At 34.9% G+C, this 52720-nt stretch overlaps 6 protein-coding genes across 6 annotated transcripts; 4 read left to right on the forward strand and 2 right to left on the reverse strand.

Moving 5' to 3' along the window:
* Positions 1-4: 4 nt before the first annotated feature.
* LOC133328677 (dynein axonemal heavy chain 12-like) lies at positions 5-407 on the forward strand (the record flags this gene model as incomplete). Its single annotated transcript, XM_061537219.1, has 1 exon — positions 5-407. A coding segment is annotated over one exon (393 nt), but the record flags the coding sequence as incomplete, so codon positions are not given.
* A 9387-nt stretch (positions 408-9794) lies between these two features.
* Positions 9795-11362, forward strand: LOC133328651 (splicing factor ESS-2 homolog). Its single transcript, XM_061537194.1, has 2 exons — positions 9795-10116; positions 10173-11362. The coding sequence occupies exons 1-2, from the start codon at positions 9795-9797 to the stop codon at positions 11360-11362; spliced, it is 1512 nt and encodes a 503-aa protein (XP_061393178.1).
* A 1495-nt stretch (positions 11363-12857) lies between these two features.
* On the reverse strand, positions 12858-13652 carry LOC133328669 (sepiapterin reductase-like). The gene has a single exon (XM_061537212.1). It carries the CDS (start codon positions 13650-13652, stop codon positions 12858-12860), a length of 795 nt encoding a protein of 264 aa, XP_061393196.1.
* A 3677-nt stretch (positions 13653-17329) lies between these two features.
* Positions 17330-18136, reverse strand: LOC133328668 (sepiapterin reductase-like). Its single transcript, XM_061537211.1, has one exon. The coding sequence runs from the start codon at positions 18122-18124 to the stop codon at positions 17330-17332; it is 795 nt and encodes a 264-aa protein (XP_061393195.1). The 5' UTR covers positions 18125-18136.
* Positions 18137-26225: 8089 nt separating this feature from the next.
* Positions 26226-27143, forward strand: LOC133328676 (sepiapterin reductase). Its single transcript, XM_061537218.1, has one exon. It carries the CDS (start codon positions 26242-26244, stop codon positions 27076-27078), a length of 837 nt encoding a protein of 278 aa, XP_061393202.1. The 5' UTR covers positions 26226-26241; the 3' UTR covers positions 27079-27143.
* A 2286-nt stretch (positions 27144-29429) lies between these two features.
* Positions 29430-40548, forward strand: LOC133328652 (uncharacterized). The gene is made up of 4 exons (XM_061537195.1): positions 29430-29456; positions 35509-35697; positions 39832-39932; positions 40002-40548. Exons 1-4 carry the CDS (start codon positions 29430-29432, stop codon positions 40546-40548), a joined length of 864 nt encoding a protein of 287 aa, XP_061393179.1.
* The last annotated feature ends 12172 nt before the right edge of the window (positions 40549-52720 follow it).

Here is a 52720-nt window from a genome sequence, read left to right on the forward strand (position 1 = left end):
CCGCAAATATAAAATACCCATTGACACACTGACTTTTGATCATCAGGTTTTGGATGTTGATCATCGGGATCAACCCCCAGATGATGGTGTCTACATAAATGGTCTGTTTCTGGAAGGTGCCCGTTGGAATTGGCAAGAACGTATTTTAGATGAACAGCTACCAAAGGTTTTAATCTATCCCATGCCGGCGATTTATCTCATCCCCACCACAATTTATGACCTCAAGGAGGGGAATCGTTATAAAAGTCCCCTCTATAAGACTGCCGAACGTAAAGGAACTCTATCGACGACCGGTCATTCAACGAATTATGTTATACCAGTATTTTTGAATACGAAAATCAAGCCATCACATTGGGTAAAACGTAGTGCTGCCCTGATATGTCAAACCAGTGATTAGAAAAAGAGACTGAAGAATCGATGAAAAATTAATTATATATTCCGATATTCTATTTTATACATAACCTTAAAAATAAATATATTTTTTAAAATTTAATTCTACTTGGATTTTTGCAATACTTTTTTCAAGTCAATAAGAATATTTTTTCATGGGCCTTCAGAGCAATAAGCTTAAATTTTTTAAAGAATATTTTTCAAGGACTATCAGGGTGATAAGCATGGATTTTTAAAGAATATTTTTTCATGGACCTTCAGACCAATAAGCGTGGGATTTTTTAAAGAATATTTTTTCATGGACCTTCAGACCAATAAGCGTGGATTTTTTAAAGAATATTTTTTCATGGACCTTCAGACCAATAAGCGTGGATTTTTTAAAGAAAATTTTTTCATGGACCTTCAGACCAATAAGCGTGGATTTTTTAAAGAATATTTTTTCATGGACCTTCAGACCAATAAGCGTGGGTTTTTTAAAGAATATTTTTTCATGGACCTTCAGACCAATAAGCGTGGATTTTTAAAATAATATTTTTTCATGGACCTTCAGACCAATAAGCGTGGATTTTTTAAAGAATATTTTTTCATGGACCTTCAGACCAATAAGCGTGGATTTTTTAAAGAATATTTTTTCATGGACCTTCAGACCAATAAGCGTGGATTTTTTAAAGAATATTTTTTCATGGACCTTCAGACCAATAAGCGTGGATTTTTTAAAGAATATTTTTTCATGGACCTTCAGACCAATTAGCGTGGATTTTTTAAAGAATATTTTTTCATGGACCTTCAGACCAATAAGTGTGGATTTTTTAAAGAATATTTTTTCATGGACCTTCAGACCAATAAGCGTGGATTTTTTAAAGAATATTTTTTCATGGACCTTCAGACCAATAAGCGTGGATTTTTTAAAGAATATTTTTTCATGGACCTTCAGACCAGTAAGCGTGGATTTTTTAAAGAATATTTTTTCATGGACCTTCAGACCAATAAGCGTGGATTTTTTAAAGAATATTTTTTCATGGACCTTCAGACCAATAATCGTGGATTTTTTAAAGAATATTTTTTCATGGACCTTCAGACCAAAAGTGTGCATTCAGAATCATGATTATTTTTATTTTTTTAAAAGATCTTAAAATTGGAACATCCCATTATTTTACCAAGGTATTGACAGATTTAAAACAGAATCGACCTGTTTTACATTTCACAAAGTAACAACAGCACATTCCCCATCTTTTTGTAACAAAATTAGGTATCGCGTGCCACATTCCCCCAAATAACACGATTAACCCCCCATCAAAGGAATTTGTTTTACTTTCAATACAATGTCAGCATTTTTTATATTTGTAACAGGAGGCGGAGCATAGAAAATCGTTCGCTGAACGCATGACTGAGTTGAAAAAAAAGCACAGCGCCTGAAAGGGAAAACCAATAAAATACGTAAACCACTTGAGATGTTTACATGTTTGGTTTTTTAGGGATGGGTTATGTCTGACTCGTGTTTGTCTGTCCTCCTGACTGGCTCTATGAAATTTAAACGCACATTTGTGGATTTATACTAAACCAAAATTATAAACAAAATGCAGTGGATGGGTGTATGCTTGACTTCCTAACATCAAAGATCATTTAAGGGAAACCACTTGGAGTGGAATGGTGGTGGTGCAATGCAGAGAACCCATAAAATAGAATGTGTAATAAACATGGTAACACTGTACGTAATACCAGATGCTGTAGGGAATACATATGTATGTACATAAGGAGATTGAAAACGCAAAACTTTGGTATGTGAACAAAAATCGCGTGCATGAAACGTGAATGGGTAATATTTTGTTTAAAAAACTACGCTTATAGCTCTTCAGAGCCATGACAAACTATGTTATAAAATTTGTCGCTTATAACTCAGAGTAAGACAAATATGATTTGTTCTAAAACCACGCTTATAACTCTGATGAAGTTCGAGAAAATATTCCTTAAAAATCCACGCCTATAGCTGTGATGAAGTTCGAGAAAATATTCTTTAAAAACCCACGCATATAAAACTCTGTGAAAGTGATTACACTCTCACTCACACATCGCCATGATCATAATCGATAAGTCAAACATGCATTCGTGTTAGATATCAGACCCATCCCTAGATATTCTACACTTTATCCCTGACAAAAATCACAAAAAATCGATCTCAAGTGGTTACATTTAGCCTAGACATCAGAAAACCAATGTTTAGTCTAAAACCTAAACGTCAGAGGATATTCGAAAAAAAGTGAATGAATTGCCTCCGAAATATGACACTTTCGGCTCGTTTGTTTAGATTTGTAAAAACAAAAATGACAAAGTGACATTCCATGCCCATAACCAAACACTCGAAGGCGGTGGAGAACATTTAAGCGTGAAAACTACCTACCGCATTACAATATTTATTCACCTTCAAGGGAATGTGAGTATGTAAGGTGGGAGTGTGTGTGAGCGAGAGAGGCGCACACACAAGTGATATCCTTTTGACAGTGGCACTGCGACATTTCAAAATGTTTAACCGTCAACACAACGGGGAACATCCATCCACTCGACACAATTCCAATTGTCGCAGAATCCTCTTCACCGCCCGCCCCTAGCTCATATCGCGCAAGGACGAGGGTGTACACATACAAATGAGAATAACTTTGATTTCATTTACAAGGACCGACGATGCCTGATTTATGTTTTGTAAACAAATCGCTCGATGCCACCCAACAAAAAATATTCATTCATATTTTCCATCGATTTATCTTCGAAGGAATCATCGACAAAACATAACTTGTCGATGTTTGTTGTTACAGTCGAGGATAATAAATTTTGTGTAACCACTTCAACAGATATCCATCCATCCATTCAGTGGGCCACCAATGTATCCTTTGGCATATTTTTGGGAATTTGTTTTCATAATTTTTGTTTTTTGTTAGTCAAGAGTGGAGAAATTTGAGAATACTAATATTCGTGATCGATCGGCAATATTTGTTTTAGTTCAAAGAATTCTGATATGGCGACTGACATAATATTGATAAAAATTCAGGGTAATAATATGCAATTGATAAGAAGGACATGGATGACGTTTATATTAACATTTTTCAATGGGGCTTCGATATCGATAATCGTCGATTAAAAATTTGAGGCTATAGTCGTGGTTTTCTAAAGACTATTTTTAGGAAGGCCTTTAGAGCTATGCGCGTGGATTTTTATAAAATTTTTTTCAGAACAACTTCAAGCTAGAGACGTGAAATTTAAAGAATATTTTGCAGGACATCAGAACTACATGCATGGATTTTGAAAGAATATTTTTTTAAGAACAACATTAAGCTATATTTTTGGAAAAAATATTTATTACAAGACCATAAGGCGTGGATTTTTAAAGAATATTTTTTACAAGACCATCGGATATATAGGCGTTGATTTCTAAAGAATATTTTTAGAAGACCATCGGATATATTGGCGTGGATTTCTAAATAATATTTTTAGAAGACCATCGGATATATAGGCGTTGATTTCTAAAGAATATTTTTAGAAGACCATCGGATATATTGGCGTGGATTTCTCAAATAATATTGAATATTTTTTACAACACCATCAGAGCTATAGGCGTGGATTTTTAAAGAATATTTTTTACAACACCATCAGAAAGGCGTGGATTTATTATTTTTTACAACACCATCAGAGCTATAGGCGTGGATTTTTAAAGAATATTTTTTACAACACCATCAGAGCTATAGGCGTGGATTTTTAAAGAATATTTTTTACAACACCATCAGAGCTATAGGCGTGGATTTTTAAAGAATATTTTTTACAACACCATCAGAGCTATAGGCGTGGATTTTTAAAGAATATTTTTTACAACACCATCAGAGCTATAGGCGTGGATTTTTAAAGAATATTTTTTACAACACCATCAGAGCTATAGGCGTGGATTTTTAAAGAATATTTTTTACAACACCATCAGAGCTATAGGCGTGGATTTTTAAAGAATATTTTTTACAACACCATCAGAGCTATAGGCGTGGATTTTTAAAGAATATTTTTTACAACACCATCAGAGCTATAGGCGTGGATTTTTAAGAATATTTTTTACAAGACCATCAGAGCCATATGCGAGGTTTTTAAAGAATATTTTATACAACACCATCAAAGCTATAGGCGTAGATTTTTAAAGAATATTTTATACAACACCATCAAAGCTATAGGCGTAGATTTTTAAAGAATATTTTTTACAAGACCATCAGAGCTATAGGCGTGGATTTTTAAAGAATATTTTTTTTCTTTTTTGGAAGACGACCCTTAAAATTTATAATAACAAAATAGTTAATTGTCGTACGCCAGAAATCATTAAAAACTATCAACTCCTGCACTTCAATTAACACCATCAGCTAATTACGGAGTAGAAATAGAACAATACGAAGTAGGAACAATATCCACTCGAACATTTGACATAACAACATAAAACAAAAAGTGATACATTAGAGTGGTGTTGGAAGGGGAAATTTGTCATTTCATTTGTAGCACCTCGAAGTAAATATATTTTTGATCGGAATAAAGTTTTATAACGATTTAGCCATACTCGTCTATCTGCCAGATAAAATCATCGCAAGTTTTAAGATTGAGCTTTCAAAATTTCTAAATACATTGTCACTACTCCCAGGATGTTTAATATTAGCTGTGTTCCCAAACCTGCTATATAGTACTATATTGTACTAGTTTTGGAATTTTTGCTAGAAAAGCGTTCCCTTACATCGAAAAGTAGGAAAAATTGAAGTTAAATTTAAGAGAGTTAAAACCAAAATGGCGTTCTCTTCTCCTATTTTCTGCAAGACCAATTTGACCTAGCACGAAATAGTAAATGTAGTAAATTGTGAATTTGATTGCCAGAGATATACAGTCCGAAATAAAGCATATGAAAGTTAGCGCTTCAACAAAAGGGACACACGCACACACATTTGCTTGAAAATAAAACCAAATAAGAAATTTAAAAATGGACAAACAGATTTTTATTCTCTTTTGGAGGATAGTGAAGATGAATGGCTGGCAGAATATTCAGATGAAGATTCTATAGAATGAACACTTGGGTTGGGAACATGCATATGTTCCGAAATTTCAAGGCCAATATCTCGGGATATCACAGTAATCAGCTCCAAGGAGGGCTACTAACGGTAAACATTTTAAAATGATCCGAGTGGAGCCCCTAAACTTGACTTCATCCATATCTTGTTGTTCCAATGCGCTAAAACAATGCAATCAAAATATCTACCAATTTCAATAGCATAACCATTATGGGAGCGTCTAGCCATGTAAGCCTTTCCGGGCTTGGAGTCGTCGGAAACTCCACTTCCAAATATTCGATAATGTTTTCCTATAAATTATGCAAATAAAAAATAACTATTAATATTATCAAAATCACACAATGGACGCCGTTTAATTTTTGGTTTCTTTGTGTGCATTAGGTTTCTGTAGTCTTTTTTTGTCCTTAACTGATGAAATTTTTGATTTGGACGTTTCTTCATGTTTTAACTATTTTCCGTTCCTTTACTTTTTGCGCAATTCTTGTATGTGAGAGTAATTTTTGATAGTTCGCTCTTTTACTAGCTTTACTATCAAAAAGTACGGGAACGAACCTATTGAAAATGGAATATATGAATCCACATTATTTTTTCCCCATTATTTTTCGGCAAATGGCTGTACTTTTTGGCTTTTCGGCAGATGGCCCCCCTAATTCGTCGTTTTGCGAACGTTTGGCTGTATTTTAGTATATTGGTGGGGTAGCAAATCACCCTACTAAAAATAAATATGGGTCCGCTTTTTGTGGTGCTTTTCAAATAACAGCGCCTCCAAATTTTCAGAATTTGGACACATTTTTATACAAATTGGATATAGTTCCATATTTTCTTTTTTTAATTCCTACTGGGCACCAACCCATTTGGCTATCATTTAGTATTTTAAATTCTCATTGGGTAAGTCAGATAAAAACATTTTTTAATTGAATTACCTCTAATTTCATATTTTTGGTACTCATTGGATGTCAAATCTTCCTACCAACAACTTAGCATGACATAGCCCCCATATAAAAGTTCCGAACGATTTCAGGTATTTTAAATATCATGGTGGATGGCTTAAAAAATTCAGTCCGGCCGAACTCGACGTATTTACTGGTTTCATATTTAACACATTATTTAAATACCTCATTTTAAACAAATGTTTGTTGTTGTAAATTTTGCCCACCCTAATATTCGTAGCATTGTTTTCTGATGCCACACATTTCATCAATTCCTTGTTTCATTAAAAACTCAACGATGGATGAAGAGATCCACAGATAATTTGAAGTTTTGATTCATTGGAAATTATGAGGATAATTACAATTTGAATACGAAGCTCATTTTTCTCTTAGCTCTCAACGTCGTCGTTGTCGTCGTGGTGCAGTGATCGTAATTCAAAGGAATACCAATCATCGACAGAGGGAACAACAACAACAGCTAACTCAGCAAAAAAAAATATACTCTGACAAAAGCAACACCCCAGAGAATAGGAAATAAATTCATGTAGTATTTTACAGATGTGGAGAATATTTCTTAGGATAGCTCCGACACTGGGTTTCGGGAGATTGAAAAATAGCTTACAAATACAGGAAGGTCTCTTATGACGAAAAGGACGACCAAAAGGACTCATGACAGTCGGGTTTTACAAAAATATTACTCATACGATTTGACTGAAGACATTTAATCTCATTTAAATCTCGTGAACTATAGATTTACAAATAAAAAAAATATTATGTCATAACTCAAAAACTTGACCTATGGAGAGTTTGTTCTTCAGGGTTCTTAATACAATATCGCCAGACCATGAGCTCGATTTTGTGTCATAGTATATTCAGAAAATCTAATTCCCCCATCCCATAACACCGAGTGTATACACACGTTATATTCTCCACTCCGCACACTTTTGGTGTGCAACACAAACTGCATTCGACTTTATTAATGTGTTCGATGACAAGGTTGCACACATTTATGGCAGAAGGCATGCGGCACGTTAGACCAACTACTAGCTACAGATGCCATTGCTAAATCCAAAGATCAACCACATTCCATACGATTTGTTTATTATTTTGCTGCTGCTGTTGTTGTTGTTTTATCATTTTGCGTGGTGCATAAATATATCAGCTGGCCAATTTGTAATCGAAGTGTTGAAAATGATGTCAACCAAACCGGAATGACGTGACAACTTGTGTAATTCCTAGGGATTTTTGTGGCAAGGAATAAAGTAAGCACGCATTATGGTTGTCATCAGGAGATATGCTTTGAAGTTCTATTCGAATACGTTTTATTTGATGTTCTATTCTGATCGGACATATTGCCTAGCACATTTATTATTTTGCCGTCCATTTCGAGAACGCCATCGCAAATTAACGATTTCGTCGGACAATGAAAATACCTTAAATTTGGTAGGAGGACCTTTATATGAGGGCTATGATAAAAAAATAATATTTCCAGCTAGAGGTATATATTACACTCCATCAACCCGCAATGTCAATTCGTGGTGGTAGGCTTTTAAAAAATCTTTTAATGACAAAAGCAAAATACTTTCCCTGAAGTTAAGAGACATGAAATTTAAACAAGAGGCCAATGTCAAGGATATTCGCTTAGTAGGACAATAGTGGATAAAGAAATCTTTTTCGGACTTCAGTAAGTTGACCACTTCGAGGAAAATTTTCCGAAGTGAAGCTTTTTTTGTCAAATTTTCAGGTAAATTACTTCAGCAATTCAAGTATCGGAGAGACTGGGCTGGACCCTAATGCAATAATCCTTTTGAGAAGTATGACTTTCAGAGGTTATGAGTTCGGATGATATAGTATATAGTGTCATATGTTGTGACTTATTGATTGTCGTTGCTATATCACTTGATGGTCTTCAGAATGTGTCAAGGGAAGGAATCTTGAACGACAATATAATTGGTATACATATGCAGAATTTATCTCAACAGGAACTGTCGGTTGACCAACACGTATTTTTGACGTTGGAGCCAGGTGGTCGGAAGCACCACTTTGTCTTTACCCCACATAGTGCCTTAGATATCTTTGAGCATTTTATCTCATTATTGGTTTTTTAGCGGACTGCAGTAAGCTTGGAGAATGATGGGGAGAACTTTAAGGTTTTGGGGCGCTGGAATAAAACTTTCTCTGATTACTTGTAATTGTCTAGTAATTTGTTGGCGAATTCTTCCCTGCCTGAATATGAAACCGAGGCTAGGTATGTGTTTATTCTATTTACGATTTCAACAACACCAGAAGATGTAATAGAACAATCATCCGCATGTGAGGTTAGTTTCTAACTGTCTGTAAAAGTAGCAAAGTTTTATATCCTCTGAGAAAACAAAATACCAAATTAGGATCTCCGGTCCTTCGACATATCGAAATTGATTGGGACATTTATATGGGTGCTGTGGAAGATTTTTTTAATAAAGACTTGTATCTCAAGGCTTATCAGTTTCAGTTAAGACAAGATCTTAGTCCACTGAACATAAACAACGTGGTGTTATTGCAAATTGTCGCATATGAAGTTCGATTTTTTGTTGAGAAGCCTCTCCATCCTCTACGTGATATTTTGTCCGTGTTTATGGTCGTCATTGGGCTTTACTTTTTTAAACTCTAACAATTCAAAACTTCGTGTAAATCCAAAATATCAAAAAGTGTCCAAAGTCTTTAAAATACCGAATAATAAGGTCACGTTTTATGGATAACATCCCTAAAAATTAGACCATTTGGTATGAAGATTTTCTACCCTATGAATATATAAATATATGGTATATCCGCTGAATATTTCGATGTCCTGCAAACATAATGAGTGGTTTAATACACACTCCACTTTATGGTAGAATTTATTGAAACATATTTGAATCACCCTATGTTTACTGTGTCACACAGTGTCCACATAGACTTGGCAGCACTGTTCCATCTATGTTAAAAGAAGATTAGTGAAAGAATTAAATCACTAGTCCACAGAAGATTACTATTTCTACTCCCTTTTTTTACTTCAAACTTAATAATTTTTTTCTTTCAATTCAATTTTTATTCGAAAATGTAATGTTTGGATTCGTCTTCCGTGTTCCCTGTATTTTATCAGCTGATTTCCACATTTCGCCAAGCCTCTTTCTAAACAAGCATTTCAATTTCACACTTATGCATTACACTCATTCGTAAACACATCATCCAATTTGTGTTGCCCACGTTCATTATCGGCCATTCTCTTTTAACACCCCTTTCATATCATTCGATAATAGTTCCGAACATTCATTTCACGAAGTAGCCCATTTGAACTATTTCAACAAACGTTTAGGAAGTCCAATGAAGAGATAAAAAATAGTTCCAAAATAGCCACCGCCAACAAGAAGTACAAAATATGTCCAACCCCAGTGAAACGCCACAATCGACTCCCGGTAGTCAGGCTCTGATCAATTTCAATAAGAAACCACAGGCTTTGGAGCCTTTCAAAAGACCTTCCGAAATTGGTGTGATACGAAAGAAACCCAAACCCAAGATTCTTACCGAGGAGAAGTACATCGAAGAAATATCGAAAATTATACAACGCGACTTCTTTCCCGATTTGGAGAAACTGAAGGCACAAAATGAATACCTCGATGCAATGGAACAGAAAGACTATGCCCGCATGGAATCCATTAGGGCCAAATACAGTGGGAGACAGCACAGCGAGAGGAGTAGATGTAAGTATATGAGATAATGTTTCCCAAAAAGTAATTCCAAAGCTTCTCGTTTTCAGCAATGACCCCTGCCACCTTTGAAACACCTGCCAGTTTTGGGGAGAGAACACCACGAAGTAACAGTGCAGCAGATACACCTGGTGCCAGTTCGATGACCTCAGAATCTTCACAAAAATCCACCTCAGTGGCTGATAAACATTCGTTGGACTCATTTCTCCAAGCCTATACCAGTGAGGACAACGATAGTTTCCAACAAATTGTCGATACAGCTGATGCCAAGCTAAGGCAAAAATTTTCGGTCCTTTATAATGAAGAAAAATTATCAGCAGAAAAACTCGCAAGAGCCCTAACACTACCCTCAATAGAAAAACAATTTGAAGAACCCGATCCCATGAGAAGCATAGAGACGTGGAATTATACCAATAAAAATTCCATCATGTATACACCTGAAGGTGTAGAACTGACAGAAAAAGAGAAAATAGAAATGGCAAATCGTCGTCAGGTAATACAACACAGTGCCACTCGGTTACACACCACCCCATTTAAGGAGGATGATAAGGCGAAACCAAAAACGGGATCCACAACAGATTCCAACTCTGAGCTATCAATTGTGGGTGAAACAAGTAACCCCATGGCACCACAAATTAATCGTTTTGATTTACTCAAAACTCCCTCCCCCAGACCTGGCGAAGCATTTTCCCCTTTAATGACATGGGGTGAAATTGAGGGCACACCCTTTCGTTTGGATGGCTCAGATACTCCAGTGCGTCCCAATACTGGCCCATCCTTTAAAATCAATGAAAATTCCCGCCGTGAAACAATAGCTTTAGCCCTAGCCGAAAAGGTTGGAGAGAAAATGCGTGCCCAAAAACGCCGAGCAAAAGAAACGGCACACACAAATATCTCTTCACCCTTTATACGTTCGAATATGGATCGTTTAGCATCAATGTCACCAGCTGCCCGAAATTTAGCCACCATGAAATTGGGTATACGCTCTACGCCCAGTATGCTGACACCATCTCCGTTGAGAACACCCAAACTAAAGGTGACACCAAAACCAAATGCCACCAAGAGTACACCAGATGTTGGTGTTAAGAAGTCCTCTGCGGTAAAAGCCTCACCAAAACCTTTACCCAAGGTTTCAGTAGCAAATATAGAATCAACATTAAGTGCCACCGGTGGAACTCTAACGGATGATTTGCTGAATATTCCTACAACTAAACGTGCTCGAGCGGCAGATTTCTTTTAGTCCGAAATAGAGTTTAATGTAGCACTACTATGGAAATTGATAGATGGCGAGTTTTATAGCATTGAACCGTTGAAATTTTTTTACCCAGTGTTTTGGTATGCTGTGGATTATTATTCTTATTAGCTAATAAATAAAACTATATTTTTGAAATGAATACTCCTTGACTTCGATGTATCTGATGGAGAAGAGGAGACTGAAAGGATAGTTTTCGAAAGTTTTCATTATAAGATCTGATACTCTATAAGGGAACACCTTCCGATATTTTATACGAAAACTTTCCAATCTTCTATACGAAGATAAGCCGAAATTATGCAAGAAGACCTTTCGATGTTCTGCAAGACTTTCTGGTCGTCTTTCAGAAGACCTTCCGAACTTCTAATAGAACATCTTCTGGCCATCTATAAGAAGACCTTCTGTACATTTTTCGAAAGGACCTTCTATAAATTTCTGTGAAAACGTTCAAGCCATTCTAGGAGAATTAATTTCTATGAGAAAAACTACAGGTTTCTATATAAAGGCCTTTGGGTCTTTCATAGGAAGGCATTCTGGTTTCCATAAGAATAATTTCTGGGCTTCTATGTGAATACATTCTGGGTTTCTTTACAAAGACTTTTTGGTCTACTTTATGCAGGCATTCTGTTTCCTGTTCTTGATTAGGGCCTTCTACAAAATTTTCTGGTATTGTGGGAGAAACCATTCTGCTCTTAGAGGAGAAGACTCCCAGGTTTTCTAGGAGAACACATTCTGGTCTTGAGAAAACTTCTTGGTTTTCTATATGAAGACCTTGAGGTCCTTTGGTCTTATTTCTGAAGACCTTCTGATATTCTTTAGGAGAAATATTTTTAGTTTTACAGGAGAAGACGTTCAGGTTGTCCAGGAGAAAACCTCCTGAATATCTAAAATATTTTCTGGTTTTCTTGCTCTAAAGGAGAAGACTATGTGAATATATTCTTGTCTGTTATATGAAGACCTTCTGGTCATCTATACGAAGACCTGGTCATGTATGAAGAGACCTTCTGGGTATTTATAAAAAAATCTGGTTTTTGGTAATCACTGACAATCCTCTGATCTTTTGTAAGACGTAGAACTTCAAGTCTATTATGAGAAAACATTCTGGTCTTCTAGGATAAGAACATTTTATACTGGTCTTCAAGGAAAAAAACTTGTGGTCTTCGATTCGAAGATCTGTTGTTCTTCTTCTAGGAGATATTCAGGTCTTCTATGAAAATACTTTCTTGTCTATAAGACTTACTGGACTTCTATGGCAGACGTTCTGGCCTTCTACAGGGTATTATAAAATTATTCGGTTATGGATGGAGTCCAATACATTTATTAATTAAATTCAAAATTTGAGCACAATATTGAGCATACGTATGTATGTAGTATTATATATAAGACATGTATATAACTGGAAAAATGAAGCACCAATAAGTAATATACTAAGTACAACCATTAAAAAACAATGTGATGAACAAATTCCATTTGTTGTTCATTCCTAATCCCAATAATCGATGTGAGCACCACTTTTAAATTCAACTTCTTCCAAAATCTTAATAAACTTGGCGGTTGTCTGATCCACAGTAAGCATCGTCTTGTTGTCCCGCTGACTCTTAAATGCCTCATGTAAATCTTTGTTTACCGTTTCCTTTTGGACATACACCGTCATATCGGTGTCAATAGCACCGGGAGCGTAATTCAAGACCAATGTATTTGTATCTTTTTCCTCCACAGCCAAAACATTAAAATACATTTCTCTTGCAGCCTTGCCGGAACAATAGAAACTCATTGAATCAAATGGTTCGACAGCACATTTGGAACTTAAATTGACCACCAATTTTGGTACTTCGGCAAACACTTTAAAGAATTCCACATTTAAGGAGATCGTAGAGAACAGATTCATGTGATAATATTGAGTCCATGCTTCAGTATCCGCTATATCTTTGGCCTTTTTGGAAACATCACCCACTGTACCGGCATTGTGTATAATAAATGCCCTTTTAAAATCGCTGGCCTTGGTTGCACTTTGTGCCAATGAATCACTGAACAATTTTTGAAAGTTTTCAGCTTTAGCACTGGAAAGGTCAATAGAAACGATGCGGACTGTGACGTCAGAACGTTTGGCCAGTATAGCTGTTTGTGTATTTTCCAATGCCTCTTTATTGCGTGCCACCAAAACAATCACCGAACCAGCTTTCAATTTGCAAGCCACTTCAATGGCCATGCATTTGCCAATGCCGCGGGAGGCACCAGTTACAAGGAAATAGGTTTTCGTATTTAGATCCAAGACCATAATGGAATTCTTTAACTTTCGGTTTTCTGTGACAACCTGTTTGATTCCGACTACCACCACCAATTAAACCACTTGCAAACTCCAACCCCTTTTTGTTTTGTTTTGAGGGTCATTCTTGGAGAGTTGCCAAGCGCGATGTAATATCAACTCAATTTACAGAATAGAGAGAAAGCTTTTTACTTACCTTGTTTGAAATGGAAATTCACGTACTAATTAAATTGTTAATGCACTTATTTTTAATATTATATATTTTCAATTTCACTAGATTTCGAAATTCACTTATATAAATGAGAGCACAACTTTATAAAATTAATGTTTTAATCCAACAAGTGCTCGTACCGGCAAATTGCAAGAAAAAAGAAAAAGAAAGCAATGCTGCCATATCGATATAATTACTTGCCACTTATCGATAACACAATCATGGACCGTTATATTTAAGTATCACCTTTTATAAAATCGCAGTTGGTTTGTCATTTGGCATATGAATTGAATATGAATAAGAATAAACGTTAAGATCGATCGGGACCGAACATACAAGATCGACGGCGAGGGGAACATAACGAAAATTTTGTATGGGGGCTATGTTGTGACAAATTGCGGACAGGAGAAATCTCAACTACAGATAAAACTTGAATATTGACTTATATTGAATATACTATGTGTGAAGGTTCCGGAATCCCATATTGCAGTCACTTCGAATCATAAAAGTAAAGAAAATTGAGGGTTCCACTAAAAATAAGTTTTTCAACACAGATGTGGATTTTTAAAAATAAGTTTTTCAAGGCTTAAGACAGGAGTTGATTTTTAAACATATGGGTTTCATGGACTAGGACAAGCGAAGATTATTAAAAATAAGTTTTTCAGGGACTTAGACAATCGTGGATTTTTAAAAATAAGTTTTTCAGGGACTTAGATAGGCGTGGATTTTTAAAAATAAGTTTTTCAGGGACTTAGACAGGCGTGGATTTTTAAAAATAAGTTTTTCAGGGACTTAGACAGGTGTGGGGTTTTAAAAATAAGTTTTTTCAGGGACTTAGACAGGCGTGGATTTTTAAGAATAAGTTTTTCAGGGACTTAGACAGGCGTGGATTTTTAAAAATAAGTTTTTCAGGGACTTAGATAGGCGTGGATTTTTAAAAATAAGTTTTTCAGGGACTTAGACAGGCGTGGATTTTTAAAAATAAGCTTTTCAGGGACTTAGATAGGCGTGGATTTTTAAAAATAAGTTTTTCAGGGACTTAGACAGGCGTGGATTTTTAAAAATAAGCTTTTCAGGGAGTAAGTCAGTCGTTGATTTTTAAAAATAGGTCTCATAAAAAAATAAGTTTCTCAGGGAATAAGACAGGCGTGGATTTTTAAAAATAAGTTCTTCAGGGAGTAAGTTAGTTGTCGATTTTTTAAAATAAGTCTCATAAAAAATAAGTTTCTCAGGGTATAAGACAGGCGTGGATTTTTAAAAAATGAGTTCTTCAGGTAGTAAGTCAGTCTTCGATTTTTAAAAATAAGTCTCATAAACAAATAAGTTTCTCAGGGAATAAGACAGGCGTGGATTTTTAAAAATAAGTTCTTCAGGGAGTAAGTCAGTCGTCGATTTTTAAAAATAAGTCTCATAAAAAAAATAAGTTTCTCAGGGAATAAGACAGGCGTGGATTTTTGAAAATAAGTTTTTCGGGGAGTAAGTCAGTCGTCGATTTTTAAAATATAGTTTTCAAGGGTAAATAAGCGTGGATTCTTAAAAAATTAGTTTTCAAGGGTAAATAAGCGTGGATTCTTAAAAATTAGTTTTCGTGTGTAAATAAGTGTGGATTCTTAAAAAAAATAGTTATTCTAGAACCAACGCCATCGGGAATTTTTTAAAAATAAGTTTTTCTTGGGCCAACACTCGAAACGATAAGAAAATGTGGACCGATATTAAGAAATTTTGGCAGGCAGATTTACAATCTACAGACCTCATATTTACATATAATGCATGTTTTGTAAAAATTTTCGTTTCATAAAAAAAATTGCAAGTTCGAACCTCTGTGAGGGAGGGTCCTAAACTAGGTTTGGTAAACATATTAGTATTCCTTTGAAATCTCTATACAACAACATCGAGCTTATGGTATGGGAGAGTATATCAAAAACCGTAAAGGAAAAAATTACTGGATTTAGTATGCCCTTTACCTTATGGTGGTCCTTGACCTGCCGCAAGTCTTTGAAATTTTGCACATACAAACATTGCAACTATTCATAGGTATGATTGGTATTGAAAATGGGATATATTGCTCCACATTTTGGTATTGCCCCCTTATTGGGTATTTTTGACACTTTTTTCAACCAAATTGGCCGTACTTTGGTATGTTGAGTAATTTGGTATATTAGTCAACTTTTTACGAAAGTCACCATATAACGCCACCCCACCTTTTTGGAGTTTTGGGGATTTTTTGTACGATTTTAAACCGATTTGGCTGTATGTTGCTATTATGTGGTTTGATTGGGTGGCACATCTTTCTACCAGGAATTATCAATATTCATTCGCTTTTTTTAAATAGCCCAATATGCTTTTTGTACCGATTAAACTTATATGTATTTGTATCAGTTGAAATGAAAAAGAAGTGAAAAAGGTTTAAGTTCGTCCGGGCCGAACTTTGGATACCCTCCACCATAAGTATACCGAAAGATACTTGAAATAAAAATATAGGGAACATACCAAAAATTGTCTTATATGGGACTACCCGAAAAAATTTAGCTATATTTATAATTTTTAGTGGAGAAATTTGGTACCCATTGTACTAAATTTCTGCGAATTCGGTTTAAAAACGCGCTTAAAACCCCCAAAATACCGTAAATTGGGGCGTACCGTTATAAGGGGGCTACCAAAAAAAGTGGACCGATATTTATAATTTTTAGTGAAGACATTTGGTACCCAAAAAGAACCCAATGTACCAAATTTCAGCGAATTCGGTTGAAAAACGCGTTCAAGAATCCCAAAATACCGAAAATTGGGTGGTATCCTTATTTGGGGGCTATGTCTAAACGTAGACCGATATAGCTATATAGTCTTAGAATTTTACCCTGATCAAGAATATATACTTTATAGGGTCGGAAATGAATATTTCGATGAGTTACACACGGAATGACAAAATTAATGTAACCTCCATAATATGGGGGAGGGTATAAAAACAGCCGGGCGTACATTTGTAAATTAACTCCAAATTGTATTCCAAAAAATATATTTTAATATTCTATATTTGACAGTCTACCACTGTACGGCACTTCAATAATAATGACTATATAACATTCCCGAATACATATATTATGGAATTATTCAGAGGTTCATATTCAGACGGAATTGCAAGTTGAACCTCTATCTTATGGTAATGTAAAAAATATAGCCATAATATTGTAACTGATTAATTTTAAATTCAGTTTTTATTATTTTTATTTTCCAAATATTTACTATGCATTATTACTTTTAATTTGACATGCGAATAAATAACCAAACTTGCTACTTGTTTTTCCTGTTTTGTTTATTACCAATTTTTTCTTTGTATTATTAAACAATTTGAGCACACAAGTTACATACAAGTTGTACTACAGATAAACATACATTCATACATATATACAATGTTTATAACTTTATTCGGTCAAATGCCGTTTTGTGAACGACTTTCACTTCACTCCACCACCATTCGCCACTAATCAAAATAGTCAATATGTGCACCAGATTTGAATTCAACTTCTTCCAATATGTGAATGAATTTCTTTGTGGTCTGTTCGGTGGTTAGCATCGTTTTACTGTCACGTTGACTTTTAAATGCCTCCTGCAGATCCTTATTAATTGTTTCCTTTTGAATGACAATGGTCATATCCGTATCAATAGGTCCAGGAGCATAGTTGAGTACCAATGTATCGGTGTTTTGTTCTTCCACCGCCAATACCTTGAAATACATTTCCCTTGCCGCCTTGCCCGAACAATAGTAACTCATCGAGGCGAAGGGTTCAATGCCACACAACGATGTTATGTTGATGACTAATTTCGGTATTTGGGCGAATACTTTAAAAAACTCCCCATTCAGGGCAATTGTGGAAAATACATTTGTGTGATAGTAATCCGACCAAACATCGGTATCGGTGACATCTTTGGCAGCTTTCGAAACATCCCCCACAGTACCGGCATTGTGTATAATAAAAGCTTTTTCAAAATCACAGCTACTGGTGTTGGATTTCTTTAGGGAATCACTTAACAGTTCTTGGAAATGCTCGACCTTGGCTTTACCCAAATCCACGGAATATACTAGCACTGTGACGTCATGCCGCACAGATTCAATTTCTGTTTTGGTTTTTTCCAAAGCCACTTGATTGCGTGCCATTAAAACAATTACGGAGCCAGCTTGGAGTTTTTTGGCCACCTCAATGGCCATACATTTGCCAATGCCACGGGAAGCACCAGTTACAAGGAAAAAGGTTTTCTTAGCCAAATCTAACACCATGTTGTTGTTGTGTGTATTCGTATTTTATGGAGTTTTTTGTTTTCGTATACAAGCTTAGAGAAACTATCTATTTGAATGGCTAGTTCTAAAACAACTGTTGATAGGTTGTTGCTGTTGGTTGGTTGATTGGTGGGTTACACACATCTCAATCTCATGGATGTGTTTATCAGTTGTTTGGTGGAGAGAGATGCCATGCTGGCCAGAATCAATAAAATGTTGAAAACAACTTGTTTGTTTTTAGCGGTGAATCAATTCGAATTAATTGGAATCGATTTTGTTATCGATTACGGTGTTTTTGTATAACGGATATTTGTTTAAAATTTGTTAATTTTTGAAAGAAACGAAATTGTTACTCGTTTGCAACACTTTGAAATATTCGATAGAATTCATATATGGCCTGTTCCCGTACTGCAAGAATCTACTACGTTTTACTACGATAACAAATTTTCCTTTATGATATCGACAAAAATAGTAAAAACTAGTAGATTCCTGCAGTACGGGAACAGACCAATAATGTTTAATGTATAAAATTGAAATTTAATTTATATAATTTTAATTTAACAAAATTTAAGAAAGAAATTAAACAATAGCATAATGTTGATTAGCTATGTGTGGGTTTCTAGTTTTCTTTTTTAACCAAATTGTTTAAATAATTTAAAGAATCGACTATTAATAAATCTAATTTGCACTAATTGTAAAATATAGATTTGTATTTCTTATTTTTTCAGTATTATTTGAAAATGTTATATTAATTATTATAAAAGAGTAATAATAACTCACTTAAAAATTAATTATTATTAAATATTATTTTTGTCATCACATACTTTTGAAAATTTCTTAATTTGTTTTCTTAATCTTTTTTTTAATCATTTCATTTATTCTTGATAATAGCAAGAAAATTAAACATTAAATAAATATATATTAATAAAAGAGTAAAGTGATTGACTGACTTAAGGGAACCCCCCCCCCCCTTTCACGATTTTAATTTTTCAAGATTTTCAATGGGCTGGTAAATCCATACCAACGCTTGTTAAGGTTTGTAACTTTGTACATATATAATTGAAGATTTAAAAGAGAAGAAAAATTATTTACAAAAAATTTTTGTTATTGTATTGTTGTTGTTTTTTGTAATTAAAGAAAAGTCCTTATTTTTGATGGCGGGCATGATAACTCCTCACTGGAACATCGGAATCCGAAAATTCCAACGCTCTAAAATTAACAAATGGTGGACCTTTTTTACCAAAAACCAAGTTAAAAAATAAGGAAGATCTTCACCGATTGGCTTTATCCTAGTTCATACGAGAGCTATACACTCCCAGAGAAACGTTGCAAAATTTGGAACCGATTGGATTATTAGTTTTTGAGTTATCGTGCCCGCCATTCGCAAAAAAATGTTTAGAGAAAAACGCGTTTAAAGTTTTAGAAGCCCTTCAGCCGTCACTTGATGCTGACACAATAAATCGGCTATATCTTCAAGAGTTCTTGAGATTTTCACTTGAAGTTTTGTAGAGACATTCTTTAATCAGTGTAGATTCGAATTATATCAACAAATTTTTTGACCCCGAGAATGGGGGGTCCCCTTAATAAAAGAGTAAAGATTCATTAACGGTTCACTCCTAGTCCAAAGGTGTCAGATAATGCTTAGTTTTTTTTTCAAATTCGTACTAGAACGGCTCGAAAAGTATTAAATATTGTACAGTTTGTATTTGGCGAAGCGGTTGAGCTAGAGCTCTTAAATTTGGAATGAAAGTCATTGGCGGAGTGTAGGATAGATGTACCAAGCCGTATTTGAAAATTCAAATTAAATTTGTTACAATTTCGTAGCGAATTATGGAATGTAGTCTCATTTGAGAAATTAATAATGACAACCCTTTTTAATGTGGAATTTATATGTCAATTTCAAATAAAAAGAAAAATAAATTCCAATGTAGATGTATTTAGGTAGTCGCATCGACCCAGTTGATTGTAACATTGAATGTCAAAACAAATTGTTGTAATTTTTAATTCGCCTTAAAAAATTAATTAATTTTTGTACCAAAATCGTTTATTCAAAGTAGTTCTAATGTTGTGTTTTCAGAAGATAATTTTTTCAATCACCATTTGATTCTGATTATGATAATCAGATTACAAATTATAATGGACAGACGGACAAAAATTTGAGTAGGAGTAGTGCAGCTACAAACTCTTAAGGCAATACATAGTTTTAACATAGATGTGTAGGGTATTAAAATAGTTCGTTCTAATTGGTTGAATTAAATTTGCCTAAATTTTGAAATGCCAAGGCGAATTAAATTTTATTTGCCTTGTTTACAAATTTTGACATATTATGTTACCAAAAAAATTGCTTTGTTGTAGTAATACGCCGATGCGACTACCTAATATATGTGCCTTGAATAAATTCCATAAAATTTTATGTATGTCGACTGGCATATTTTCAATAAATTAAACAAAATAAAGCTGCACCTTTCTCTCAAGATTAAACCATGCTTGTTACAACTTATATTTATAAGCTTTAGAGGCAGGGAACTTCAAAATATTTATAATTATAAATGATTTAGCAATGTTTCCCACTGAACACATGATATGCGTATATTTCGAAGGAAGATATTTTCAATTAAATTTTGAAAGCTGAATTTATGAAAAAATTGGAAACATATGACACCACATATTACACTAATAAAAGGTAACAGTAAATCCCAGCTATACTCATGTATAGAATCAATACAAAAATGTGTATAAGTCATCCATTTTTTAACCGATTTCTTTGACTTTTACCATTTTCGAAAGCTAATTTAATTTTCTTCCCCGCAATATAATAAAACTTATATGGCTTGATATCACAATTTCATCGTACAGTCCGAAGAAAAATAAATTTTGTCATTTTATGCGTATTTTTTCACATTTCAACCGCTGTAACTCAGCCAATCCTCAACCGATTTACCAAATATATATATATTGTTTGAAAGAAAAAATTGTACTCTTCGAAAGAAAAAAAAGAATAATATAAATCCGTTATAAAGTAAATAAGTTATTTAAGTTTCAAATGGGAAATCCATGAAACCACGTTTTTCTCTATATTTACCGTTATAAAATTAATTTTCGAAGTGACCCAGAAAAACTAAAGGTATTTTCGTGGTCCAGGGACTCCAACTAAACAGAATTGGTACATTAGAACCCCTGAAACATTTTTGTGTCGCACAGTGTTATAACACGATGCCAAAGTAGATAGTTATGTCATGGGTCAGTTTGAGGTGGTGTTTGAAGTGTGTACTCATGTATACGAAAAGTGCTAAACGGAACTAAATTTGGTACAATTTGAATTTGGAGTCACGGATAGATTTGGAAACCCGAAATTTGAAATTAAATTAAAGTTAAAAATTAACATTACCGTCGGAGTGTAGGATTGGAATATGTAGATACTTTTGGATATTTATATTTAAAGTACTACTTTGTACAAAAAGTACTAAATGGTACTATAATCGATACCGATGGAAGCTGAAACTCTGAAACCGATAGAGCTGAACCTCTGAAATTTGGAAATAAAACAAATAACGCATTGTAGAATTGAGGTACGTAGGCAGTTTTGAAAATTTGTGCACTAAATTTGGTACAATTTGAATTTTGGTTGAACTGATAGAGCTGGAATCCTGAAATTGGGAAATACGATTTCTATTGGTTTAATGATATACACTGAGTCAAAAGTTATTTCATTAATGAATATAAGTTTATTATTTTTTTAAGCGAAAATTAATAACAACCATGGTTAAACCTTGAGAGCAATGTTCAGGTTAGAAAATATATTTTACTAAATTTATTGAAAATATGCCGGTCGACATTTTTCATATTATTTAAAATTTATAAATGAGTTTCAAATTATAAAGGTTTGTCATCATAAAATTCGAAAATGAGACGACCTTCTGTAATTATGCCATGATATTCAATATGAAAAAATAATTAGTGTTAAACAAAAGCAATTGCAAACTCACAGAGAAAAGTATCCACCGGTATTATTTACAACTTAATAACGTTTAAAATTCAATATTCTCATGGAATATCAACTTAAATATTGCAACTGATTTTTTTACACTTTACCCGTGAGTTTGCTTATCTGGATAGACATCGTTAGAATTCGAGACCATGGTACGCCACACAACGATTGTCGAGAAAAAATTAGTTATTCACCATGCTGAACTAGAAAATCTAAACGGGAAATAGTGGAAATACTCAATATTACACAATCTAAAAAAATATATTGGGGCACAAAACCGAGAATCGAATTTGCAACAAACAGAATACCAGCGGGAAAAAAAAAACTATTCAATATAAGAGACGAAAACTGGTTACTTCGACAAATGGCCTAAACTTGCTGAAATTGCAGAGAAATGTCAGGCAAATTCAACTTATTTGGACCTGAGGACGAAGTAAGGTATGGCGCAGTTCGAAGTAAGGTATGCACACAAATCCGACCGTAAAGCATGGGGCTGTATAAGCGCTGACGGAGTAAGAATCTCGATTTTATTGAAGGAGTTGTGGATAAGATTTATTATTTAAACATTCAAAACTATTATTTGAAATGTAGTGCTGACAAATTCGGATTATGGACAACATTTCAATTTTATAAAGATAATGACCCCAAACACTCGTCTCAAATCGTTCCAGAATTGATGGTTTATTTGATTTTATCCAATAAAGAACTTATGGAGTATGTTGGAGAAAAATATTAAAAGCCATAACATCTCAAGCACACCTAGTCTAAAAAACGTTTTGCAAGTAGAACGGAAAACGATAACAAGATTATGGTAGATTTTTAGCTCCTGGACGATATTACGACTGCTAACATGACGGTTAATTCTCCGATTTTATCGACATTTTTATCGGCATTTTCGCCTTTGTTAAGGCTTTAAATGTACCGAATTTTCTCTTTGTTCACTTCCATTATTAACGCCCTGTAACTCTCACCTTAATGCACCAAACAAAATACAGCTAAATAATTTGAAATTGTTTGATCGATACTTTACGATACCTTTCTGCTCTGAAAAGGAATGTTCTAGTGTGATGCCAAATGTCCGAACCTTGACGCGGTTGAATTTAATTCGTAGATGCAATTTCGCAACAATATTCAACATAAATACAACATATCAAGTAACGACATTTGTAAGCCACATTGCTCAATATGCCTGATGAGCCGCTTAACCAATGGGGAAACCCGTCGCATAATGGTGGGAATGTAGTATCTCTCTGGCTTTCCTTTTCATTGCAACTCCGATCATGTAGCTCATCTCGAAAGATAAAATAATTTAAAAAATTTACATGAATGATCCTTCGCCGTAAAAAGGTATAAAACTCAATAAAATTTATTGTTGATGAAATCGAATTAACTAACAATATATTTTTGTTTTTCACATTTTGGAAAATCCAAATCCCTCACAAATATTTAGCAAGAATGAAAGAGCTCCCCCCAAATGACAGTGTTACTATACGGAATTGTACAGTCAACAGCGGTTTTCAAATTAAATCACAAATCTGTTTAGGTCATAAATTTCGTACAACAATTCCTGTATTTAAAATCGAGATAGATTCAGCAAAATATTCATATCAAGTAGCCCCACAACGATGATGAAGTGGTGCTCTGATCGGCAAAGAGAATGACAACAGTTTTGACTGAACATCTGAACTGAACATGGTAGGCTACTATGGGTTCAAAATTTAAAAAGAACACACACAACAAGCTTCATTGAATCTGTTTCATACACAATCTGATTATGCAATGAAATCCACTACAGGAGTACTATTGTTGCTGTTATGTAGACTGGGATCACCCAGTAAGGTTATCATGTGTGCAAATATTTTAGAAGCATCTTAACGTTCTATTGAAGGCCTGATAACGTCAACGACTTTTTTCGCGTGATTCACAAGCGATTTACTACGCCACTGATATGATGCGCGTGTAGGGTGTTGAGGGGCGATTTCGTTTTACACAAGAATCACTTTCCTCCCATAGTAACAGAAATTGTATGTACATACATTTGTTACATATGTACATATATTGTAAATAAATATATAATACTTGGCACTAGTGATAATTTATAAATCAGCAAAATTACAACAAAGACCAGAAACAGGGTGGCACAGTGTAACAATTTTAAATTTTTTGGAAATTAATTAATTAATATACCTTAAAATTAGATATATTTAAAATTATTTTGAAAGTGTGTTCAAAAGGTTCTCAATACGTAAAAACGGTCTATATTTAGGAACGATAAAAACTGTTTAAACCAGCATACTTGTACAATACAATAAAGCCTCTTGCAGGGACGAACGCAGGGGGGCGGCCCGGGGACCAAGCCGTATCTGTGAATCCGACGAATTGACGGTAATTTGGCATTTCAAATTCTTTGAGGGTAAAATAACTCCGTACCAAAATATTCAATACAGTTCTGGTCCACAAAAATTGCTTCAAACTTGGAATCAGTTTCGATCCACTCTTCATTCCACAAAAATCGTTTGAAATCTGTCTTCAAAACGTTGGGCGCCATCGATATCGCAAAATTTCTCGACGTCTTCAAACAGCATGGCACGATTGACGATATCAACCACTTTTGATATGTCAAGCACTTTAAACCCCGTTCTATGACACTTCATTCGACGAAAATCGTAGATCTCTAAAACGTTGGGCGCCATTTATATTGCAAGTATTCTCGACGTGTTCAAATCTCGTGACATGATTAACGGTTTCAACACCTTCTCATAGTTCAAGCTGGCATCCTTTACCTTTGCTGACACCTTTGAGATCGAAAACTAAAAGATTTTATTCTGATACTCGACTTCGGGATCATCCAACTGTTTCAGCATTACCATTAAGATTCCGTACGTGTCCAAAGCTTCAGATGATTTAGCCCTTCGAATAACAAAAATCCTTGGGGGATTTCGACCTGTCTCCTTGAGGATACCCTCAAACTGTTGATTAAAACAATTAGCACACCTCTCGTTTCGTTTCGTCGTTAAATGTGACTGAATACCTATTTCCCATTTTTCCACGGTTCAAGAGCGACTTAACAGTGGCTCACAGTTTACTCACTAGTTAAGATCGATCAGCTGATAGGAGAACGCTAAGGTTATGGAACTTGACTATGCGAAGAACGAACCTTATAGAAATTGTTGAGACTTTTAATTATATATTTTCAAATAATCTCAAACAATCTCGTTCCTGAAGCGATTCGATCTAGGCCATTCATTTAGTTCCATAGTTCGTTTTAATTCAATCAGACGAACGACAGGATCGAAAGAAACAAGGTGAACGAGAGCAAAAATTAACGACTGGAACTAGATGAACGAAAGAACCGAACCTTCATTGAACTAGTTCGACCTAACTCTAGTAAATGTTTAACGTTGTAGATTGATTCGAAATATAGCATAGCGAACTCAATAACTTATACCATATTGATATTAACAAATTCCGATATAGACATAGTTTTTCTATAATTTCGTCCGAGGTCATGTAAATTGCTCACCAACGAATGACCTCTAATTTAAACGAATTTTTACAAAGATCTTCGAATTGTGTATAGTTTTTCATGTTTGCATAAATCAGTTCAATTTAAATTTAGACTCTTCACCGGAATTAACAATCGAATAGAAACACTGTGCCTGTGAGCGGTTCAAATTAGTTGAATCGATTTGAACCGCTTTGGGATAGATTCCCGCGCTTATCATCATGATGAAATGAATATTGACAAACCTCGATTCGCACAGACAGCGTAAAACACCGATCGATAGGCAGACAGACAGAAAAGAGATAAGAAATTCCCGATGTGGTGATGATACATTTCACTAAGTTCGTCGTTCATATAAATACATAGGAGTCTGGTCCAAACAACTTGGATCTACATATGACCAGCCATAAAACAAACACAAACACCGCTTAAGAAAATTGTGAGGAAAAAGTTTTCTTGGTAAACAGGGGAACGACAAACATTTCAGTGCAGTACAGCAGTCGATAGTGGAATAACACGCTCCGGGTCTTTGGTGGAAGAAAAGTTATTTCCTTTTTTTAAATAAATAAAAATAATTAAATTTTACTTTAAACAAATAAATTAAGAAAACAAACAACAACAACAATGTCAGCCAAAAGAATGGACTTGAAGAAAAAATCCCTTTTCATCCTGAGTGGTGTCACCAATCCCTTGGGCAAACATTTGGCCATTGAAATGTGTAGCCGTTTCCAAATGGGATCTCTCGTCATGCTCATGGATGTCGATGACAAGTGTCTGCAAGAAGTTCGTCAAGAAATCGAGACGTCGACCAAAGGACTGCAGGTTGTTTGCTGTAATTTAATGGAATGGCAGAATGCCGATTCCAAGTTATTCCACAATTTACTAGCGACTGTACTCAGCCTACCCCAGCAGGAAGCTGGAGGCTTTAGAGAATTCGAATTTGCTTTAATCGTACACAACGAAGGTACTTTTGCCACTCATATGCTAATGGAACCCCAAGATGCCGAATCCTGGATGGCCTTTGCCAATCAACATTTGTATGCTCCCGTTGCCCTAAATCAAGAATTCATCAAGTGTGCCGCGCTTAAGGATACCCCCAAGCTGCTGATCAACATCAACTCGCAATTTATGATCCAACCGATGTTCTACAGTTCGTTGAAGTGCTCCTGCAAGAAGGCCCGTGACATGTATTTCCGTTCCATTGCATCCGATGAAAGTCTTCGTAATGTTACCGTTATGAGTTATGCTCCTGGTATTCTCAAGACCCATCAGCCACAATACGATGAGAACAACAACGTGATCGATGTCGCCGATGTTATGGCAGGCGAAGAGGAAGAGAAGTGGCTGAAATTGCCAAGAGTTGAACCCCAGCAGGCCACCCTTAAGCTCATCAATATTTTGGAAAAAATCTCCTTCATCTCTGGTCACGATGTGGACTACTATGACACCTATGTTTTATGAGGAGTACTGTACAAATATTATCGGAAGCTAGGGTGCTACCGCTGCCTAGCAACTGATAATATTTACACATCGCCTAATTCAAGATTTCCGGACTTTGCTATTGTTACTATGGACCTACGAAGAGATAACGATTTCAACCACAACGACAATGATGATGATGATTTTGATAATGATGATGAAGAAGAAGAAGATTTTGAATTATTTAATAAACTACTAAGTAATCTTTGGATTTTGCTACAATTATTATTGAAGCAAAACGAAAATACTGATGAAACAGAAAGCAAAAATGAAAATATGTTTTATTTCTGGGGGGTAAAGGGAGAATTATATCAAATATTACTTGTATTCAACTCAGCTGAATAGAACGTTTTCAGGGAAAATAATATTTAGCCAAGTTGAACATAAATTTATCTAAAGAAAACAGAATTCAGCCATTTTATATAGAAATTTTCCTGTTAAAAACTATATTCTGCCCGGCTAAATAGAAGTTTTCCTATCGTCAACTCTATTCAGCCCAGCTAAATAGAAGTTTTCCTATCGTCAACTCTATTCAGCCCAGCTAAATAGAAGTTTTCCTATCGTCAACTCATTCTGCCCGGCTAAATAGAAGTTTTCCTATCGTCAACTCTATTCAGCCAGGCTAAATAGAAGTTTTCTTATCATCAACTCTATTCAGCCCGGGTAAATAGAAGTTTTCGTATAGAAAACTCTATTCAGCCAGGCTAAATAGAAGTTTTCTTATCATCAACTCTATTCAGCCCGGGTAAATAGAAGTTTTCGTATCGTCAACTCTATACAGCCAGGCTAAATAGAGGTTTTCCTATTGTCAACTCTATACAGCCAGGCTAAATAGAGGTTTTCCTATCGTCAACTCTGTTCAGCCCGGCTAAGTAGAAGTTTTCCTATAGAAAACTCTATTCAGCCGGGCTAAGTAGAAGTTTTCCTATCGTCAACTCTATTCAGCCGGGCTAAATAGAAGTTTTCTTATAGAAAACTCTATTCAGCCAGGCTGAATATCAGTTTTCTTATAGAAAACTCTATTCAGCCAGGCTGAATATCAGTTTTCTTATAGAAAACTCTATTCAGCCAGGCTGAATATCAGTTTTCTTATAGAAAACTCTATTCAGCCAGGCTGAATATAAGTTTTCCTATAGAAAACTCTATTCAGCCAGGCTAAATAGAAGTTTTCCTATAAAAAACTCTATTCAGCTAGGCTAAATAGAAGTTTTCCTATAGAAAACTCTATTCAGCTAGGCTAAATAGAAGTTTTCCTATAGAAAACTCTATTCAGCCAGGCTAAATAGAAGTTTTCCTATAGAAAACTCTATTCAGCCAGGCTAAATAGAAGTTTTCCTATAGAGAACTCTATTCAGCCAGGCTAAATAGAAGTTTTCCTATAGAAAACTCTATTCAGCCAGGCTAAATAGAAGTTTTCCTATAGAAAACTCTATTCAGCCAGGCTAAAAAGAAGTTTTCCTATAGAAAACTCTATTCAGCCAGGCTAAATAGAAGTTTTCCTATAGAAAACTCTATTCAGCCAGGCTAAATAGAAGTTTTCCTATAGAAAACTCTATTCAGCCAGGCTAAATAGAAGTTTTCCTATAGAAAACTCTATTCAGCCAGACTAAATAGAAGTTTTCCTATAGAAAACTCTATTCAGCCAGGCTGAATAGAAGTTTTCCTATAGAAAACTCTATTCAGCCAGGCTAAATAGAAGTTTTCCTATAGAAAACTCTATTCAGCCAGGCTAAATAGAAGTTTTCCTATAGAAAACTCTATTCAGCCAGGCTAAATAGAAGTTTTCCTATAGAAAACTCTATTCAGCCAGGCTAAATAGAAGTTTTCCTATAGAAAACTCTATTCAGCCAGGCTAAATAGAAGTTTTCCTATAGAAAACTCTATTCAGCCAGGCTAAATAGAAGTTTTCCTATAGAAAACTCTATTCAGCCAGGCTAAATAGAAGTTTTCCTATAGAAAACTCTATTCAGCCAGGCTAAATAGAAGTTTTCCTATAGAAAACTCTATTCAGCCAGGCTAAATAGAAGTTTTCCTATAGAAAACTCTATTCAGCACACTTAGCCCGATTTAGATATGTTTCGTCATGGCTTAGCTGAAAGTATTGGAAGTTAGTAAATAAGTCGTATTGTTTCTCTGTGTGTGCCGCAAATGAATCAGATAATATTCTGATAACACATTAACGCGTACACACACCGCACTTCAAGCGACAAATAATTGTCGATGGCAAATTCAGCAGCCGCAGTTTCTGCCCAGACTTTAGATGTGGCGTGAGGTTCAATTCATTTCGCGCGGGGGTCTTCTTTTGATATTTTTGCATTGACACCAATTAAGAAATGGGATCACCCCGAAACCGCACTTCGGTATGACCTAAATTTGAAAAAGAAATTGGAGCAATCAACAAAAAATGGAACAAATATGCGGAAATATTCGAAATTAAACGGGTCATCAAAAACTAAAAGCAAACAAAAAAATCAAAACAATTTTAATAAGGTGTGTGAATGTGTGTGTGTGTTTGTGAGCAAAAAAATGTTTATGTTTACTTTTTCTTGAGCTTTGTTTACGTCAATTCCGCAAAATTGCCGAATTTCGTTGACGTTCTGCGACAATGCCGGTTATAACTGTTTCTTACATGAGTTAAATTTGTAGGTCATTGCAGGGTCTCGGTGCGGAAAAAAGTCTCATGGAAATTGCAGTGACAGTCGAGTTTCATGCTGAGCACAAAAATACTTCAATAAGCGAATTTGGAAATTAGTTAACATGGTGAAAGTGTCTATAAAAATCCAACAAATGTCAAGGTGTTTCGGATTCATAAAATGTACTTTCATAAGTTACTAATAATTGATTACTTTATTTGTTATCAATGAAGAATATTAAATTCAAAATAATTCAAGGTGCGGACTCCTAACTTTGCGTTTCTGTGACCTTTCTTTAGTGACCAGGAGGTCAAGGCCTCTGTAAAAATTACTGTTTTCTTCCAATTTATTTGGAAAAAGGGCAGTTCGGAAAGGTCTTAGCCTAGCACAAAATGCGCAGTATAAACAGAAAAAAGTGAAGTGGTTTGGAAACTTCCATCTCTGTTATGAACATATGTTAAATTTTGTTTCGATCTCGCAACACCTTCATAGAAAAACGGACGCATCCGCAATTTTTTGAACACCTGTTTCTATATGAAGGAGTTGCCAGATCGAAATAAAATGTAACATGTGTTCATAACAGAGATGGAAGTTTCCAAAACGCCGTGCTTTTTACGCTAGGCTAAGAACTTTCCGAACTACCCTCATATACAGATTTCTCTTGTTCAGAGGCTTATACTAAATTTCATGGAGAATATTTTTGTCTTTGGTACCATCGTTCTAAAACGATATTTAGTGTGAAAAATGTATACAAAATCGGAATAAGGTCGATTTTAACCCTAAAATTAGTTTTCATATTTTTAGGATTTTTGACGTGAGTTTTGATCTATTCTGAGAGTTTTAGTGAAAATTTATGGCGAACATTTTTGAAGAATATTCTGATCTGCTAATTTATCCCATTTTAAATGAGTTTTCAATCATTTCTCAACAGGACCAAAAAGGAAGTCCCCAGATTTTTGATTGAGGGTTAACATATTATACAACAAGTATGAAAGTCAGTCTATGTTGCGGACAGATACACACCCTCAGATTAGGGTTTGCCAGAATTTTCGGAATGAAAGGGGTTTCGAATTTTATGTTGATCAAATCGGTTATTCAATTAGCTTTAAGGTAAACTCCCCCATTCTCGATTTTGAAATTAAAATAATTTTGTTGTTGTTTTCTGTGATTGAAGAAAATTTCTTATTTTTGAAAGAGAAAGAGTACATGTCTGGCTCTCGTATGAACTAGGATTATTGAAAAACTAACAAAATGACGGACATTTGAAAAAAGTTTTTTCTTTTTTTTTGGAAAATCGCCTATTTTTAACCACAAATTTCAGAAATTTTTAATAAATAACTATAATTATATTAATAATTATCCCTCAGCCTTATGGCTTATGAGGGCGTATACCCTTTGACACGGTGAAAATGTGCCTCATCGAAATATTGGTTCTAGACCCCATGTTTCTTTCGACCAAATTCGTTTTAGAAAATATGGATTTCATCAAAACTTTGCCCATCTTATTATTTCTTCCAAACATAGTTCAAGTTCGAAGATGGGGAATATCGGCCCACTCCTTCCGGTACCTCCCATACAGGGGCTAGGGTTAGGATTAAATGCGGTCTATAGTTCATATATAGTTCATTATCGAACCTTACGTTCTAGTTTTCTTTTATCTCGATATCCTCCGCAGGTGAAATGATTACAACAGAGTCTTAGAACCAAACCCACAACGCAGAACAAATCAGATGAAAATTTTAATATAAAAAAGAGGTTTATATATTTTGGTGTAGTCCCCAAAAAAAGGGGCGAATATTAATAATTTGTTATACGACTACCAAATTGCAGCGAATTCGGTTGAAACCCCCGCTTAAGAACCCCAAAATACCGAAAGTTGGGGGTACCCTTATATGGAGGTTATCCGAAAAAATGGACCTATATTCATAATTTTTTGTGGAGAGATTTGTTGCCTATTAAGAATTCCAAATACTAAATTACAGCCAATTCGGTGCAAAAAAACCCCAAAATACTGCAATTAGGAGGTAACGTTATATGGAGGCCAGCAGAAAACGTAGACCTATATTTATAATTTTTTGTGGAGAAATTTAGTTCCTAATAAGAACCCAACGTACCAAATTTCAGCGAATTCAGTCAAAAAACACGCTCAAGTACTCCAAAATACCGAAAATTAGAGGGTACCCTTATACGGGAGCTATTCGGGTAATGTGGACCACTATAAAAAGGCGAGACCTTTTCAAAAAATCTGCGAAGAGGTATTAACCCTCTGAAAAATTGATATGCGAAATTGCAGCTTTGGTTGGATAATGAAGATAGAGCTTCAAAATACCACAAATGGGGCGGTACCCTTAAACGGTGATTATTCCAAAACCAGGGCCCATATATTTTTGCATTTATTGATAACCAAGATTTAAATAAATAGAAATTTATAACAGGCAATCCACAACGTGTTTTTTTACTTTTTTAAAACGTTATAGGTCAGGAACCCAATTGTTTTACTTTTTTGCAGAATCGTAATCAGCGCCCCGAAACCTTTATATGTGGAATTTATTTATTTCAAAAACCCACTGCCCTTATATTGCCAAAATAATGATCTCTGGCCCACAATGCGACAATATTAAAAATAATTGGTAGTCGTCATTACCCGAAGTTCCTCTATCTATTGTGACAGACGGGCATGGCAGAACTCTAAGAGGAACGCGTCGGTAATTCTTTAAAATCTAACGAAATTAATGCATTACATTTTGTTGTTTCTGAGATAACTATTTCTATTCCGGAAATTTTCAGCAATTGTGTACTTATTATGGAAAAACTCGTTTTAGAGCACTTCAAACTTTCCAATATCTTAATATCTATCTATCTTCTATCTATATATCGACGCCTCCAAAGAACAGTATGCTAAGTCTGAAAAGTAAGTTTTTCGGTAGAAGCTCTCAAAGTATGGAAGTTTCTTATATCTTACGTGCCATGCTAAGTACATTTTTGCTTATAACTTTGGTTTGGATTGGCCGATGATTACCAAAATTTCACAGAATTTAAATTAAGGACGTAGTATCTAAAAACGTAAAGAACTTTAAAACATGCTAAATCGACTTACCATACTATGGTTTATAGGCGTCGATATATAAAAATGAATTGCTGTTCGTTAGTCTCGCTAAAACTCGAGAACGGCTGAACGGGTTTTTCTTATCGCAGTCTTGAAATGTTCGTGGAGCTCCAGGGAAGGTTTAAAAGGCGAGAAAAAGTCAAAAACCGCGAAAAATTTGCAAAAAGTATTTTGCAACATATTCGCATTTTCGCGGATTTAGTATCGAGCTATTTGGATTGCACCACGTTCTTGTTGTTATTTTGAGATATTTTTGGCGAAAATCGGTAGCGTTTCATTCGTTAAGCCTACATTTGTCAATTATTGAAAATTTTCAAAATATTTATTTTCTTTTTTCAATTGGAGAATACAACAAATAATTGAGAAGTACACGCGATCATTGTATGTACACGTTTTCCATAGAATGCACGTACATTTTAGGACTAATGCAAGGATGGAAAATCAGAAGACATTCTGAATCAAGTTCGTGTCCATTCAGGATATGAAGGATTCTAAGATCCATGCCCTGGATTAATTTGTTTGAAAGTAATAATAATAGGAACATACTGTTCCTTAAAGTACCTGAAATGTTGATATGCCACTCGAAATATCAAATCATTTGGTTATAAGCCTAATCGTTTTTCAATATCTTTCAACTTATAAACAGAACCCTTCGCATATATCCGATACCAAAAAATGTGCAAAAATCTATCATTGAGCTCAGCTGGAAAGAGAACAACTAACAACAAATCTGCAATATTAGAAAAAATATCCAAGACATATTATCTAATTTGAAGGTTTTACCAAAACCTCCGTCCGATGTTACCTATTCGTATTGAACATGTCAATTACCTCAAAATACAGAAGAGTGAACTGATATTGACAATTTTAGTAGGATTCATGCCACCAAATAAAAACAACCAATTACAGCTGATTAGGTTGAAAAACGTGTCCAAATCCCCAAAGGATCGTATAATGTGGAGTGTCATTATATAGAGGCTTTTCGGAAGCTTGGCCAAATTTTGTTAGGAAAATTTTCTACTCGATGATCATCCAAAATATAAAATTACAGCCAAATAACAAATATACTTGGGCCAATATTGATAATTTCAAGTAGAGAGATTTTCTGCTCAAGAACTATCCCTTACATTAAATTAAAAGCAATGCGGTTGAAAACCGTGCCCAAGATTATACCCCAAAACATGTGCCAATATTGATAATATTCGGTACGGACACTTTCTGCTTACTTACAACCAATTCTGTTGAAAAAATCGTTACAATTTCTCATACTGCGAAGTACCGTTATATGGGGATACCGTAAATAGTGAACTAATATTGAACATTTTCAATACCAAATATCGTAGGTGTAGTAGCAATGTATGTGCAAATTTCAGAGAACTATCTTAAATGGTGGAGTATAGCTTATTATTGGGCTATCTTGAATTATATTTGTGAATTATACATCAACAATTATGCTATGCAAGACAACGTTTGCCGGGCCCGCTAGTTTGTATATATTTTCAATATATTAACTAATTCCAATATTGTTTACTAATTTTGTATATAGTATGTGTAATAATTAAAATTCAGTGACGAAAAAATTGGTTTTGGAAAATCAATTTCTGAACCATTGTGCGGTGGATAATACAAATTATCTATATATTTTTTTTTTTTGCTCATCAATGTGTTACCCATTTTTGGTAGCAGTGTCTAAAATAAACGGGATAAATCGAAACCATTAAGGAGGGATTTAACAATGACAGAGAGCATAATAGAATTGTTCTAAATAATTTACTACCCACTTAATTAAACACCAATCGTAAGCCTATTTTCAATACATACACTTTACCTCTTCCCACCCACAATATTTACATGTTGATGGTGACATTTATCTTCATGAATGGATGGATGGAAAACATCCGAATGTACATGTGTATGTATGATGTTAACAATACCTAAGACATTGACCATTCAAACTCCCAGCCAGCGTTGGTGTATAATCGAACCCATTTGTTGTTTTCTTTTTCGTTTCGATTTTTTTTGGTTAATAATCTGTCATTACTTCTTAGAAATTCTTGAAATTATTCACAACCCAAATGCAAACTCTGCAAAAACACGGAGCATCATCGAAGTCGAAGACGAAAGCGACCGGAAAATATTATCTAATGTTATAGCTGTCTGTCAGGCAGACAAACTTGCATGTATGAGCAAATGCACGAATTCTCTGGATGATAAAAACGACTTCGTTTCAGAATTATTTTTTCGTTTTTCTAGATGGATGACCATTGGTTTGTGGATCGAATTTCAGCATTTGTCAGAAACAAGTGATCATTGAGTGTGGTAAGTAAGTGAGCTAGTGACGGGAACAAATTTGAGAATATTCTGAAATTACAAGCGCAGGATAAGGATGATGCTGCTGCTGACCCACAAGTGGATGGTGTCTGTTACACTCTGGTGTTGTGTGGCGTTACTCTTACCGTCGAAGGTAGATTTTGTGATTTTTATGAAACTTATAATGCGAAAAGGATTGCGTGATGCATTTAACATTCTCTAAGGCAAAATAAGTTATGTCCTGCGGCATTGCGGATATTAGTGACATTCTCTGGCATTGCTCATCAATGCACTCCGCGCAGTCTTATTCGCATCTTTAAAATAATGTACGTAAAGTTTTAACTAAAAAATTGTGTCATTCAGATAGACGCAGGATGTGTTTGCGGCGAAAAAGGCACTGACTACTGTTCGGGTTGTGATGGACCACGTGCCGTGAGACCCAAACATCGGCATTTCGAAAGCAAAGAATTAAATGTGGCACCGATCGGTGATAAATGTTGGTGTACGAAAAAATTAATCGAACCAGCCGTGTTGCCGAAAATCAAAGCGGTGGTAAGTAAATAAAAAAACGCAATAAATTAAAATTTAAACCGAATACTAATTACGTAGTATGACAAATTTGTTAAACTCTGAACAGAAACACGTATAAATTATATTACATTGCACTTGAGATTACATCGTATATTTGGATTAATGGATATGCGTGTTCTTCACATGGTGGTATAAAGCACATTGCTGGGTGAAAAAAGCAAACATGACTATGACATATTTTCGCACACTTCCAATATAGTTCCACACTAAATTTCAAATGGAAAACAAATCTATACCGACATTTAAAAATCTGCTGTCCTTTAAAATAGGTTTGGGAAGGTATTGACATACTATCAATAAGTCAAATCACACATAGCGAAGTTATTCGGACTTTAATGGTAGATATACGTGGGAAATTAATGTTTAAAAATGGGAAAAATAGGAAATATACTAAAGAAAAGCAGTTAGGAAAGGGCAAAAGTCGGAAGGGTCGATAGGTCAGACGTACCAACTTTGATGGCGATTCATGAAATCGGACAAAATTTAATAACTTTTTTCAATTTCAATTCATTTTTGTATACGAGCATCTAGTCCAAAGGGTCAAGAGCGATTCAACAACAAAATATAGACTACTCCAAATATAACTATATATGAAAAAAGTTCAATCTATTTTAGACATGTCACTTGTAAATCTAAAGATTTGAAGTCAACTGGTCATATTCGGGAACCTCCGTTATTAACACATAATAAATTTTGTTTCGATCTGGCAATTCCTTCATATAGAAACATGTGTTCAAAAAAGACGCATCCGCTTCTTTTACAATGAAAGCACGCACGTGGACGTTTACAAAACCCTTAACTTTTTTCTGTTTATACCGCGCTTTTTGTGCTAGGACAGTTTCCGAACTGCTCTCGCATCTGTACGAAATTTCGTAACAATCAGATAAACCATGATGCTTTCAATAGGGCTCGTACTTGAGAACCAGACAAATGAGCTTTGATAAATTCCATCCCATAAATGTGACTTGAATTTTGTTTCCAACGAACATATGCACGAAGTCATAATACCCTCAACCACCGCGTGGAAGATCAAATGCCTTTCCATTGTATAGAAAAAGCAGAAGACTTCATAAAGAAATGCGAAAAATCAGTAAATTGCTGCAAGGAGAAAACAATCGTACTAAATCAAGTAAAAATTGTCAGTCGGGTTTGCCGACAGATATATGCCTTCAGCCTATTGGTTTGCGGAGGTCTACGGAATAAAATACACATTTTATTATTCTCTTTATATAAGGTATATGTTTTGGTACATCTTCTTGGCAGCGATCTCCTTGGCGTTGACTTGCCTTGCAGTTCCTGGTACTGATGATTCATTCATCTTAACGACAGGAGTCTCATCGATCCCAGTCTCCGCTTCGACAGGAGCCAGTTTCCTCTAATAATTTGGGGAGATTATCCGTCTCTAGGCTTTCATTCACGTTGTCGAGAACAACAGGACTTGAAGCAAAAGAGAGATTCAGAGGATTAGCTTGGGTTAACATTGAAGTCTGACCTTGTAGAGTTCGAGAGTGAGGGTGCCAAGGCACACCAGCACCAGTCGATCGCAAACAATTTCTTTTTTAATTTTAGAAGTGTGGGGAAGGCTCCATAGAATATGATTTTGGTGAGGGATTGAGGTCGACCATGGCATAGCCTCTTACCATGTCAAGGACTTGACAACTATGCCTGAATGATCTTTTTGAGGCGCCCAAGTATCAAAAAGGCTCCGTTGTAATATAGTCAGGACCCTGACTACAAACAGTGGAACACTGATGGGCACGAGGTCGCATGACATCCCAGCGTTGGGGGGTCACTTTAAGAGACTCTCCCCCTGATTGTCCGCGACTGTTTATTTGTTCTTCACAGTTACCCAATGAATAGTATTGGGCTTCCCACTATCCGCAATCTGTGGATGTGTCCGTTAGCATTCAGCTCTGCTCACCGAAGGTGGATCATGTGTTGGTCAAGTGTTAGGTTGTGAAAAGTTTAATTCAAATCGAATAGTCCGTTCGCATGATAATGCCCTGCAAACATTTGATTATTTTGTGTGGGAGGTACCACAAGGAGTGGACAGATGAGTTCCATCTTCCAAATGTAATTAAATTTTAATCGAACATTTCATACCATTGTTATTGGATTTAAAAATTTTCAAAATTTTGACCCATCGTTGGGGGAGGACTAGAAGAACTAAACTGTTAAGTCACATCTCTCAGCAATATACAGGATTTTAGTTTGTACAAAGTTTGATTTGAATCGGATGCTCTGTTCGCATTTTATTATAAAATTAATTTTCAACTCAATTTTTACCATTTTTTATGGGGAGTTACGAGAAGCAGGCAAAGTCGGTTCTTTCCCCAAATTCGTTCATACTATGAATTTGTAAGAAATTTTACGATTTGCACAATTTGGATCAAATCGGAGATTTCATTAATCTTATATTGGATTTATAATAATTGAAAATGTTGAGGTACCAGAATGAGAGGACCAATGAGTACCATTTTTGGTCTTGATATAGTTTAAATCGGATTGTCCGTTCGCAAGACATTATAAAATTAATTTCCAGCCAAATTTTGACCATTTTGTGGGACGGGTATCAGAATTGATTAAGTTTTTGCAAAGTTTGGATGATGTTATAGAGCACACAGTCGTCCAGACTTATGAACGGACGTTTGTTAACTGACTCGTAATTGTCTAAAACTTTTTTGGTGCAAAGTAACATAGGATCTAAAATCAATATTTCTATGAGGCACATTTTTGTGCATATACCCTCATTGGCTATAAGGTGAGATAAAAAAAAAAACTGCAACAAAGTCAAACACCATAATTTTTAAATTTTTTTTAATTTTATTGAATGAAAGCAAAAAATGTCGGAAATAGCATCAAATTTTAGAATAAGTTTAGATTTGTTCGAATTGGTCACCTTTGGCACGAATAATGACCTTCTAACGACCAATGAAACCGTTACACTCTGTCCTATATTGGCCCATTCCCGGCGAAGGGTTTGAGGTGATCGACACTTTGGTATTTTTATATTTTTAGTCCAGACACTATAGTCCAACGGATTTTGATGGCCATTGTCCGCTGGAAATAAAGCGAAGAACCTCATATCGTAATCATCAAGGGAACCCCCCCCCCCATTCTCGATTTTTTATTTTTAAGATTTTAAATGGGCTGGTAAATGAATACCAATGCTTGTTAAGGTTTGTAACTTGGCACATATGTATTTGAAGATTTAAAAAGGAAGAAAAATAATTTACCAAAATTTGTTGTTGTTGTTTTGTTGTTGTTTTTTGGGTTCAAAGAAAAGTCCATATTTTCGATGGCGGGCATGATAACTCCTCACTGGAACATCCGAAAATTCCAACTGTTTTAGAAAGAGGACATGTCTGGCTCTCGTATGAACTAGGATTATTGACTTCGCACAACAATTAACAAAATGGCGGAACTTTGAAAAAAATTTTATGGAAAATCGCCTATTTTTTACCACAAACTAAGTTAAAAAATAAGGAAGTTCTTCACCGATTAGCTTTATCCTAGTTCATACGAGAGCTACACACTCCCAGAGAAACGTGTCAAAATTTGAAACCGATTGGATTATTAGTTTTTGAGTTATCGTGCCCGCCATTCGTTTTGAGAAAAACGCGTTTAAAGTTTGAGAAGCCCTTTAGCCGGCACTTGATGCTAACACAATAAATCGGCTATATCTTTAAGAGTTCTTGAGATTTTCACTTGAAATTTTGTAGAGACATTCTAGAATTAGAGTAGATTCGAATTAAATCAAAAAAAAAAAATTTTGACACCGAGAATGGGGGGGGTCCCCTTAATGCGTGACGCGTGTTCAAGGTCTGCGGCCAAAATGTTTGCGCGCGCAAGGCTTTAATACACCTTCCAGAATATTTTGGAGATAATACGATTAATCGAGAAATCGATTAATACGAGCGGAGAGCGACCATCGGTATATGAAATCTATGTACTGCAATCGTAAAGCTAAGGAGCTTCACATCATATTCGGCATGATCGCTAAAAATGATTCGCATAATCCAATTAGAAATAAAAACATAATTATTATTTTATTAAATTCTTATATTATAATTTCATTCTGACCTTCAATTCCAGCAAAAGAAGACGCTTTGCAGCTGTAAAGAATCATCATCCAGTTCTTATTCTGGACCAACAATATTTTCCTCCAGCTCGTCCAGTTTATATAACGTGCCACAGTAGGTTATAAATTTTATTTTCTAATTAACAACCGATAAACCCCCTTTCCCTTCCCCCATACCTTTCAGAACCAGTTATGTATCCTCCTCCTCCTATAAAGACGATTCACCTCCCGCCGATCCAATAAGCGTCAGCCTTGCCATACAAGCTGGCAAAGCCATAGAAGTTCCCGAAGCAAAATTAGCCTATGGCTTCGTACAAAAACCCATCGATGGTCTACCAAAAATCTATATTTCGTCGGTAAATGAAGAAAATCTCTATGCCCTGAATAGTGAAGTTATAACGCTGAAGAAAAAGGTGCCCCTTTCAAATGCTAAACACATCGAAGATGAATATCCCGAGGTGGAAGATGAAGAGTCGGGTAACGCAGATGCAGAAGATGAGGATGATCAACCCCGATTGACATATAAACAATTGGGTTATGTTGCGGAAGAATATAAAAATCCAACATTTGAAGAGGTTCGTTCGTCGTATGTCTCTTCGTCGAATAGTGCAAGTGAGCGACATATTGTACGGGGTAAAGTTTCGGTGGATTGTGGTTATAAACCGGGTCGCATAGCACCATATCGTAAAGCAAAGCATGGACATTTAGGAAAATGTGATGATGAATATTGAAGTTGGGATTGGCAAAAAATTATAATTTGTTGGAATTAGTTTTTAAGTAACGAAGTTAATTTAAGTTTTATAAATTGTTGTTAATAAAAAAATACCGATGTTTGTAATCTGTTCATGAAAATTCGATAGGCTATGATCGGTTATATGATCTTTTTGGTTTCTAAGAGATATACTAAGTGATGACTTGCCTTGTGTTCTCATGAGAATACAAGGCAAAGACCAATTGGTCTGGTAATTATTGAGAAGATCTACTACCCACTCATCTTTAAGAAGTCCAATGAAATCAAAAAACAAAAAATAAATAAATAAAATCATCTGGTCATCTATGAAAAAAACTTCTTAAAATCTATGAGAAGGTTTTATGGATGCTATGAGAATTCCAACATTCTGGTCTCATATGCGAAGATCTTCTGGTATTCTATAGGAATATATTCTGATCTGGTCGAGAATAAATTCTGCAATTCAATGAGAAGGCTTTCTGGACTTCTATGAGTAGACTTTTTGGACTTTTACTAGAAGACCTGCCGGACTTTTATGGACTTCTGGGAGAGGACATTCTGGACTTCTACGAGAAGACCTGCTGAACTTTTATGAGGAGACTAGCTGGACTTCTGTGAAAAGAACTTCTGGACTTCTATGAGGAGACTTTTTGGGCTTACATGAGAAGACCGCCTGGTCTTCTGTGAGGAGACTTTTTGGACTTCTATGAGAAGACCTGCTGAGCTTCTGTGAGAAGACTATCTGGTTTTCTATGAGAAGGCCTTTTGGAGTAGACTTTTTGGACTTCTATGAGGAGACTTTTTGGGCTTACATGAGAAGACCGCCTGGTCTTCTGTGAGGAGACTTTTTGGACTTCTATGAGAAGACCTGCTGAGCTTCTGTGAGAAGACTATCTGGTTTTCTATGAGAAGGTCTTTTGGAGTAGACTTTTTGGACTTCTATGAGAAGACTTGCTAGAATTCTGGGAGAAGTTCTCCTATGAGATTAACTTCTGGTCTTTTGAGAGAAAACATGTTAGACTTCTGTAAGGAGACCTTCTGGTCTTCTATGAGGAGACTTTTTGAACTTCTGTGAGAAGAACTTCTGGTCTTATTGTCTGAAGACCTGCTAGACTTCTGGTAAGCGACTTTCCGGTCTTCTATGAAAAACCTTCTGGACATTTATAAGAAGATCGTCTGGACTTTTATGAGGAGGCTTTTTGGACTTCTGTAGACTTCTGAAAACAAATCTTTTGGACTGCTATGAGTAGACTTTTTGGACTTTTATGAGAATAACAATTGCTGGAAAACATCTCCTGGATTTCTATGAGAAGACTTTTTGGAGCAGACTATGAGAAGACCTTTGTGTCTTCTGTCAGAAGTCTTTATGAACTTCTATGAGACACTTTCTGGAATTCATGAGAAGACTATCTGGTCTTCTATGTGAGGACCAAGTGATAATCCTACTGGTTTTCTATGAGAAGTTAAACTGCCTTGTGAAGTGTAACTGGTCTTCTATGAAAATGTGTTCCGATATTTAATTAGAATACCATCGTATTTTATATATTGGAAGTTCTTAGGATCTTCTATCAGAATATCAGAAGACCTTCTGATCTGCTATAAGAAATCATCCAAGGCATCCTTAAGAAGCCCTTCTACACTTTTATAATAAAACCCTTCTATTCTTCTATTAACCTCTACGCTCTAAGAAATGTCTTCGTTTTTCTTTAAAAAAAATCAGCTCTTCGGGTCTTCTATAATCTGGCGATTTTATAGTCTGCTTACCTGACTAAAATGTTACAAGCCAAAATTCCGAATGAATTATTTTCATTATTCATTTGAAACTTTCTCTTGGCTGGCTGAATGCAATAAATTTAAATTCGGTAGCATCTCAAGTTCAAGAGACTTCAGAAACACCACACCATGAACATGAAAATATTCAAGTTCAAAGACACGTATTTTGTAATTTCGAAAAAAGATGCAACCAAAAAAACCAAAAACAACTATAATAATAACAATAATATATAACTATCTGAGCTTTACTATTCATACCGAGTTTATATAAATGGAGTTTTCAAACTAATATCTGATTAGTTTTATCATAAAATTCTTGGCAAATCGAAGTGAAACGAAATAGTAAAACGAATAGTCGTCAGCTTACAGAAATCGGGCAACAATGACCGCGATAAACATTTGTTATACCGTGGCTCTGATATTGGCCATGGTAAGTTGGTAGTCGCCCACTCACATTGCAAACAAATAAATCAAAATTACAATTTATAAAGAATTGCCTCTTTTTAATACATCTTCAGATATCGAATCTCCATGGCATTCCCATTGAGGTTGTCTATACGGGTGGTGATAATTGTGATTGCCCCAAATCGTTGAATTATTTGGTGAATATACCACCGGCCCCCGAAGCAAAAGAAAATCCACGTTATGAACATGGCTATAAGCTGGAAGTACCGCCACCAGCCAAGGCCAAAGTGACGTATAGTTTTGATTTCACCGTTCAGGAGCCGCAAAAACCAGCACCAGTTGAGGAAGAAAAATGGAATTTGTTTGCTAAAATTGATCGCATAACAGCTCATAAGAAGGGTAAGTGGGGGTGTTGGTGTAACAGTGTGTGTGTGGATTTTGAAGTGAGGAATTAAAAATTAGAATTTTATAATAAAAAAATAATACAAAAAAGACAAAAATCGCAGATAGTATAACGATATGAAACCATTAAAATGTGCCAGCCGATGTTCCCGACAGATATATACCCTCGACCTGGGCAATATGTAGTATACACTTATCCTGACTTTTGTGTGCTATTTTGGCTCTCAAACCGAACAGCTGTGTAGTGTCGAGGTGAAGTTATTTTTTATAAAATTTATAATTTTCCAAGATTGTGTGGGAGCAACCGGAGATGATGAACCAATGCAATAATATTTGTTCTTTATCTAAAATAACGAAAATATAGCCCCGAGTGGAAGTTGTCGGCCATAGTTTTATCCGATTGCCGGGACGTGTAGTGTAATGAATTTGGCAAAGCCTTTTGGAATCTGCCAAAAGGCCGCACAAACACTTTATCCATTATTTAAAAAAAGCCGGTTCAAACTTTTTTACCCATTGCCTATGGTATGCATTCAAAATTTCTTCGAACTTGTTTAACCATTGCCTATGGTATGCATTCAAAACTTCTTAAAACAAATAAAAAAGTGTCAGTCGTTGTTGCCAACAGATATATGCCCCCAGCCTATGCTTTGCGGAGGTTTTATTATTCAATTTATAAAATATATATTTTTTAAAGAGTTGAGCATTTTTGAAGTGGTTCCAGATAAGGTTGCCCTAAAGTCCCCATCTTGGAATTTAATGTGGGTTTAGAAAAATATTATTTCAAAATTTTAGACCAAACAAACATTCCATTTTCTTGATATTGGATTAACGAAATTTCAAAATGATAACCCTTTGTGGGGAAGGCACCAGAAGTAGTGGACCAAAGGGTCCAATATTTAAGAATGATCTGTGTAAGGTAACTGCATTACCGTGCGCTCCATATGAGATTTACTAGTTTTCAAATTGTTGACCCTTCGTGGGGGAGGTACCAGAAGGGGACGACCAATGGGTCCCATCTTCGGTTTTGGTTTTGTAAGGTTTGGATCAAAGCGGATATTACATTTGTCTGATATTAGATTTACAAATATTGAAAATGTTAACCATTTGTGGGTGAGGTACCAAAAAGAGTGGACCAATGGGTTCCATCTTCGAATTTCATACAGGATTGGTAAAGATAAAAGGTTGTGTAAAGTTTGATTCAAATAGAAAATAGTCTGTTCGCATGATATTATTAATTAATGTTGACCATTTTGTGGAGGAGGTAACAGAAGGTGTGGACCGATATTCCCCATCTTCAATCTATGTTTGGAAGAAATATTACGATGTGCAAAGTTTGGATGGAATCGGTTACTCTCTTCGAGAGTTATCGTACGCACCAATCGGTCAGACATTTTAAATAGGCTTCAAATTTTCTGAACCGAATTTGGTCCAAAGAAACATAAGGTCTGAAGCCAATATTTCGATGAGGCACATGTTTTTTGTATCAAAGTGTATATAGCCTCTTTAGTCATAAATCTGAGGATATGTCTGCTACTGGACTAGGGACTTCAGGGTAAAAGCTATGCCAATTTACATGTACTTCGGTGATAAAATGCTGCTGAAAACCATCAAAATACCGAAAATAAGGACCTTAGGTCCTTACTTCTCTATTAGTTCCTTCTCTATATGAGGACTATGTCATATCACATATAGAAAAACGTCTTCAACGATGTTTTTCACCCCACCAGAAATATACATCCTCTTCGTAAAATTTCTCGTCTAAACCCATTTAAAATACGGTAAACGGGCGGAAAGGTTATTTGCATTAAAAAATATATTTTTAACCTCTAAGAATATGGAATGACGAATTTCAGCCCCATCGGTTGGAGATGCGGAAACTACACATACTTCGGTTCGGTGAAAATAACAATATTCATAATTTTCTGCATAGATGAATGGGACGGTACCGAAAGTGGGTCGATATTGTTATATGGTTGCTATACAAAAACATGGCTCGTTTTATCATATATCCAATTCCAAACATTATAGAAATTGTAGAAATACATATGTATTCCAAATTCTTTTTTTAATAATTGGTTCCCGTATTGCAGGGATCTACTAAATTTTAATATTTTCATCGATATCCTAAATAAAGGAAAATTCGTTATCGTAGTAAAAAGTTGTAGATTCTTGCAGTACGGGAACAGGCCAAATGTAATTTGAAAATTTTAGTTTGAATCATGACCTACAAATAACAATAACAAAACAAATTAAACAAAAAGAGTAAACGAATAAAAACTGTAATTTCACAAAAAAATAACAAATAATAAAACTTTCCGGTTTTCGTGTTACTCTCATGTCAGCGCAAAATGCCTACCACAAGCAAAAACTATGTGAATAACCTTAAAGTTTGTTTTTCTTTTTGCATTTCTAGAGAAATTGTTGATATAGGAAATAATAATAATATCACGTTAATGAAAACAAAACATTTATTTGGAAGAAATTGCCCAAAATGAAGAAAGTATAAAAAATTATCACCCACTCATTTTGCATACACCTCGAATCGAAACTGCCGTTTTTTTTTAATAATTAAGTTTCAAATATTTTGAAGAACACAAATAAACTCAACGAAATTAGATTATCAGAAAATTAAAATGCTCAGTATAGAATTTATGTGATATGTTTGGAAAATACCTATATTAAAGAATGAAGCAACTACTCTTCTGATATATTTTTTTAAATTTCACTGTAGTACATTTTTCAACTTGAAAATCTTGAATCAATCCGTAGTGCCAAAATCTGAAAGTAAAGGCAAAAAATGCAAAGAAAGACCACATTTGTCATTTTTTCTTCTTGTTCTTAGCATAAATACTAATTTAATGACTATAAATCCAGACACTGCAGAAAAAACAGCAAAATCAAAAATGTCGCGTGAGTTAGGTCGCAAATAAAGGCTATGCCAAATTTTGAAATTTTGAAAGTGCAATAATAATCATTGATATCTCTTATTCATGTAAATAATATTAAAAGTTCAAAATATCCGCACAATTCGCAGAGTTTTCCCATTATTAGCAACGATATTAGAAGTCGCGTGAGTGACCGCTCTTTTGTGGCTTTCATCTCAAAAGTTAAAAATCGGAGGCTCCCAATTTTTTACCACTTATAGTACTCCTAAAGTTCTACAAAAAAATATTATAGGGAAAATTTAAAAAAAATGGTTTTAAATATATATATATATATATATAAACAAAATAAGTAGGACTATATTTCCCATCTTCTATATTCTGAAAGTTTTACCCATATTTTCAAAGAATTTTTGAGGTCTTGAAAGCCTGTCTTTCAGCAAATGTGCGATATGTAGGTCTATGCCTTAACATAGCTACCATATAAAGTTCGCGTTCCCTTTTCCACAATTTACAGGTGTTAGTCGCATATTCCAAACCCTGTGGCTGTAATTTGGTATTTCGGCTTCTCGTAGGTTGAAAAAAAAAAACACAAAATTGTTTAGAAGAATATTAAGAAATACCCGCTTCATCTTAACGGTTTTTTTTCGCATTAGGTCGATTATTGGCAGATTTCGTCTATTTTATATAATTAACCATCTCAGATTATTTTTATAAGTCCAACACACTATGTTTATGTAGAACTAATATACATCTACCGATTGGTCAGGGAAACACATTTCATTTTGTATAAGTTCTGCAGAGTCAGTATCGAGAGCCAATGACCGAGCAATTTTAATGATATTTCATGATTTTTGAAAATTGTGACAAATTGATGCGCCCATATGATGGATATCTACACTACATATTAAATTATATTACATTTTTACCATCCTGTTTAACCTAAACTTAGTCCTCATTAGCCATAATTTGCTTTGCATGACATACATATATATTTTTACCAAAAAGTTGTTGGGTTCGTCTAATTAAATTTACATGTTTATAAACTATTGACCCTTTGTGCGAGAGGTAGCAGAAGAGAGGGTCCCATTTAGACTTGATAAAGATAATAGCTTGTGCATAGTTTGGTTCAGTGCGGGTATTCCATTCGCCTAAAAATGTATTAATAAATATTTTCAATATTTGAACATTTGTTAGAGAGATATCCGAAGGACTGGTCCTATGTGGTGAAGATAATAGCTTGTACATACTTTTGTTCAATTTGGACATTCCATTCACCTGACATTGGATTTATAAACATCGAAAAAGTTGACCTATTGTGGGGAGGTACCTCCCATTTTCGGACTAGATGTAGGCTTAGTAAAGATAATTAATTGTGCAATGTTTTGTTCAAATTGGACATTCCTTTGGCCTAATATTATATTAAGAAATATTGAAAGTGTTGACCCTTTGTGGGGGAGGTACCCGAAGGAGTGAACTAATTAATCCCATATTCCGTAAAGATAATTGGTTGTACAAAGTTTTGTTCAAATTGGACATCATTTGGCCTAATATTATATATAGAAATATTGAAAGTTGTGGCCTTTTGTGGGGGAGGGAGTGAGTCCATCTTCGGACTTGATATAGGTTTGGTAAAGGTAATTGGTTGTGCAAAGTTTGGTTCAAATGGGATTGTCCTTTCGCATAATATTATAAAATTAATTTTTTGCAAAATTTTGATCATCTTTGGGAACTGAAAACCAGAAGGAGTAATTCTATATTCCCCTTCTTCGAACTAAGAAAGAAGAAATAATATTATGATGTGCAAAGTTTGGATGAACTCAGTTACACACCTTGGTCGTTATCGTGCGCACCAGACAGGCAGACGGACGGACATTTGTAAATCAACTCCAAACCCCCTCATTAGCCATAAGGCCAAGGGTATAAAAATACAAACAAAATGCAACCATGGCTGGGAATTGTATTTGTAGCGGACAATTTAATGGCTTTCTTTGACCGATTTTTTTTGTGTGAAAATTGTGAAGTCCAATATCATATTTTATTCGACTAATGTAACAAGAATGGACCTATATGACGAATATTTATACTACATCTTAAATTATATTATGGAATTATACATTCTGTCTGTCCTAAACTTTTGAACATCTGGTAAGGTTCGCTAATATACAAAGATGGGATCAATTACATATATACATAAATAATTAAATATATAAAATACGAAGTCTACTGGTTAAATGTGGAGCTGTGTAATCGGTGGTTTAAATGTTAATAATTTAAAATTTAAAAATGTTTATAATTTTTGAGGAGGTAGCAGAAGAAGTGGACAAATTGGTTACATTTTGCGGTTATGATTTCGGTTTTGTAAAAATATTAGGATGTGATACATTTACATCAGTTCGATTGCTCAATTATACGATGATTTTTTTTTTAAATTGACTCCAAATTATCCGCAACGAATTTGGTCCAAAGGCACTTGGGTTATAAAACCGATATCGATGAGGCACTGAGAGTACAAAAATTATATGGTAAACGAAAACGTTTCTATTGGCCTGCATTAAATATGGATGAAAATATCTGCAAAAAAGGAAACAATTATATGATAAATCTATTGGTTTTTTGTTATACATACCGCCAACCAGAAAGCATATTTTCATTATATCGAAAGGACCGGAAAAATCTTCTAGTATTCCAAATAAACATAAAAAATAAAATTAATAAAAATGACAATATTTTTTGCATTTAGATTTATAATTTTTTTTTTTAATTTCTTACCAAATAAATTCCATCCCTCTTTCTTCCGCAGATTGCGTTGTCACAAAACCACCGAATAGTCCATCACCCACCTGTAGCTGTGGTGATCAATGTAATTGTTCACGTTGTAGGTATGTATCACGGACTCAAAACAGCGACAACAGCGCTGACATCTTTAAGCGTAGTTTACCGCTAGTGTTTGAACATCCGAATAGTTTAAGGAAGAGAAGTTTTAGGAGAAATCCCTTCCTAGCCTGGGCTGCCATTGTAACTCCCATCCGAAGGAGCAACAACCTAGCCGCGACCACTGATGATTTTCCACAAACAAAAAGTCGTCAACGACGCGATTTATCCAAATTCTTTAATTTCAATTCACGCAAATTGTATCAGGATAACAAGAAGCCGGAACGTGTGGTCAAATATTACAAGAAACGTTTATCCTCGTACAAACGTCGGGATGATGATGATGATGCAGTAATGCGTAAAACTACGACGAAAACAACAACTACCGAACCAAATCTGTTGCCAAAATTTGTGGAACAATTTATTCCGTTTAAGACCTTTCCGGCTATACCCTCCCTTCCGCTAAACGGCAAGGGTTCTTTGGCTAAATTCCAAAATATGATGTTTGATCGCGGTTTCCGTCAAAAGCGTGACATCAAGGGTGAATATGATCTGTTGGAAAAGGAACGTGATCAATTAGATTTAACCCTACCGGATATTATACAATTTATGCCGGAAACATTAGATCCCAATTTCAAGAGAGGTCAATGCCAATTTGCATCTTGTCGTCAATTCGAGGATGAACAGTCGGCAAATAAAGCTGAGGAAAATTTACTAAAACATTTCGAAGAGAATAAGGTTAGCGGTGATAATACCAACAGTTCCGAGGAAGAAGATCACACCACCGACTCTGATGACGGCAGTGGTGATGATAACATTGACAGCTCCGCAAATGATAAACATGACAGTAATTCCTTGACCTCATCATCAACGGTTAAGAAACGCAACGCCGGGCCCTATGGTTGTGCACATTTTTCAAGTTTTGCCTCTCCCAAACCGCCAGCAGATAGTTATTCTCTACAAGAATATGAACCAAGTTCTGATTACGCATTCAACCCATATAATTCGTTTAAATTCAATCCATATGTTCCCGCCAGTGCTCCATCACATGTGCGACAATACGAAAATGTTCCGGACTTCTATTCGCCACAATATTCCCGACCATCTGTTGCCTTATCTCGTTACCTCGAAGATGAAGTGCAGGTTGTGGCCGATCCACAATATCGCACCTTTACTCCGGCAACGAGTTACAGTGTCAACACCCAATTAGATCAAATTATAGCCGACATTGTTAGTCAACATGTGGCCAACCTTGAGGGTTCCCACACGAGGGCCAGAACACCACCGGTTGATTCGACGCCTCCCAACCAAGATTTTGAAACAAAAACATTTTTGAAACTTCTTGCCGAAGGTCGATTTAATCAGATATTCGGTGGTGTGGATAAAACCTATACATTCCCACCATTGCAATTGTATGGAACTCCAACATATTCAAGGTTCCAATACCAATGAATATTCGAATGGTTTTAAGTTTAATTTTTTTTTCTTTCTTTTTAATTAAGTTATTTTGTTAAGCTCGTTATTTGTAAATAAACATAGACCAAAAACATATTGCAAACAAGTGATTTCCCATTTTCTTTTCTTCTTTCTACTTTTAGTTGTGGTTACTGATCTAAAACAATACTACATACTTCGTAAATATTCTTCCTCTTCTTTGCGTGTAGCTTGAGAACAGATCGGCTGGCATGCCAACAAATTTCGTTGCTAAGAAAGATTTAAATCCAATTAATTTTCAATAAACTTTGTATACTACCACAACCGCTTAAAAGTTTTAAATTCATTTAGTGGGTTAGGTTCCTCTTTTGGGGTCATTTGTCCTGGTCTAGATAGATCTAGATGGTTAAATTATTCGTTCAAATCGGAAAGAACATGCGCATGATATTATAAAAATAATTTTCAGTAAAATTTTGAAATTGAAAAGGTGAACCGTTTAAACGGAAATTTTGTATTTTAAATTTTAGTATTTTAACGAACCTTTAGTGGTTGGTCCAAAAAGAACATGTGAATCTGTACAATAATGATTACATGCCATGGACGTACGCAGGGGGCGGCCCGGAGGGCCCTTCCCCCTCCTTTAATGATTTTTTTCACAGTAAATTTATGTTTGCAACAGCGAATTTTTTCATTTTGTACTAAAGCCCCATGGAAGTATGTAATAATTTTACAATATTGTTCCAAATTTTTCTCGCACCCGTTCCTTAACCCACTTTCAAACAAATTGAAGAGAATACAAACGAGAAGGATTTCTCTTTATAAATTTTTAGTTAAGCAATTTAGTCGAATAAAAAGGGCCACCAGGAATCCCAACTTCTGATTGTCGATTGTGATGATTTTGAAAGATTATCAACTAATTTTGTCATTTTTCTCATTCACTAGTTTTACTATTAAAAAATTACGCGAATCGCGTTTCAAATGACTCTTTTATCTTCTCAAATAAAGTTATTTTATTTAACATGTATCTTGATAAAAAAAATATAATTTTATTTGAGAAAATTGAAAAAAAAGAAGACCGGAAATATTCTTAATTTTCGAAAACAAAAGTAAAATAATTTCTTGTGAGAAAAAACAAACTGCAATGTGTTGAGTTTTTTATTTCAAGTATTTTTTTTAGATTCGAATGCAACACGCTAGACTATTGTGTAATATCAACAACGAAGTTGTAGAAGTGATGATGTTTGCAGAACAATTATAATTTTAAAAGTTTTTAAACTTTAAAACCTCGACACATTTTTGGGGGGAAATATTAAGCCATGATAATAAAAATAATTCAACGTTTTATAACTTAAAAAAACATAATTCGCCAAAAAAAACTACATTAACTTCACTTTAAGCTGCTCACATAATTAAGTCACTAGGTTAATTGTTAATATTTTTAAAATTTTCACATTATGAACTAAAATTACGTTAATATTTAGTTGGGAATCCTTTTTGTAGGATGACTTCTGCACATATCTTGCTCATAGAACTGACGAGTTTGGAACATTGCTCTGGGGTTATTTTATACAATTCCACTATAGGTCAAACTGGCAATTTTTGTGGCCAAAATTCATAAAATTGAAAAAATTATTGTATTTCAACCAGAATAGCTTTATTAACCTTCATAAAGAATAATGGAACAATTTTTTTGAAATTAAATCTTTAAGTTATTAATGTATTAACCCTTTGGGGACAAAAATAATTTAATTCATATATTTCATAACATTTTATTTATATATATTCTTATTATTGTGAATAAATAAAATTATGGAATATCATTGCATACAGGGTCGTATGCAGGGTTTCGAAAAAAATGAAATGAAAATTTTTCTTTTGCATCAAAAAAGTTAAAAATTAGGTAAACAAAAACAATTCGAGCGGCGTCAAGTACCAAGGACACCCCTCCACTTTGCTACGTCCGTGATTACATATATTATTTTAAGGCAGTCCGTTTCATTTTCTAAATCTAAGTCATTAAGAATATTTATATACGTTGTATGCCGTCTTCATTGAACTCATCGCTCTTATCATGTGATCTGTCTTCACCTTTAACATTTTGATTTAAATTCGACTGTTTTAAAGATTCCAATTCATCAATAGAATTTTGACATTTCAAGCTTTAACGTTTTCGCTGCAGCATGCGTTTTATTATGCTAATTGACGATATTAAAGGATCTAATGCATCCAAGGCTCTAGTAAATGTATCTAAGATGTTATTCATTCGGCTGCTCTTACGAGCGTGATGTAACCTGTCGGGCTTATACAATTTATGCCTAGCTTCAGCAGCATCTTTTCCAAGAAACTCTAATGGAAGTACACAATTTTCCATTATCTGCGTCGAATGAATTTGTTCCTTATGGA

Source organism: Musca vetustissima, unplaced genomic scaffold (assembly GCF_032173495.1).
Source record: "Musca vetustissima isolate MV318-11 ecotype Yass unplaced genomic scaffold, APGP_CSIRO_Mvet_v1 utg1843, whole genome shotgun sequence".
NCBI classification, from domain to species: Eukaryota; Metazoa; Arthropoda; class Insecta; order Diptera; family Muscidae; genus Musca; species Musca vetustissima.

Bases quoted from the DNA above. Each gene is read 5' to 3' on its own strand.
- LOC133328651 (XM_061537194.1), top strand. From the start codon at position 9,795: ATGTCCAACCCCAGTGAAACGCCACAATCGACTCCCGGTAGTCAGGCT. The intron at 10,117-10,172 runs GTAAGTATATGA...TCTCGTTTTCAG, and splicing joins GCACAGCGAGAGGAGTAGAT to CAATGACCCCTGCCACCTTT.
- LOC133328669 (XM_061537212.1), bottom strand. From the start codon at position 13,652: ATGGTCTTGGATCTAAATACGAAAACCTATTTCCTTGTAACTGGTGCC.
- LOC133328668 (XM_061537211.1), bottom strand. From the start codon at position 18,124: ATGGTGTTAGATTTGGCTAAGAAAACCTTTTTCCTTGTAACTGGTGCT.
- LOC133328676 (XM_061537218.1), top strand. From the start codon at position 26,242: ATGTCAGCCAAAAGAATGGACTTGAAGAAAAAATCCCTTTTCATCCTG.
- LOC133328652 (XM_061537195.1), top strand. From the start codon at position 29,430: ATGGGATCACCCCGAAACCGCACTTCG. The intron at 29,457-35,508 runs GTATGACCTAAA...TGTGTCATTCAG, and splicing joins CACCCCGAAACCGCACTTCG to ATAGACGCAGGATGTGTTTG. The intron at 39,933-40,001 runs GTAGGTTATAAA...CATACCTTTCAG, and splicing joins AGTTTATATAACGTGCCACA to AACCAGTTATGTATCCTCCT.